At 31.1% G+C, this 62734-nt stretch overlaps 4 protein-coding genes and 1 pseudogene across 6 annotated transcripts in view; 3 read left to right on the forward strand and 2 right to left on the reverse strand.

Annotated features, from left to right (window-relative positions):
* LOC114380968 (cell division cycle protein 48 homolog) overlaps window positions 1-3172 on the forward strand; it is a 4326-nt gene extending 1154 nt beyond the window's left edge. Inside the window, exons 4-9 of the mRNA XM_028340127.1 lie at window positions 148-914; window positions 1001-1222; window positions 1345-1416; window positions 1500-1781; window positions 1956-2315; window positions 2619-3172. Coding sequence (XP_028195928.1) covers window positions 148-914; window positions 1001-1222; window positions 1345-1416; window positions 1500-1781; window positions 1956-2315; window positions 2619-2927 — 2012 coding nt within the window. The 3' untranslated portion in view covers window positions 2928-3172. The remainder of the gene's footprint in view (window positions 1-147; window positions 915-1000; window positions 1223-1344; window positions 1417-1499; window positions 1782-1955; window positions 2316-2618) is intronic.
* Window positions 3173-30176: 27004 nt separating this feature from the next.
* LOC114382318 (RNA polymerase sigma factor sigF, chloroplastic-like) lies at window positions 30177-35642 on the reverse strand. The gene is made up of 9 exons (XM_028341643.1): window positions 35331-35642; window positions 34004-34155; window positions 33587-33711; window positions 33272-33472; window positions 32878-33166; window positions 32575-32805; window positions 31985-32125; window positions 31592-31792; window positions 30177-30818 (listed from the first exon to the last, which is right to left on the reverse strand). Exons 1-9 carry the CDS (start codon window positions 35425-35427, stop codon window positions 30531-30533), a joined length of 1725 nt encoding a protein of 574 aa, XP_028197444.1. The 5' UTR covers window positions 35428-35642; the 3' UTR covers window positions 30177-30530.
* Window positions 35643-42300: 6658 nt separating this feature from the next.
* On the forward strand, window positions 42301-43230 carry LOC114381496 (transcription factor TCP11-like). Its single transcript, XM_028340766.1, has one exon. It carries the CDS (start codon window positions 42386-42388, stop codon window positions 42941-42943), a length of 558 nt encoding a protein of 185 aa, XP_028196567.1. The 5' UTR covers window positions 42301-42385; the 3' UTR covers window positions 42944-43230.
* Window positions 43231-46525: 3295 nt separating this feature from the next.
* Window positions 46526-49671, forward strand: LOC114380757 (annotated as a pseudogene).
* Window positions 49672-50798: 1127 nt separating this feature from the next.
* LOC114380760 lies at window positions 50799-57938 on the reverse strand. 3 transcript variants are annotated; one of them, XM_028339798.1, is made up of 12 exons: window positions 57604-57938; window positions 56952-57088; window positions 54996-55402; window positions 54738-54895; window positions 54140-54213; window positions 53822-53876; window positions 53604-53678; window positions 53408-53481; window positions 53256-53304; window positions 52322-52406; window positions 51862-51918; window positions 50799-51182 (listed from the first exon to the last, which is right to left on the reverse strand). In XM_028339798.1, exons 3-12 carry the CDS (start codon window positions 55318-55320, stop codon window positions 51121-51123), a joined length of 1014 nt encoding a protein of 337 aa, XP_028195599.1. In that variant the 5' UTR covers window positions 55321-55402; window positions 56952-57088; window positions 57604-57938; the 3' UTR covers window positions 50799-51120. The 3 variants fall into 3 exon arrangements, with proteins under 3 accessions (XP_028195599.1, XP_028195598.1, XP_028195600.1); XM_028339797.1 differs by lacking the exon at window positions 56952-57088; XM_028339799.1 differs by lacking the exons at window positions 56952-57088; window positions 57604-57938 and adding an exon at window positions 56335-56453.
* Between the last annotated feature and the right edge of the window lie 4796 nt (window positions 57939-62734).

Below are 62734 nucleotides of genomic sequence, written 5' to 3' on the forward strand. Positions count from 1 at the left end.
TAAGCAAGTGTTTAGTAATAAATTAAAATTAAAACGAGGGAGTCGTATTTTTAACTTTTCAAAAGTGTATGAGGAAGCTGCTTAAGTAATTATTTCTCTAAAAATAAGTTAAGTCAACTATGCATAAGTCCTTTTTTACTTTTGCAGCTTATTTCCTTGAGGCATATAGGCCAGTGAGGAAGGGTGATATGTTCCTTGTGAGAGGGGGGATGAGAAGTGTGGAGTTCAAGGTTATTGAAACTGATCCTGCTGAGTACTGTGTTGTTGCTCCAGACACTGAGATCTTCTGTGAGGGAGAGCCTGTTAAAAGGGAAGATGAGAATCGGTTAGATGAGGTTGGTTATGATGATGTTGGTGGTGTTAGAAAGCAGATGGCGCAGATTAGGGAACTGGTGGAACTGCCATTGAGGCATCCACAATTGTTCAAATCTATTGGTGTTAAGCCACCAAAAGGAATTCTTCTATATGGACCACCTGGGTCTGGTAAGACTTTAATTGCTCGGGCTGTTGCAAATGAAACCGGTGCCTTCTTTTTCTGCATTAACGGCCCTGAGATCATGTCAAAATTGGCTGGTGAGAGTGAAAGCAATCTCAGGAAGGCATTTGAGGAAGCTGAAAAGAATGCACCCTCTATTATCTTCATTGATGAGATAGATTCAATAGCTCCAAAGCGTGAGAAGACTCATGGGGAGGTTGAGAGGAGAATTGTTTCCCAGCTCTTGACCCTCATGGATGGGCTTAAATCCCGTGCACATGTAATTGTTATTGGAGCCACGAATCGTCCCAATAGCATTGACCCTGCTCTTAGGAGGTTTGGAAGATTTGATCGGGAGATAGATATTGGTGTTCCAGATGAAGTTGGGCGTCTAGAGGTTCTTCGTATCCATACAAAAAATATGAAGCTCGCTGAAGATGTAAGATTGAATCCTTTCCTCCTTAGGTTGTGGTTTGATTTGAATGTTCAGAAATTTGAGAAGTTTGTTCATTGTGTAATTTGCAGGTTGATTTGGAAAGGATTGCCAAGGACACCCATGGATATGTTGGTGCTGATTTGGCTGCTTTGTGTACTGAAGCTGCTCTTCAGTGCATCCGAGAGAAAATGGATGTCATTGACTTGGAAGATGAGACCATTGATGCTGAGATACTGAACTCAATGGCAGTGACAAATGAGCATTTCCAGACTGCCCTTGGAACAAGCAATCCTTCTGCTCTCCGAGAAACAGTAAGTATTTTAGCAGTTTCTTATATCTCTGTCATCTTGTTCCTGCCTCCTTGGTTGACACTCTTGTGTTTAGGCTTTCAAACTTTGATGTGTATTTAACTTTGATTTTACTAATGAACCAGGTTGTTGAAGTGCCCAATGTCAGCTGGGAAGATATTGGTGGTCTTGAAAATGTGAAGAGAGAACTCCAAGAGGTAAATTGAGCTCCTGCGTTGAGTTACATCTCTACTTGTTTTCTCTCATTGGTGTCTGGGTTTTAATAAATGTTCTCTATCAGACTGTTCAATATCCAGTGGAGCACCCTGAAAAATTTGAGAAGTTTGGAATGTCACCTTCCAAGGGGGTTCTTTTCTATGGTCCTCCTGGTTGTGGTAAAACCCTTTTGGCGAAAGCTATTGCCAATGAATGTCAGGCAAATTTCATCAGTGTCAAAGGTCCCGAGCTACTCACAATGTGGTTTGGAGAAAGTGAGGCAAATGTGAGGGAGATTTTTGACAAAGCTCGTGGTTCTGCTCCATGTGTCCTATTCTTTGACGAACTTGACTCTATTGCAACTCAGGTTTGTACCACACTATATGCTATGACTTGGACATCAGATAAAAGTTATGGGTTTCTCAGGCATTTCTTTGTTATTTAAAAAAAAATTAAAACATAGCTAATTAGTGTGACTTAGTACTTAAGACTACAGTAATGTCTTGTTATGTGTTGAAAACTTGTGTGCCTCATCTTGCAGAGAGGCAGCAGTGTAGGAGATGCTGGTGGTGCTGCTGACAGGGTTTTGAATCAATTGCTTACAGAGATGGATGGGATGTCAGCAAAGAAAACTGTGTTCATCATTGGGGCCACTAATCGACCAGACATTATAGATCCCGCACTTCTGCGACCAGGTCGTCTGGACCAATTGATTTATATCCCACTCCCAGATGAGGATTCCCGTCATCAGATATTTAAAGCTTGCTTGAGAAAATCTCCTGTCTCAAAAGATGTTGACCTTAGAGCTCTTGCCAAGTATACTCAAGGGTTCAGTGGTGCAGATATTACTGAAATTTGCCAGCGTGCATGCAAGTATGCTATAAGAGAGAACATTGAGAAGGTAAACTTAGGGAGGCACCTTTTTCTGATTTCTTCACAACGGAGACTCAAGAATATTTCAGAAATGTTAGAAATACACTCTTTAACACATTATTTTGAACTCTCCCTAGCATTGATTGGAATTTGTTGAAAATCACAATTTTTTGGTGGTTTATTTAGTCTTTCCTAAAGTGTTTTTCAATAAATTCCAATCAGTATTTAGAGAGTGAGTTCAAAAAGGTGTGTTGATGAATGTGTTATTAGCACTCTAATTTTAACCGGATTCAATCTAAAGCTAATTTGTTTTCATAACTAATCTTGGCAGGACATTGAGAGAGAAAGGAGGAAAAGAGATAACCCTGAGGCCATGGAAGAGGATATTGAAGAGGAAGAGGTAGCTGAAATCAAGGCAGCACATTTTGAAGAATCAATGAAGTATGCACGAAGGAGTGTAAGTGATGCTGACATTCGCAAGTACCAGGCTTTTGCACAAACATTGCAGCAGTCGAGAGGGTTTGGATCTGACTTCACTTTTGCAAATACCAGCTCTGGTGGTGGTGGTGCTGCCACTGGCACTGCATCCGACCCTTTTGCAAGTGCTGGTGGAGCTGATGAAGATGATCTTTACAGTTAGGTTAACCTGTGGCTTTTGTTTACGAACGGCAATACTGCCTAGTTTATGTACTTCTCATTTTCTGTATGAAGTCAGGCTTCAATTCGATGATTTATTGTCGTTGGTCTGTAAAAGGCACTGGTTGAAAGTGGAAGATTTATTTGAACCTGAAAAGAAGATTTAAAGAACATTTTAAAATTTGAAGAGCTTAGGTTTATTTGACTTTATAATGATTTATGAATTCCAATTTATTCGAATGAGTTCAATGCATTGTATTGGTATCGGTTTACTAAAATAATTTTTAAAACTTTTTAATGAGTTTTATAGTCAAATTGCTGAGGAACTGATGATGTAATAGATGGATTCAGGAGAGGTATATAGGTATGGTTTTTTTTTTTTTGTTTCTCCTTTTAATCTCATTATTCATTCTAAAACTAAAGATTTGATAAACTTTTATGATCTTATTTCAATAATACTATCTATGATATATTGGCTTGTTTTACTTTTCTCACTTTGTCATGGCGTGCAATCTGTCATGTGTTCTGGATTCAGTTGCTATTTGAAACTGACTTGCTATTAACCATCCTACAAGGCAGCGGCCTTATCATGATTTGTATGGTGACGAATAATGTCATTTTTTGTTCATTATATTTTATAGTTTTGCGTTAGTCTATTATGTTTTAAAAGTTTTATTGTGATCTTTAATGTTTTTTATGTTTTTTAAATATATTGTTTTGATTTTTTTTTAATTTTTGATTAGAAAGGTTAGTGTCCGTTAGTGTTTTAAATTTTAAAATAATGAGATGTTGCTCGTAGATTTCACAAAGAGTTACATTGTGGCTTCCTCGAGATTATGTGTTGAGATTGTTTGATTTGTGTGGTGCTGTATTTTTTACCTTTACAAATTTAGAAGTCAAAGGAGATGATATTTTTTTAGTTATTGATTTTTTAAAAATAAAATGAAGATAGTGACGGTTTTTAGTTGTCACTATGTAAAGTTAATTATTTTAAATTGTTTAATGTCACTTTTGATTTATTATATTTCACAATTATTTTATTTTGATACATTAAATTTTAAAAGTTTCATTTTAATCCTTTATATTTTTGAAATATATCGTTTTGATCATTTTTTAAAATTTAAAAATTAACGGAACTCTAACATTTCTAACGGAAAATTAAAAAAAAAATACCAACAAAATATATTTTAAAAATATAAAGTATCATAATGAAACTTTTAAAATTTAATATATCAAAGCAAATGTGAAATATAATGGATCAAAAGTGATATTAAACCTAAAAAAAAGTACTTTATTTGTCCAACTTATGCTACCAATTGTGTTTGTGTTCTCACATAAATTTTCATATAAAAACCTTTTGTTCCCATAAGCCATTGGTCAAATGTCTCTTACATTTTAAGTCGTCAACCCACAATTTCTTCATGTAAATGATATTTTTTGGTTTAATTACTTTTCTTTCTCTAATTTAGTAGTATTTTTTAGATTTAATTTGACCCTCTTATTATTTTAAGGTTTGATTTGGTTCTGTATTTTTCATATAAAAATGGTTTATATACTTTTCATATAAAAATGGTTCAGTTTAGGTCCTTCACTTTTAAAAATTTCAATTGGGTAATTTATTTTTCAAAATGAGTTTAATTTAGTGCCATTTTCTTTTTTTTTACTGCTGGTGCCATTTAAAATCAACTTTGATCATATTTTAATTTTTTTTTGAACCGGATGGAATAAAAAATGGAACTAAATTGAACTCTTTTTTAAAGAATCTAATTGAATGTTTTAAAATTAAAGGATCTAATATTATAAAATTGAACCTAAAATTGAACTCTTTTTTAAATGAATATTTTTAAAAATACAGAAGGATTAAATTGAATCTAAAAGATAAATTAAAACACTAAAAAATAAATTTTCTTTTTACCAAACCAGACTGTTATGTTGCACATACTTCTGTATGTCCATGTAGACTCTTATATTACATGAAAATAGTTGGCAAAGCAAATAAAACTATATATCAATATCTGTAACAATCGATGCTACTGCGATTCTTTAATATAATTCAATTAAATTATGATATATCAATCAAAATATGATATTCATGTATCATGTATAATTAAATTAAGCCAAAAGGCGGATGTAAAGTCTATTGCTTACCCAAGGGGTTATTAATCTTTTTCTGCCGGGGGCCATCCCCAGTTTTCACACACACAAAAAAAAAAAAAGAGTCAAGTTATGCGTAACTCATATCATGCAAGGCTCCTCCTTTATATAGAGTGAGGACGCAGCCACACATTTCATGTATGCCCTGTTTGGTAGAAAGGAGAGTGAATGAAAAAAATTAATGACTAAAAATGAAAGGTATTTGATTGAAAAAAAGAGATGACAAGAGAGATAAATTAATGAGTCCTGCAAATTTTAAATTATTTTTACTCTTCCTTTTTAACCAACAAAATAATTTCTCTCTCTTTTTCTCCTCTCAGTAACTCAATTTCTTTTCTACCAAACATAAGATTAGAGCTTGATGTAGCAGCAGATAATTGTAGGAATACGTCATATGACTTATTCAAATGCAACGTTAGAGAATGTTTTAGAGAGTGGGTCTTTCATTGAATCAAAGATCCATGTTACTTGTCCAAGTTCAGGTGTACTCGGCTTCGTAGCCCACTGAGCTGGGCCTGAGTCCACAAGTTTGGTCAAGAACTGAAGAACACTTTCTTTTCTATTTTATGTAAAGAACATTCTGAAGATAGTAATCACGAGAAAAAATGAAACCTTTTCAATGATGTAATTGGACAAAAGAGAGATAGAAGAGGAGCTTACCCTATGCGTCAAAGACATGGAATGAACCAAATATTGTGAAGGCAAAGGATTATTTAGTAATGATTTTATGTAAAGTGGAAAATTAAAATATTTTGAAGAAAAAAGGGAAGAATCTTAAATGTAAGTGAAATTTAAAAAAAGTATTTTTTTTATCTACACTATAGATATGATCAATTGGAGGCAATTACACATCTAATATTTAAATTCAAAACTACTGATTAAATTAAAATAATCTCACACTGATTAATTTAATTTAGGAGCCAGTTCGATGGTTAAACTCTTATATTTGAAAAGAAACTCTAGCTAAGAACAAGTACTTATCTAAACTTTTGAAGTTCAATTCAAATAATTTGACCCTATGCTTTTTGGCACTATTGGCTATTGCAAGGCACTAAATGACTTTTTAAGCGACTGCCTCACGTATATGGACAAGGGAAACTCAAGTGCAACGGGTCTTGTCAAACCCCTTCTCTTCCGTGCTACGTTTAACATTAGATGTGTAAACATTTTCCCAAACATACTTACTGTAGAATGGTAGCGGAGTAATGCACTTTTAACATTTTTTTCATTGCACAAATGAGTTGATTATAAACATTTTCCCGATATTATTTTACTCTCAACACACAATATTACAGAAATTTCCCAAATCTCGTAGCCCTCTGCTATCTTTTCTTACAACTATATCCATACCCAGTACACTGGAAATGACACGTGAACTATGCTCATGAGAGGCACGAAATAGTATTAGAATGACCCAAAATTGTTTTGGAATCTAAATGGAAGCTGAGTGGTGGAGCCAAGATAGCCCTAGCCAAAGGACGTAAATGGGTGTAAAAAAAAAGGGTGATTGTGATATGGTGATGGTGATGTGAGGCAGTAGCCACTGAAAGAGAAGATGGCCACACGAGGGGAGCAACTGAACATAGCGGCAACTGCAGCGGGTCGTACCCACAACTCACCTTTATTTCTCACTACGATTCTTGCTGTCGGCTAACTCTTTTCTTTCATTGACCCACAACAGTTCACTCTCAAATATGAAATATATAGCTCCGATCCCTATACAACAAAGACAACGTGCATGTGAATTTAATTAGTGAATATATAAAATAATCACCATGCACTGTGGTTACAAACTTTCTTTGGAGAGTAGAGACAAACGCACCAGATTCGTGGGTTTTAAATAAATTGTATTCATTACGAAGCAGGCAAGGCAACATTAAAACATAATGAGAACAAAAATGATCAATCATTATATAATGGTAATGAAATTTGGAAAATTGACTTTGTCTACGACTTGAGTTCGATCGTCCCCTGCCAACAAGAATCAAAGTACTGTAAAAATACTCTCTTTGGTTTAAGACATTTGTAACCGAATTACATAGACGACTAATAAAAATAGATGAATCAGTTAGTTTTATTATTATTTTTAAATATTATTAATGTATCAATTTTATCCTATTAATAATTATTAACTGAATGATGTGAAAATATTAAAGTTTATAAATATTTTACATCACTATCAATAAAAAAATATACATACTTATAGTATTTTACAAGAAAAAAAATCAAATACTTCATAAATATCGTAAAATGTCTTATAAAAAGGACTGTCAATTCTTTTTAGATCATCTCTTATATTGAAAATTGGAGGGAGTAGTATTTTCACTATTTTATATCGAGATAGTTGATCTTATTAATTTTTAATGATTAGAATTTTTTTATACATCTTTCATTTTCTTTACTTTATTTCCACTAAGAGCAATATTATTTACATAAAGGGTTTTTACCTATAATCTTCTTAGACATTGCTGGAGATCGTTTAATAGTCTCACATGTCCACCTTCAAGGGTGCCAATTTTCCCCGAACAACATACACATACAATTTAATTTTCAACACAATCAATATCCTATTTGTAACACAAGATCACACACGGGCTCAACTCAATCTAATGACCAACACAACTTAAAGACAAATACATGCATTTCAATTCCAGTACACAAATAGCATTTTATGAGCAACACAAGATCACATCCTAATTATGGTTACAAGTTATATACAATGAATATATAAATATATTGGAAAAACCCAGATGGCAGGTTGGCTAGAGATAGAACTTGAAATGAGCACATAAGTGGAAAGCAACATCCCTCATCCCATGAACTAACTTTTAAGATTAAGTTGGATTCATAATCCTTATTCTAAGATGGTATCATAATTTATCTTAGATTCATTAAAAGAATCAATTAATATTATTGGGTGTGAAGTGAGGTATTAGAAAAAAATTTAAGTCTCACATCCATTAAAAATAGAACTTGAAAAGAATTTATATATAAGCTAGTGAGAGACAACCTTACCTCACAAATTGATTTTGTAGCATAACTCAACCTAGTTGCTTTTCATGATGAATTTTTGTAACATTTGTGGGTACAACTTTTTTTTAAAAAAAAAAAATTCATGGAGGGGATATAATATTTTTTAATTCTTGTAGTTCTATTCTCAAATAACAAAAAAATGTGCATTTTTAAAATTTATTTATGAAAAATTTAATAAAGAAATTGAGAATCTTAAAATAATAATGTCTTTCATCAATATTTTTCTTTTAATCCTACAAATAAATATTTTGCATAAAAATCTTAAAGAAAAATAAATTTATTTAAAATGTATAATATTAATATACATTCAATAAAAAAATCTTCTATAAGATGATTTAAAATTATTTTACATAATTTTTTATGGAGAAAAGGAAAGTAAATGTTTACTATCAAACTTGACGATGAATACCAATGTGTCGTTGGTCGGAACATAATTGAATTCATATTTTTTAAATAAAATAACATGATTGAAATAAAAGATTTTACTGAAAATGATCAATCAAAGTTTTTGTCAAATATTAATTATTACTAAAATTAATAAATATTTCACATTAATAACATGATGACTCAAAAGCTTGATGATGAATAGAAGTCTTATATCTTTTGGATTAGTATTATTAAATTATTATATTAACTTTAAATTATTTTTTTTACGTTATTTTGAATTATTAATTAATATTGATTATATGATTTTTTTGTGTAATGATTATAGGAATTAATACTATGTTGTCTTATTTCTTATTTGAATTTATAATGTAAATGAACACAAGTTGAATTTTTACTTAATGCCTGAACGAAGAATTCATGCTTTCATCAAATAACTATAAAATTGTATACTCATTAGATCATTTTGTATGTACAACATATGTGAAAGTATAGCAAATATTCTAAAATGCCCGATTTTTTGTTGCCACCGCCAAGTGGTGCTCCTTGATTGGCAGATTTCAACTCCCCATTTAATTGTGCTTGATAATTAGAACCGTCATCGCCACATGTCGCTCCTTGATTGGTGGATTTTAACTCCCCATTTAATTTCACTTAATTCCAGAACTTTCTTCTCTTTCCTGCGTTGCGTCTCCCTCAATCTTCTATTTCTCTCTGTTTTTCTTTCTCAACCGTCTCCTCTTTTCTTCTCCACTATTTGTTTCTCCTCTATTCTTTTTGTTTTTTTATTAGAAAATTATCTTGTGTCATTTTTGCTACAAGAGTTGTTGCTGATTTTTTGCAACAATATGATTCACATGACGGTCTTGAAGAATAAAAGTATCATTTTTATCTATTTTTTTCCTATTTTTTTTGTCTAACTTTTTGTGGTCTTATTTTGTGTGGTTTGATTTTTGGGATAAGCTAACAGCGGTACTGAAGGTTACGGCGCTTTACCCATGCAAGGGTTGCAACAATAAGATTCACAGGACGATGTTGAAGAATAAAGGTGTCATTTTTTTTTCTTTCTTTTTTGTCTGATTTTTTGTGGTCTTGATGTTTTCCATATGATAAATCAAGATTTCTACAGTGATCGTCTTCGGGGACTCCTCCGTCGATGCCGACTCGAGGTTACTACTTTGTTCTTTTTCGTTTTTTTTAGAAAATTATCTTCTGTCATTTTTGCTACAAGAGTTGCTGCTGATTTCTTTTTGTTTCTCCTTTGTTCTTTTTCGATTTTTAAAAAAAATGATCTTTTGTCATTTTTGCTACAAGAGTTGTTGCTGATTTTTTTGTAACAATATGATTCACAGGACGGTCTTAAAGAATAAATGTGTCATTTTTATCTATTTTTTTCCCATTTTTTTTGTCTAATTTTTTGTGGTCTGATTTTTGGGATAGACTAACGGCGGTGCTGAAGGTTATGACACTTTGCCCATGCAAGGGTTGTAATAATAAGATTCACAGGGCGATGTTGAAGAATAAAGGTGTCAACTTTATCTTTTTTTTTTATCTTTTTTTCCCTTTTTTTTGGTCTGATTTTTTGTGGTCTTGATGTTTTCCATATGAGAAATCAAGATTTCCGCGGTGATTGTCTTCGGGGACTCCTCCGTTGATGCCGACTCGAGGTTACTACTCTGTTCTTTTTCATTTTTTTTTGGAAAATTATCTTATTCCATTTTTGCTACAAGAGTTGTTGCTGATTTCTTTTTGTTTCTCTCCTGTTCTTTTTCGTTCTTTAAAAAAAATGATCTTCTGTCATTTTTGCTATAAGAGTTGTTGCTTATTTTTTGCAATAATATGATTTACAGGACGATGTTGAAGAATAAATGTGTCATTTTTATTTATTTTTTCCCGTTTTTTTTGTCTAATTTTTTGTGGTCTGATTTTGTGTGGTTTGATTTTTGGGACAAGCTAACGGCAGTCCTGAAGGTGATGGCGCTGTGCTCATGCAAGGGTTCAACAATAGGATTCACAGGGCGTTGTTGAAGAATAAAGGTGTCATTTTTATCTATTCTTTTTCTTTTTTTGGTCTGATTTTTTGTGGTTTGATTTTTGGGACAGACTAGAGTGACAACGGCAGTGCTGAAGACATTTTCAAAGCAAAGTTGATATATTTTTATGCTATTTCCATTTTTATGGTATATGATTTTTGTGGTATTTTGTTAAATCATTGTCATCAAAGTTGATACTTTCCTTTTTGAATGCTAATATCTATTATATATTTCCTTTGTTCTATTTAGATACTGTGAGCAATTTGTAGAACTGCAGCTATGAGGTAAGGATGTGTGGGTAACGCTACCTAGTGCTTTTTTTTTGTTAAATTATTATTATTATTATTATTATTATTTGTTGGGCTGTGACCAAAATCCATATGGAAGTTTATTCTATTATTATTTTTTGTTTTGTCCTCTGCTTATATAAGGCAATGATGCCCTATATTTTCAGAGATAAGCTTCCACTTGTATTGCATCAGTAATAATAAAAGCTCTTTGTTTTTCCCTCCCGTGGATGTAGCCTTACTCAAGGTAAACCACATAAATTTGTTTGTGTGTTCTTTCTCCCTCTTTCTTCTCTTTTATTTTGCTGCAACATCAGTGTATGACATTTATGGTCTGCTGCATCTACTACTGCTGTTCTTGTTTGTTCTTCATCACTTCCATAACAAACTGGTATCAAGAGCTCAAGTTGTGATCAAGGGAATTCAAGATTCTCGTCTGAATACAAAGATCAAGCTGTAGGAGTCTTGTTTCTGGTTCTTTCGCTGCTTCTTTATGATCAAGAACACTCAAGAAATCATGTCAAACACAATTAGGATTGAGAAATTCAATGGAAAGAAAAACTTCAATCTGTGGCGCATCAAGATGCGTGCTTTGTTAAAGGAACAACGTGTCTGGGCTCATGTTGCTTCTGCATCTGTGAAGAAAGAAGTGGCTTCTGAATCAAAAGAAAAAGCCTCTGTTTCAAAGACTGAAGAACTTGCAGAACAAGAAGAAAAGGCTCACTCACTAATCTTGCTTTCCTTGTTTGATGAAGTTTTATATGAAGTTGCCAATGAAGAAACTGCAAGTGGCTTATGGCTCAAGTTGGAAAAGTTGTATATGACTAAGTCAATCTTCAACAAGCTCTTCTTGAAGAGGCGTCTGTTTGGTTTACACATGAAAGAAGGTACATCTGTTAAGGATCATCTTGATAAATTAAATTCTATTTTGATGGAATTAAGAGATATAGATGTTAAGATAGAGGATGAAGATGCTTCCATGATTTTGTTAGCCTCTCTACCACCATCATATGAGAGCTTTGTCAATTCTCTTAGTGTTGGTAAGGAATGTGTCACCATGGAGGAGGTGAAATCCAGCTTATACTCGAGGGAACTTTGATCTAAAGCACCTGGAAATTCTGAAGAATCAAATGGATATGGTCTTGTTGTCTCTAACTCTAACAAGAACATAAAGAAAAAGGTGTTTAAAGGAAAGAAGAAGACTCATGTCAATCCAAAGGATATCTGTAATTATTGCAAGGAGCCAGGTCACTGGAAGAAAGATTGTCCTAAGAAAAAAGGCAAACTATCTGCTGCTGTTGCCAAGGAAGGTTCCACATCTGAAAATGAGCTTGTTCTCTCAGTTGCTGATCATCACCAACATTCCGAAAATCAGTGGATATTAGACTCTGGTTGTTCCTTTCATATGTGTCCTAACAAAACCTGGTTTGACACTTATGAAGAGAAATCGGGTGGAAATGTCTTCATGGGAAATGATGTCTCATGCAAGACAATTGGAATTGGCATAGTAAAAATCAAGATGCATGATGGAATTATCCGAACACACTAAAGTTAGGCATGTTCCAGAGATGAAGAAGAATCTAATCTCCATAGATATTATGGATGGAAGGGGTTCAAATGCAGCACTGAAAATGGGGTCATGAAAATTTAGAAAGACTCTACAATGGTGATGAAAGGTATAAAGAGGGGTAATCTCTATATACTTCAAGGTACAACATGTGTTGAGGATGGTCTAGTAGTTGTTGCATCAAGATCCAATAAGAGCATACCTGACTTAACTCAATTGTGACACATGAGGCTAGGTCATATGCTGATGACTCGGGTGTTGGGTCAAAGGAGTATGTGCATCAGCGAATTGGTAGGAAAAGCCTGACAACCATTCAGATTATGAGATTATGAGTTGTGGTCCCTTTTTTGTTCTCTTTTATTTATCTATTTTTTTTATAAAAAAAGTCCTTAAAATTTTAATTATTATACCCATGGCTTTGTTAGTAAATTTTGGTGTGTTTTCATTATATTGGATTATTACTTTAGCATTGTGATTTTGAAAATTGTTTTAAAAAGGAAGTTTCACTCATGATATTTTGTTTTGATGGCTTGCCGCCTACAATCTTACTATAGTGTTTTCAAAGTTGTTAGTTGGTTGTTATGTTTCACTATATGAGGTTGATAACTGTGATTGAAAGTTTGAACTAATTTTTTCTTCACAGGCTTTAGGCTTCAACCAGGAGTTGTCTCTTTGCTGGTTTTGCTGCTCAAAGGAACTCTGCAGAGGTGGAAATTAGATTTTGTATTCTTCATTAAATATTGAGTATACTCTCTATCTCTCTTTTATTTATGTTTTTTTAAAAGAAAAGTTCTTAAATTTTTTTTATTATACCCATGGCTTTGTTAGTAAATTTTGGTGTCTTTTCAATATATTGGATTATTACTTAAGTGTTGCAATTCTAAAAACTATTCTAAAGAAGGAAGTTTCGATCATGATATTTTGTTTTGACGGTCATCCTGCCGCCTACAATCTTACTATAGTATTTTCAGAGTTGTTTGCTATGTTTCACTATATGAGGTTGATAACTATGATTGAAAGTTTGATCTAATTTTTTCTTTACAGGCTTCAACCAGGAGTTGTTTCTTTGCTGCTCAAAGGAATTTTGGAGAGGTGAAAATTATATTCTTTCTTCTTCATTAAATATTGAGTATTCTTTCTACCTCTCTTTCTGCATTTGCTTATTAAGGGAAATACGGGAAAAAATGATTTTTTTCCTTTTTTAATTTTCAGCAACCAAATAATTATGAAGATGCAACAAAATCTTTTTCAGATTGTTAAACAAAGACACCACCATGGAAGCATTCCATTCATTCAATTATTTTCTTTTCTTCTCATTTTGCCGTTTTTATTATCACTGCTATATTTTTTCCCTTTTTTATCTTCAATAATTACTTTAGATATTCTGTATTCATTTTATTCTCTCTACGTCTCTTTCTGCATTTGTTTATTAAGGGAAATACAGGAAGAAAAAAATGAATGTTTTTTTTCCTTTTTAAATTTTCAGCAGGCGAATAATTGAGTTATTGGGATTTAATTTTAAAGGTAATTATGAAGATGCAAGAAAATCTTTTTCAGATTGTTAGATAAAGACACCACCATTGAAGCGTTGCATTCATTTAGTTATTTTCTTTTCTTCTCATTTGACTCTTTTTATTATGACTGATTTATTTATTTTCTTTTTTATATATAATTTGATTTGGCATTGTATAAATGTTTTTGAAGTACTTTGAAATTTTGAAAGTATATGAATATGTTTGTCATTTAATAACAAAAAAATGTATTTTTTATCTGATTTTTTCAATGTCAGTATTTTATTACTCCTATCTTTAAAATAAATAAAAAAAGTTTAGTTATTCTGCCTTCATTTGTATAGGTACTACAATTCACTCTTTAGAAAAAGTATGGGTTTTTCACGGGATGCCGTTTAGGGATAATGATATTTTAGTTTTTAAATAATTTCATGGTTTTAGAGAAGATGAAATCATAAAGCTAGAGAAAAATAAACTTTATCAACAGAAAGGGTAATAGAGTATGAACGGACAATTTCATATTTGAAATGTGGAGTAATTATTGAAGACAAATATTGATATGTTCTACTATTTTAAATAATTTGTTCAATATATTTTATGTTCACATGTTATAATCTATTTCTTGATTTTTCTGACATAATCATAATTATCTTTAGGTTGTTGTTGATCCTTTATATAATTTAGTTGTTGAGTGCTGTTATGGAGTAAAATTATGTATATATTTTTTAATTTAGATGAAGGAATTTGAATTATTTTTTCCCATTCAATATTATTATATCCTGTGTTATGAAATTTTGGGTACTATATGTAGAACATGGTTCTGATCGGGCTGAGTTCTTGAATTCTTGAAGCTCTTCAACAATTTGAGGAGTTGATGGTATCATCTATTTCTTGATTTTTTTAACATAATCATAGTTATCTTTAGATTGTTGTGGATCCTTTATGTAATTTATTTTTTGAATGCTGTTATAGAGTTTAGATTATGTATACTTTTTTTTATTTACATGAAAAATTTTGACTAATTTTTCCCCTATTATTTTAGAGACAATGTTTTGTTAATGTTATTGTTTCAACAATTATTTTGTTATCAATATTCAGCTTTATTATGTTTTAGCACTATGTTTCATTTTATGTTTATGTTGCAAATAAAAAAAATGCATACGAAATGGGTTAACAAATGACCGTGCGTAACGGGTTAGAGGCTAGTGCCTTATAAAGTTAGATCAAAATTATAGAAATTGATTTAGTGTTTCTTCGAGTACACATAGATTCTAAAATTTTCTTTGATTTATGTGTTAATTATTAAGAACATGCTATATTATACTGTTTTTTCTCACAAGATGAGAGATCTATTTTTTCTAAAAGATATTATGGGGTTTCTATAAAAAAAGACATTATAGGATGATTTAATTAAAATTATTTTAAAAATAATACATGTCATGGTTCAAAAATAAGATCATGTGGACTGTCTATTCATAACATGGACCCTAAAAAATTTTACCAATTTATAGAGAGAGAAAAAAATAACATAAACTTTCGCTATCAAACGTGAGAATGAACAGAAGTGAACTCTTGTTCTAGTGGAAAAGCTAATGAGCTTAGAAAGTACCCACAAAATAAATTTTAAAATGGAATCAACCTATCGTTTTCGTCGTAACAGCTGTTCAAGCTTGTGGTTTTCGTGCCACCAAGTCTATTAGTTATTGGCCATGCTCATATAAAATTTAAGATTTAATTGTTATTTAATTTTCCCATTCTAAGATGACTGAAGTTAATTTTTTTTATCTAGATTAAGAACAATAATAAATAAGTTATTTATTAAAATAATTCTACTAAAATACGGTTACTTTTCCCAAATATATTATCGGCAATTATTGGTTAATTAATGATAGATAGGATGAGTAAGCAGGCCGGCCCGCCCCGCGTAAGGCCAGCCCATATTGGTAACAGACCGGGTCAGTCCGCCCCGCATTCTTACATGGACCAAATAAATTGGTTCATCTCCATCCCGTGCACCTCGCGGGTCAAACGAGTCGGTCCACGAGCCTAATTTTAAAAGAGTTTTAATTTCAATAAAAATACAACACAATCAAATTAAGTTTAATACAAATTAACAATTAGTCAATTACATCAATAAAATAAATAATATCTTAACAAAAAAATCCAAACAATAAATCTAAAATATGAAACTTAAACATCTCCAACATTCCATATTTAAAGCAATAAAATCCTAATGCGGGTAATCCGCGGGTCAAATCCGCATAGTCCGTAGGTTAAGCAGAACGGGTTAAAAAAATGGCATAACCATGGATCGTTTAAAAAAATTGATCTGTTTTTACCCACCTTAGTGAGGTTTAAAAAATGATAGACACAATACTAAAAAATCATTAGATTGATGAAATTTATTTGAGATAAATTTGAAATAAAATTTTTAATATTAAATATCAATCATTTTGGAATCAAGGAAATATTTTGGTTTTTCAATTTAAAAACTGTAGACATTATTGAATCCGTAAATACATTCATTTAAGATTTAGTGGATTAATAATAGTTGATCGAACTAATAATAATTAAATAATATTATTTTTGTTTTAATATATTCAATAATATAAAAAACAGATTATTTATAATCTCGGAATATTAAAATTAAACTTTAGTTATACATATTATAATTCATAACTATATAATATTTAAAATTAAACACGAAACTAAATTAAATGTCATACATAATAATAAGTTAAAAAAATATACAATTATATTCAATGAAAATGAAATTTAACCCTAAATATATATAATTTATATTACTATATATCAATCAAGGTAGTATCAATCATCATAATATTAAATTTTTTAGAATTTAAATTTTATGTGTTTTTAGTGTAAAGTATCTTATAGCATCAATCAATAAAAAAATTTAATAATATAAATTTTAATATAATTATTATAAAACTCAATAAACTTATTATTTAAAAGTAACTAGTATCTTAGCATGTGCAATGCATAAGATAAATATTTATTTTTTTATAACTAAAATTTATAAAAAAAATGTATATTTTTGAATATATATAAATTATATTGTATTAAAATCCAGAATAAATGTCTTTTAACATATAAAATATATTTTAAATTTACAGTAAGTAATCTATATATTATCATACAAGGTTATTTTTAACTATTGATATTTTTAAAAATATATTAAAATTAAATTTATAATAAATGTTACAAAGATAAAAAATTAAGAAAATAAAGGAAAAAAGTAGTTTGAGTTTTTATTTTATTCTATCAAAGAGTAGTTTGAGATAGTTGACAAAGAAGTTTTTTGAACTAATAAATAAAAAATAAATATAAAATTGAAATTAAGAAGTATATTTGAAAGAAATAAAAAATAAAAGTAAAAAATAAACATCTAATATATGAGATTAGGATAAGACACATGTTGAATGATAACAACTCCTAAAAATGCTCTTATTTAAGAAAAAATTCTTAAAAAGCTTTGGTTGTAGAATAACTCCTAACTAAAATGCTCTCATTTAAAGTTAAGGTTTGAAATTTATAATATAGAAGTAGATTTTAAAATAACTACTATGATTCCGGTGCTTTAAGTGTTTTCCAATCAATTTGTTTTCTCTATTTTAAAATTAATAAATATGATATTACCATATTTTTTAATATCTAAATTTCTTAAAATTATTAGGTTATATCTAAATATTTAAAAATATTATAATTTTGACATATGAAATAATTTTAAAATCTATTAATTTAGTAATTAAAAAATTATTTAATTAGTACTTTAGTTTATCATAGTAAAAGGTAAATATTTATTTTTATAAAATTAAAATTTATAATAAATAAGTTTATTTGAATATATATATATATATATATATATATTATATTTTTTGAATTTATAATATATAATTAAATTGTGATATAAAATTATCTTTAACTATTGACAATTACTTTAAGAAAAAGTGACAAACTATTGAAAAACAATTTAGAGATAGACATAAAAAGGATAGATTGAAAAAGATATGCAATACAATGTAAACAGTGTCATGTTAAATAAATAGTGCAATATAAAAAATATTCAAAATATTATAGAAAAATAAAATTAAAATATTATTAAATCAATATGATATTAATATCTCAAAGCATAATGCTGAAATGATAAAATAAATATTATAAATAATACAATAGTTAAATTAATAAAATATCCAAACAAATAATAATAAGGAATATTAAATTTTTCATGATTAGTACCTTATACTAAAATACTACCCCTAGTTTAAATTGATCAACGTTTAAGATTTTTTTGCGTAAATTAAGAAAAATTATAAATAATTTATATAATGAAACAATTTTACTAAAATATTTTTTTACCATCTTTCTTAATTTTTATATATACATTATTAAGTGGTCTAAAACGATAGTATTTATTAGGATGAGAAATTAAAAACATCGATGGTATTTTTATATTAATACCTTTTTTAAAAGGATTTTTATATTAATACCTCAACTATTTTAAAATAGATGAAGGACTAAATTAGCAGACCCTTTAACTAATTTGAGCTTGATGTTAACGTTTTATTTGTTGCTTGGAATGAAACATTAATCAAGAGATGGAGGGATCCAAGGACACAAAATTTATCGAAAAAAAAATAATTGGAAAAGTATAGAAGGGGATGGAGCCAAGAAAATAAATTTACTTGAGGCATGTTCTTGTCTGATGTTTCCTTAGCACAAGGACCATAGCGATTAGATGGTCTGAAAAGTAACTAATCATATATGTTGCCTTTTGAAGGTTGCATTAAAAAAGTGATACATAACGAGTTATTTGGATTTTTTTTATTAAGTATTCATAAAAAAATATGAATTATGTAAGAAAAATAAACTAATTTTTTTCATAACTTCAAACTGATTTACATATTTACAACTTTAAAAAGTAAAATAAAATAACTTACGAAAAGTAATTAAAATTTGACCTATAAGAAAATTTTAATTTATTTTATCTTTGTTTTCATATTTTTAAAATAATAATTTTGATTGTCATATTTCATAGTGCATTTTATGAATTTTATCCCTATAAAAAGGAATTCACAAGTAGGATGAGAGACAGAATTCACCAAATATAAAAATAAGATGACAAACATTATCATTTTTATAAGGATTAAGATTAATTTTATCATTTCTGTTTATATATATATATATATATATATATATATATATATATATATATATATATATATATATATTAGTTTAATGGATATACACTGTTCATGTAAAAGATTTTATATTGTTATTTAATTTATCCAATCCCCTGTTATTTTAAATGCTAGATTACAGCTAGCTCTCTGTACAGCATATTAGCAAGCAGCAATTTGTTGTTTGTTTCAATTTTCATATCATTTGGAAGGATAGCAAGGGTGCAAGGTGAAGAAGGGTAGCTATAATTTCTTCCTCTTTTTCTTTTCAATTAAAGTTTATATACACATACCTACAACATTGTTACTGAATACACAAGAGAAAATCAGATACATGGGCCAGAAGCTAGTGTTTAGTAGATTATTCTGTTCTTCTTTAACTGTAGAATGGAATCCCTGGAATAATTTTCCTTTTGGGACTGTAAAGATAAAGCCATGAATGGAGTCACTGCATGAACACTAATAGAAAAGATACCCTCTTCCTAAGAAAAAGGTTCCAGTATAAAGGAAAAGTTACTTTCTGCACCATAATTCAACCATGTATAGACATGAGTCTCTCTACACCTTTAAAATTACATATTAGAATTCAGAATCGCATCGGTGCAGCTTTTGCTTTCCAATTTAGTGTTACTAACAACTGAAAAAAAATAAAAGCTAAAATTAAAATAAAAGTAATAAAATCCCTCAAAAAATTAAAGTAGAGAGATGCTGATGCACATAAATTTCGGTACCATGATGAACTGAACCACAAAATGTGAGTTTCAAAGACCCTAGCTTGACATGCTGGAAAAGAAGATCTGTTCAATAACTATGCAAGTTGTTGAAACTGACCTAACCTCTTTCACATGTTAAACATAACACATAATGTCACAATGTGTAGAATTTCACATAGTGACACTCTTCAGTTACAATCTTCATGATAATAACGATATAGAGAAACTAAGATGGTACTGCTTCCTAGGCCTTGGCTCAGTGCTCATGCCAACACAGAAGCATGGCTACACAACGGCGAAGAATGTAGAATTTCGCTCGCTGCTTCTTCACCAGTTGGCTGCACTTCTGACCAAAAGACTTGCAGGGATCACAATTTTGATGCTGCTGCTGCTGATGATTGCTTTGGCTTGTGTTGCTTTCCTGCACTGCCATGAATGATTTTCTGGCAAAATGTACTATTCCTGATATGTCACCATACAACAATAATATTAAAGTGGTAGAAACATTGGAGCTTCTGCTTCCATGCCAATATGTATTTATGTGTGTGTGTATATATATATATATATACATACATATCAATTTGGGTAGTAATTTTTTGGATATTCTAGATCAAGTATGGACTGTTACTATTGCAACCCATCAGTTGTCAGAAGCATGTGGAAAATAGAATGGGCCAAGGTTTAGTTTCATGTGTATTTTACCCTCCTTGGCACTATAATTCAGCCACCAGAAAAAATGAAGTCACTTCATCTCGGATTTGGTTACAGATTTCTTGAAAAATAATTATGGATTCGATCAACAAAATTTAAATACAGTTTCTTAAATATTTTCAGTATTCTGTGTTAAAAATTGGAGTTTCACTTCGGCAATTTATTAAATAAAGGATTTCTAAAGATAGTAGATTATTTTTTGTACAAGATCACCTGTATCTTCTCGAAGATATATAAAAATAAGTTGTTGGAGTGAAACTTCAATTCTAGTTAGACAATAAAATTAAAAGCACTTAAATTGTATCGTAAGTTTTGTTCTTATGGATGAAATTGGTGTAGGTTAATTAATTGCCTCCATTATCAATGTTATTTTTCTTGGGAAAGGGAGGGGGGCTTGTTAAAAAAGAAATTATTGCTTATTCCTAAGTATACGTGGGCATAGTATCTACTGATAGAAAGACAAGTACATGATGTTAGATTTGACAACGTTGTTATACGTTGTCTTACAAGTAGTGGCCCAGCCGATGTATATGCTTCATATGTCAAAAAAAAAAAAAATTGGTGTATGATGGACTTGGCCTGCTGAAGCAACGTATTTATGGAGCCTACGCAGCCCCTAAAAATTGTTTTTAGTTCTTAGAATCCAGTGGAAACAAGAATAATGGCACTTTTCCTTTTCCTCTTGATGCCATATTTATCAAAAGAAAGCAGAAGATATATTGTTTGGGGCAACCATGAAGTGAAATTTCCTTGATGAAGTGTTGGTATGCAATGTCGTGCTCATAGGTCATACTTGCAACATAGTATGAGAGTATCTAACGCGTGCAGAAACAAGACATCTTTATATTCCTTTTTTTCCTTCTACACTCTTCTTTTGAAAGTTTTGGTGAGGACATATAAACTACAGAGATAGTGAATGGTTTTTGTTTGATTTAGTTGATGATATATACATAATTTGTAATATATAGGACTGGTGCAGTGATATAAAGTATTATTGTGTGCACATATTTATAGATTTTTGGTGGCCTTTCAAAAACTTGTGAATAGTTGTGACTTTTAGAGTTATTTCCAAAATTTCCTTAATGATAATCAATCAATTGCATATATATGGTAATCGATTACACAATTAATTTTGAGGAGTTATAACTCTTCAAATTTGAATTTCAAAATTTTGTGACTAGTAATCGATTTGTAATCGATTATAGGTTTAAAATTTAAATTCAAAACTTTTCTAAAAGTTGTTTAAAACAGTTTTGTCTCTGATAATCGATTACAATCTTTTAATAATTAATTACACAATTCAAAATTCAAAAGTTTATAAAATTGTTTAAAACTTATATTTACCTCTAGTAATCGATTACCAGAGAGAAAAACATATTTTTCAAAAACAGAATTTTTCTAAAAAACTTTGCAATGTATTTTGAAGAATTAACCTAATTAAGGTCAAACCTGTGCAATCTCTTTTAAGGAATTCTTTTAACATACTATGGACTAATTGTTCATCGTTTCTCTTGAATTCTTGATCTTGACTTTGATCAATCTTGAATAGTTTTCATCTTTGGCATCATCAAGTTTCATACAACGTATGCTTCTACATTTAGGAGCTTTAATTTGTAACTCATTGAAGCTAACCAAATTTGTTTGCACTAACTTTGGGTGCATAGTCGTCTCCAAATTTGTGTGCATGCGACCACGACCACACCAACAACATCAACCATGCATGAACTACCCCAGGCAACCCCTTTTGTGTATGTCATCATCTGCAAGACCTAGATCCGCTTGTGCGACTTTGAGGGACCATATCCGCGTGTGCAGTCACCACCATCATCAGATTTTGTTGTGCCGTTGCGTTTCTTGAAGCTTTCGTAGATCTACAACTAGATACGAGTTGTTTGTTTGTTCAATTCTTAATTTTTTTTCAATGTTTTTTGTTTGCTTCATAATTTATTGTTCTAGAATTTAATGGTTTTGTGAGAGCAACATATTTGGAATTATGTGAATTTCTTATTTATAATTGTGCCATAATGTTAGTTTTTGTGTTGTGAATGTATTTGCTTATTGGTGTTGTTCTCTTTGGTGACAAAATTTTAATTGTGAGAGTAGGGAAGAGGTGAAGGACATTTACGTCCATTTAGGATAATTTTTAATTATAAGGTGCACCAAACAAAATATGGGTTTGAAAACAGTCCAATTGGCTGAGCCCATAAAAAAATCATTGTCTTATCTCAAGTTATTTATATATTATAAATTTCAGTTTACTCTTGAGAGTAGGTCTCTCATACTTTCTCAGTTCTCACTCTCTTAATTAGCTCCCATTTTATAATATCTATCTTCTCTCATTATATAAGGATTTTCATATATAATTCATGATATAGTGATATTAATTTTTAAGATTTTATATTTAAATTATTATTATTATTTTCAAACTCAAATTTAAATTATATTTATTATTATTACTATTTTTTTGTTGTCGTGATCTTTAAATTCAAATTAAATCCTATATATTTTATGTTAAGTTCTAATAAATGTTATTATTTTGAAAATAATATAACTGTAATTATACTATTGTGTTTTACTTTAAATCAAATTAAATTACTAATTTAATTTATTAAAAGAATATAATGAAATATTTTAAAGTTATATAATCAAACAATTGTATATAAATAATATCTATCACACACATATATTTACATGAATTAAAATACTAGTTTATATTGATATTTTAGCATGGCATTTCTAAAAGTATGTGAAAGCATGTCGCTCTTGTTTTCATGTGCAAGTTAGCAGTTGGATCATCCTATTGTAGATAGATAGATATATTTCTGATTCTAACAACATGTCATCATACAAACAAATTCATAGAAAAGTAATGAGATGATATCAATCAACATATATATCACAAACTTTACAACAACCCCAAACAAAAGGTTTGTGACCCCATGTTAGTTTGGTGTCTCAATTGTAAGTTAGCATGCAAAACCCTATTAAATAATTAATGTAGCCAAAAAAACAAACTATACAAAAACTGATACACAAAACCATGGTGTATTTCAAAATAGCCGGCGGTGAAATAGTGCCGGAGATACAAATGACGTTATCCGCCACCGTTTATGATCTGAAGCAAAAGATCAGGAATGAGTTGGACGTGGAAGTACACAGGCAAAGCCTCTGGCACCACAACAGAATGCTGAGAGACCATGAATACATCGAGAACTGCGATTTTCAGGTGAGGGAAACACTGTATCTCAGTGTTGATCCGCTGCCACCTCACCAGAACATCCATGTTTTGGTGAAGTCTTTGGGCAGTGATGGGTATGTGAGGGTGAGAGAGACCGATAAGGTGAGCGACCTGCGCAACTTGGTTGAGAGGTATTGGGGCACTCCTTCGAACCGTGTCACACTTAGGCGTCACAATGTTGTCATGGAGGATTGTCTTCCTCTTTATGCTTATTATGTCAATGAGGGTTCTGAGGTTCAACTCTCTATTTCAATTGAACCTCGTTAAGTTGGAGGCTTGTGTTGTAACAGGTGACATTAATTTGATTTGGGGGTAATTTTCAGCTATATCTAGGTTTATATTGTAATATGGGAAAGAATTGATTTGGTAGTATTACGCTTAGGAGTAGTAGTATTTAGTTCTACCTAGGTTTATATTGTAATATTTGACATTTGGTTTGGTTTTTTTCTCTTGATAGGTACGTTGTTAAACATGTTTGTGGTGTTAATACATTTTTTTTCATATAAGTGAAAATTATAATCTTATGAAAGTAAACGTAAAATCAATTGTGAGTAGATACAAAGGATAAATGCATTAACGGGAAGTTCAATAAAAGAACAAAAAAACATTAATCACCTGTACAAGATATCATTTATTTAAGCTTAAAGTGATGAGTAGGTCGATTAAATAAAATTTTCAATTACATCTTTAAACTAAAAAATAAATTGTAATTGAATGGTTGAACTTGTAAAAATTTTGTGATTGACACTTTAGATTATTAAAATCACCACAAATTATCATCTTTTGGTAGTTTCAAAAAATTATAAACCATAACTTTCAGAATCAAATTACAAAAATTATACAAGATCAAAGACCCAACAATTATATTTTTTTATAGTTTAGAAACTTAATTACTAAAAATTCTCACATAATTCAAAGACCTGTTAAATAAATATTATTTCAACATGTTAAACTAAATTAGTGACCACATTTAGGATTTATATACAAGAGACTGTGTGGTTGAAGGATGAACAAGAGAGAGAAATCATGGGTTTGAATATCTTCCATCAACAAAAATTAATAAACTAAAATTAATATTTATTAATAAAAAAATCCTCACTTTGGAACTAACGCTTTAATTTTCTTCTAGCATCATGCCCTCTAATTCGTACGTAGTATAATCAGTATTTAAAGTTAAATATGTCTGTCTTCAAAAGTTTGATATCAATATGGTAATTCAATCTAGAGGTACCATTTTATTCAAAATAGACTGATCTAATGAAAGAGAAATGAGTTAAATGTCAAATAAAAAGTCTCACCTTTTAGTTATAAAAAAATAAATAAATGACATAAGCTTGATGTCTACTCATTTTTAAAAGCAAGTCTACAGAGCTACATGAAAGTACTTGGTTGACACGACACTTCTTGAGCTGTATAGTGCTCAATCGGAGCTCCAAACTGACGAGCCCTTTCCTTAGACGAACCAAACATGTCTCCAATTTCTGATAAAGATTTATGTGCTGCATACTCAAAAATCAAAATCATATGTTAGCTGTATTATTCATTTATTCTTCTTTCTTTGGGAATGAATACTTAGGACATTGAGCACATTTGTATAAAAAAAATGATGTAGTATGCTATGGTTCACTGGATAATCTCATGCTGCAATGGCAGAATACCAAGCAATCCAAAATTTTCTTCAACGATATTCACAATGTCGAATATAACTAACCAGGAAAAACCATGTTGTCCATGCATGCATGTAAACGCTAAACAATAGGGGAAGAAAGGTCTTTTCTCAACAAAGGATACTTCTAATAAGTCTTGAAGGATGAGACCTCACCCATGCATGACAAGTTTCTTAGAAATTAATTCCGAAATTTCTAGTCTTATACTGGATATTTATGATACAACACTAGTTATACATAAAACACTGCACTAATTAGATAGTGCTTCTCTAAATAAGGTAAAATGTATTTATTATTTAAGTTACAATTCATGAACTTTTTTAAGACCATCTTCAATGAAACAACTCAATTTAGATTTTTAAGTCTCTTTTATAGTCATATAAAATTTAAGAATACTCATTAGTTTTTACTCCAATAATAAAACCCAACTTAAATTCTTAACATATTTTTAGTGGGTTTCATTTTATTTTTTTACTCGCTTAATAACTCTTGGTTCATCTTAAAAAGATATCTTTTAATAAGTTAACAATCTTGGTGATAATTGGTCATATAAGCAACTTCTTTAAGAATGCTATAAGAACTCAATTATTTTAATGGTTATAAACCGATTGACAAGTGAACTAAATTACGCAAGTGATAATAAAACGGAAGACCTAATGTTGTGTCTCAGGGACTTCTTTTGTGCTAAGTAATTTGTGTAAACTAAGTTCTAAGCAATGGAATAAAATGAGTTGATTGATTTTTAAGATAAAAGTGCAGAAATTTAATGTTCAAGATTAAGCAAAGACATTAAAAGCAGTTCAAAGTTCAAAGAGGCAAAAGCACAAACACTTTGAGTGCAAGAGATAACTTTGTGCAGATTTTATAGAAATGTTGAGTGTTTGGCCTACCAAACAAACTATGGATGCAATGTTAATGATTTTTCATCAACCAATGTTATTTCAACTATTATCTTAACCAATGTTATTCCAACTATTATCTTAACCAACTAATTTACTCTAACAATGATATTTCACGTGAAAGAACCTAAATCACTTGACTTCACTCCTAATCTCTTGGATATTTAACCCAGGTGATTTGATTAAGAGCAAAGGTTTGTAGAATGGTTAATCAACACCATTTCATCCTTAGATATGAGTTAATTATAAGCCCTTTTCAATTATTAGTGTAAAAACATTTTCCAATGATTATTATACTATAACATACATGCACTTAGGTGATCAAATCATAAACAAGACAATAAACATAAAAGGAAGCAATAATATTGGAATAATATTAAATAGATAGTAAAGATAATTACATCACAGAGTTTTTGATATCCAAGTTTCCAACAATGGATAAGTGGTCTCTTATAGTCATGAGAGACCCAAAACAAGAAGAAAATAAAGGAAAAAAGGAGGAAATTTGAAGAACAAAGGCATCCAAAGAGGTTTCCGTTGAAAATCCACATGCCCTAGAGTGATCACCTTTTTCCAATGAAACAATGCTTTATATATTCCCAAGAGAAATGCCCTGTCGTTTTTTTCATAAAGGCCGGCTTGCGAACTTAGCCTAGCATTTGTGTCTGAGGTGCATGTTTAGCCCAAATCAATGGTAGTGGGAACAATTAGCTCAGCACATACCAAGCTTCAGATTTTCCCCAGCTGCCTCCACGTGCTAAGTAGGATACTTCATCAACCCAAGTATTCTTTCTTCCTTGTTGATGCATCAAGCTCTGTAAATCACAACCAAAACTATATTATTCCTAAATTTTATTCATAGTGAACTAAGAACTAAGAAAAATTGTAAAACTTAATAAAAAGGCCCAAACTAAGCATCAATTAAGGAAAATTTAAGATGAAGTGTTGTGTGAAATTAATGAAAAAGTAATGACTCACAACACTTATCATTGGTATTTTCAAGTTGCTTAACTTTAAGAATCAACTTAAACTACTCCACTAGAGTTGTTGAGTCCTATATATAGATGATACATGAGATGCAAAATATCTTAAGATGTCATATATCCATCTCCTTTCACCCTTTTACAATTTCTAACAATGTGTTAGAACCCCCCCCCCCCCCCCCTCCTCTTCCCCCAACAAGAATAAAGGATAGAACACACAAAATAACACCACGAATAAAAATAGCAAAAGATGTGAATTTTACATAGTAAGAGACATCTTACCTTGTCTACATAACAATTCAATAAATATGCATTATCTCAAATAAAATCATTATAAATATTTTAGAAAAATTTGAGAAACCCCCCTCAAAATAACCTTACAAACCCAAGTCCCTCACTCAAAAGTTAAAAGGAATTATAAACACACTAGATTTCACTCACAAAAGATTCTTTCACTTCTCTTAGATTAACATGTCTATTGTTTGATATGTCCTTCTTTTTAGATTTTATTGGTTCTTATAATCTCAAGAACTTGTATTTATAGTAGTGGTGATGGTTTCTAAGGACTTTTTGTATAAGCTCTAATTAATTATTCCCTAAAATTCCAAGAGTCGCCTCCCTATAAATTATCATCACACACATACTAATAGTCATAACCTTTCACTTCTCAATTTATTATATCTTGAATTCATTCACTTAAATTAATATTTGAAAATTTGGATTTTTTTTTCAACGATCTCCCCCTCCATTATAACTTCATCTTACCTCTTAAAATCCCTTGTTCATAGAAGTTCATCGCAACTATCTTTAAAAAAAATTCTCTTTAATTACTATGCTTCCACTGTACAACTTTGGTGTGCTGCCTGCCATACCTTTGATCTTGATATTCTTCAATGAATATTAGATGGTATCACTTCTTGTATTTATATCATTGTTAATTAATTAGCTATCATATTGTGAAAAAAAAAATTCGACACAATGATCTCGTACACGCATCAACCATCAATTTTATCTTACTTCAATACTCAATTGACTAGACATCACATCATCAACTCTAATACAGGAAGAGAAAAATCTCTTCCCACAACAATTAGAATCTAAGGATAAAACACACACAAACAACAAACAAAAGACACAAATTTAATGTGATTCAATATCACTTACCTACATTCACATAATAAACATCTCAACAAATTTTCATTATCGCAAATAAGATTTATGTTTTATGGACAAATTTGAGAAAATCTTCTCCATTACATGTTTTCTAGACAAACTTAAGAAACCCTTCTTATTACAAGTTTTCTAGAAAAAAAATTGATAAACCCTCCTCATTACAAGTTTACTAGACAAACTCAAGAAACTCTCCCCAAAATACTATATCACCACTCTACAAATTCAAGTCTCTCATTCAAAAGTTGCAAAAAGAATGATAAACACTTATTTACTCAGAAGGGTGTAAATGAGCCAAGCTGAAACATTAGATGTTTAGGTTTGACTTGCGAAAAAAATGAATTGCTCTAGCTTGATTAATTTACTTAAACAAATCCAATTGAAAGCTTGAATTTGTCTTGTTTAAAATTTAAAATAAAAAAAAAGTTAAATGTGACTTATTTAACTCATTTATAACTTAATTAATTTTACTTTTATGATTTTTTCCTTAAATTATCATTTGACTTTATCGATTTAGTATTTAATTTAATAAATGTTTTATGTGGACAACACAATGATGGGTTTGGAGATCCAAAGGATCCACCCCGGTATGGCTGAGCCTGTAAAGGTTTTTTTTTTAGCATTGAAATTTTAGTATGCTATCTCTAAATAAAGCATGCCACTCTTTTTTTTTTTATGTGCAACTTAGCAGTTCGATCATTGTAATAGATAGATGTATTCCTGGTTCTAATAATAGATAACACATGTCATCATACAAATAAATTCATAGAAAACAAATGACATGTTATCAACTAACACATCACAAAGTTCAAAACATCTCTAAACAAAAGTTTTGTGACTTCGTGTTAGCAATAGTCCATTAAGTGTAACGAAAGCGGCTACACATATGCATTCACCATCCCCTAACATTTCTACTCATCATAAACCATAATAGTTTAAGAAGTAACCAAACTTGCTCAAGAACTCATAAAAACTATGGTGCTTTTCAAAATAGATGGTGGAAAACGAGTGCCTGAGATAGAAATGTCGTTATTAGACACCATTCTTGATCTGAAACAGAAGATTCAGGAGTTGGATGTAGAAGTTTACAGGCAAAGGCTCTGGCATAAAGACAGAATGTTGAGAGACAATGAGTTAATTCATGACCAAGCCTTCTGCGCAAGTAAAACACTTCATCTCACTGTCACCCCGCTATCACCTTAACACACACTCAGTGTCAAGGTGAAGTTTGTGGGCAGTGATGGGTATGTGGAGGTGAAAGAAACAGATAAGGTGAGGGATTTGTGCAGCAAAGTTGAGAGACAATGGGGCATTCCTTCAGAGCTCATCCCCCTTAAACGGCACGACATTGTAATGGAGGATCACCTTCCTCTCTCTGCTTATTATGTCAATGAGGCTTCTGAGGTTCAACTCTCAGTTTTAATAGAGCCTCGTTGAGTTGCTAGTGTTGTTAGAAGTAGCATTTAGTTTAGTTCTATTTTGGCTTACAATGTACTAGGTGGCATTTGGTTTGGTAGTTGTATTTAGTTCAATGTAGGTTTATATTGTAATGTATCATTTAGTTTGGTTTTAATTCTAGATAATTAACACATTTATTTATTTAGGTGTGTTTAATACATTTTGTTCAGACAAGTGAAAGTTACTGTATAATCTAATAGAAGTAAAGCCAACTGTGCATAGAAGCACAAGGATGGAAGCATTAATGTAAAGTGAAACAATGGAATTGAAAATTCAATCAAAAGAATAGTAGAATACAATCCACATAGGACATATACAAGATATCATTTATTTAACGTAAAAAACTTTCTTTTCTAGAATAAATATTATTTAAATGTTTTCACCTAAAAGTGTTCACATTTGTATAAGCCTCACCTTTTAATACACACTTCAATTTTCTTCTGCCAATCGGCAGCCATCAGGTCCTCTGATTTGTCCTCAATCACAGTATTTATAGTTAAGTTTGCCTTCAAAAGTTTGATCCTGGTACCGCTGTTCAGATCGTAACCAGAAAAAGTCTCAGCCATGTCAAATGAACTACATAACCTTGGTGTCTACTCATCTATAGAAGCAAGTCTACATAAGCATCAAGTCCTTGTTTGACAAGGCACTTCTTCAGCTTGTATAGTGCTCGGATCTCCAATTGACGAACCCTTTCCTTAGACAAACCAAATATGTCTCCAATTTCTGATAAAGACTTCTGTTCACCATCCTCAAAACCATATCTCAACCGGATAATTCTCCTCTCTTTGGGATGTAAGATACTTAGGACATTGAGAACATGCTGCCTCATAAGCTGTTTTTCAACACTCACGTCTGTGGCCTCAACTGTCGGGTCTGCAGTAATCTCCTGCAATAATAAAAAAAATTATGGTTAACTGAGCATTTGCAATATTATGATGCCTTAAAAAAGCAGAGGATCCATTATGACCACATTCGACATCCAATAACATCATGAGACCAACTGAACAAAAATTCATAACAAAGCTATATGGCAATAACAAAAAAATTCAGAGCTGGAATAAAAAAAGATGAATAGCCCATTTCAATAAATATAACAGAATTTTAGATTGCTAATTGTCTGATTGTCTTCACAAGTTAACGAAAGTTCACATGCCAGAAGAGACCTATTGAAACGTGCAGATTTAAATGAACTTGTGTTGGTAATGAATTGAACAGAACAAAGTAGATACTGACACTTGAGTCTGATCACTACTCAGTCTAGCCATTAAGGTAGTATGCTATAGTTCCCTGGCTAATCTCATACCAAAATGGTATGATCTGATTCTGATTTAACAGCACCTCCAAGCATTAACATACATTAGGTCACTGGTTCCCTTTCATCATACACAGCATAATTACTAAGAAAAACTCAATATTCTTGTAGTTGCTATTAGACTACCAATTAGATTTTATAATTATCAGCATAAGCAAAACCCACCATACAAATACTCACCAAACTGAAAATGGGAAACTGAATAACACTATAATCTATTGTAAATCCTTTTTGTGTAAACATTCTAAATATTGATGCAGAACTTGCTTTTCACAGTTACCCTTTATAGATATAAGAAGTTGCATCATATCAAGGGGAAATAACATTAATTAGCTAGCTCACAATACCTGGAAAGTTGTATTTTGGTCAGCCCACACAGTTTGCTGCATTGAAATGGGAATTCTTGCAGAAAATAGTAATTTGTCAATCTTTTCTACTGTAACTCCTACCCTTCTTGCTAATTCTTCTTTAGTTGGGTGAAGATTTCCTTCCTGAATGTACAATTTCTTTGCCTCCATTACCTTGCCCAATAGAATAAATACCTTCTCCTGGAGATAACACATGAGTTCCGTGTTACAGAAATAGAATTGATTCTTGCTTTGTAAATAGCAAAGATACAATAAAAATATTAAAGCAATGGTAGGTGACATCATTTTTGTTCCTTGTTAACAACAAAAAAATATTTCATGAACACTGACACTTCAAAAGGGTGAAGCTTAAATTTAGACAACTAAATTTACCGGTAGACGGATTGTCCTGGAATGTCGAAACACCGCCTTCCTTATTGCTTGCCTTATCCACCAGAATGCATAATTACCAAATCGACTACCAACTAGGGGATTGAATTTTTCAACACTCTTCATAAGACCCATACTTCCCTCCTGCAACAGCACCAGAGAAGAAATGTAAAATACAGCGGCTAATTGTCATTGACAATACTGAAGAGTGAAGACAATTATTACAACCCTTTAATCAAAGTAGTTTTTTCCCCCAATTCATGCTCCAACACAAGCCAATCATTTATTTACAGGCTCTATGTTGAGAAAAGTTGACGAATGAGGTTAAATTGAGATCAGTAAAGACAAAAAATGGCAAATCGAAAGCATTAATTTCCCTTCTATATCCTACATCTATAGTCTTTTTATCCTAGTGTATCTCTTTCACATTTAAGAAAAGTCAAGAATCTTGGTTAACTAATTGATGAAATACTAGGCAATCCAAAAAATTCTTGAATGATATTCACAATTTAGAATATAACAAACCAGGAAAACCATACACTAAACAGCCTTTGCTACAGGGAAAGGAAGGTCTTTAATTTCTAAAAGGCTACCTGTAATAAGTCCTGAAGGCTGAGACCACGCCCCTGATAACTTTTGGCAACATGGACTACCATACGTAAATTTGCTTGAATAAGCTTTTCTCTGCTTCTGCTACCAGAACGAAGCTGTGCATGCAGCATTCGACAATTAAGTCCCACACCCTCAGCCCATTCAGCCATAGTTGGTTCCCTTCCAAATTGAGATTGAAGCTTGGTCTTCACTTCTTCCAATCTCAACAAGTCCTGTTACATATTCCATGTTAATAGAGCATCCCATGAGTTTAAGTAAGGAATTCAGGGGAACTAGCAAAACACCTGTATCTGAGAAATCAGTTGAGATTCTTGTTCAAGTGTCAAAAGTTGTTTTGTTTCGGGACCCCGCAAGAAAAAGCACAGGGGATCATTTTGATCAAGTTCTTCATTTTTCTTCTTTTCTACGCGTAGCTTTTCATGTGCGTCATCCTTTCTTGCAAGGTAGGTTTCGTCGTCTATAACTTTCGACTTAGGTACTTTTCTTTGCTTTGATCGTCTCTCTAAAAGCCGTGTTGACCTCACAGTTTTATTTCTTCCAATTGAAGGATCAGCCAAGCCAGTAGAGGCCAGACTGAATGGAAGTTTTTAGTTTAGGCATTACACTCCAAACAAATTAACCTATAAACAGGAAAAATAAATTAAGGATGTCAGAGTTAGCCAAGAAGATAGAACTAACCCAAAAGGAATTGAATCATCATCAGCTTTAATTGATTTCAAGTCTTCAACTACTGAGGATCCTTGTTTCGAGGTAGACAAAGCTTTCTTAGCAAGAGAAACTCTATTACATTGCACACCATTTGTATGCCTATCCAAGTCAGAAGAAACTTGCTGTAGAGTTGAAGAAGCAGAAATTTCTCCTGTTTGTGAGGAAGCTAATCTGCAATAGACCATTTATACACCTATAAGGAGACAATTAAGGACGGGCAAAATTTACTATAAGCAATTACTAAATGATTAAATTGACATCGAAGAACAATTTTAGTTGTCTTACAAGTTCTGTAAATGAGGCCAGTAATGCAGGTGCTTCCTAAAGTCAAGCACTACCTGATCAGCATTTTCAGTGTTATTCTCTTCATGAACCATGACTGTATCCATCTGCCTTGTACTTAACATTGCCTGGAGTAAAACATGGGGAAGATTCATTAGTACAGTGTCCATTATGTGACTAAATAGGAAAAACCTGTAAATTAAAACCTAAGAAAAGAGTCAGTGCATCCATGCAAAAAAGATGGCATCCTTACATTTAATAGACTAAAAGTTGGTCTCAAAAGTTTTAATTCATTGAGATTGAATGGACCAGAAATCAATTCTTATTGATTGGACAACAAAGTAAAAAAATTGAAGGATATCATTATATGGATTTAAAGAAGCCTGAATTTGATGAAGCCTATATCAATAAAATTTAAACCTGCGATGTCTTGTCTTCCTTAGACATGTGCAGAAGAGGCCTATATTCATCACGCTGCTCTTGTAAAAGAACTGAGGCAGGAAAATTCTGTGCTGAAAAATTAGAAGACCAAGAGGCAACTGTAGGGGAAGCTTGTTCGCGAAGCATCAAAACTGCAGGTATATAAGCATAGAAATGTAACATTTTCAGCTCAGACTAATAACAAGTTGGGGAAAAATGTATATGCACAGTCACACACTACTTGGATCAAAGAGGAAAATTTGTGTGGAGACTGCAAGTAAACGGAAACCAACATATTAGCAAAAAGAATCCTTTAAGGATATATTTGGAAGCAGAGTTTCAGAGGAAGAGAGAAGGGAGGACAACTTTATTTTTTTAAAATTAAGAGAATTACCTAATGTTTGTAAAAATTAAAAAGAGAAAAAGATGATGACATTAAGTACATACCAATCTATTAGCTTATTTCTTTCATTTAAAAAAGCGTAAATAATGCAAGCAGTGACATCTAATCACAAATCACCATATTTGATAAGTTTGTTGGTATTTATAATAATTATCTTAAAAGTCATACAAATGATAATTTCTGATTTGTTGACAGCATAAATTTTTTTATAATGACAATGCCTAGAAATTAAACTAAAAATAGATCAAATTAGAGGATATTTTTATTACAAATGGAAAATTAGAAACCCCCCAGCCCCACCTTTTCATTCCCTTCCAAAACTCAAACCCAACTATCAAACACACCCTATGACCCCAGAAATCCAAATGGGTTAAATTCTTTTTTCCTAAACATAATTTCTAAAAGAAAGATAACGCAGATAAAGGAAGGCTCTGTGTGCATCATCACCAGTAGCACAACGATGTAGAAAGCCTATGAAATTAATTAGCCAACGAAATCTCAATATTTAAAATTCATTATTTATTCGTGAAAAGTTATACAATTCAAGTATACAACACACACAATACAGGTCCCCAATGCAAAATCGTGCATAAATTAAACAGCATTGGTAAAGTACAAACGGTATTCAACTTCCCAGAAAGTAAGCAGAAAGAGTAAAAACAGCATTGAGTACAACCGTGGAAGGATTATCTTGACACATTACTGATTTTTCACCCATACCAGCTTCATCTTAATTTAAAAATATCTTCTAGCACACAAACAAACAATTTTTAACAGAAAGCCAGGTAAATTTGGGAAAATTCAAATGCAGAGCCAGTTATAATGTTGCTCTAAAAAAGTAAAACACTTGTTACTAGTTACTAGTTACTAGAGACAAATAGAGGAAAAGAAAAATTGCAGCAATTGAGTTTATAATAACAGCACCGGAAGTAGAAGAACTCAAGGGAAGAGTGTTCCAAGGGTGATGAGTTCTTGGAGGGAACGGTGGAGAAGAACAGAACATGGTCCTTGAGAATTCCATAACTGAGGAGGAACAATAAGAAGAAGAACAGCATAGTACGCTAAAGTGGTTGCAGCAGCATGATCATTGTGCAGAGGAAATGGAAGTGGTGTTTGGTTGCCACCACCATGGCGGGGTGGGATATTAAGATAGAAACGGATAAAGTGGGAAGAATGAAAAGGCTTTCGTAGAGACGTAGCCTATTTCGGACCTCTGAATTTCTTTGTTTTTGCGACACTGGATTAGGTTGCTCTTTTTTATTTCGCATAATAATAAGAACAAGAATAGTGTTGGATATGACTATGATCATTTTTTTTTTCTGTTTGGGTTTGGGCCAGCCTTTGGAACGTGGCTACTCCTAGCCCAGTTTCTATCTAAACCCAGTTTCTGGCTCACTATCCATTGAAGCATTTGTTTTTTAATAAGTAGACAAAACTGTGAAGGTTTTTAATGAAAAAAGATTGTAAAAGTTTACAAAACTCGAAGTGAAAACTACTCTGGATAAAGTGAGATGAATAATACTACTATTTCATCTCATAATCCATTAGAAGACTACTATTTCATAACGCTAAACGTTTTGGTAGAGTGGAATAAAAATAAATTGAGATTTAAAGTTTTGAATTAAAATAGAGGATAAAAATATGGTTTTTTTTTTCGTTTCTTTTTAGCTCTTTTTCACTACACACATATGGAGATAAATAAGAATCAAGAACAAAGATAATTTATAACCATTATATTTTAACCTATAAAAACACCTTTTAAAACACAAAATTGTGAAAATCTATAAAAGTGCAAATGAATAATACTCCAATAGGTTTAACAGTGAGTGAGGCTTAAAGAAAAATTTAAGAACAACATTTTACTTTGTAAATGTGATAGCTATATAGCATGTCTTTTGTACCAACGATGAACTTTTAGCTAACATATGAGATATTTTTGTTTTATAAAAATTAATAGCAAATATTTTTTGGTAAGCATAAAGTTTGAGCTTTAGCTGTTTTATTCTTCGACCATCCTAAAATATCTCTTATCCAAAAACTTTAATCATGCCCCATAGGAGAGTAAATGAGACAAGTTATCTTGAAGTACTCGAGCTTGAATTGTTAAATATTAGACCAAACTCCTTTGTTTATGTAAATAAACAAACTCAAATTTGATATTAGACTGAATTATTTAAATGAGGCAAACCTAAAATTTACAAGTTAAACATTAAAAGCGCATACATAACTTGTGTTTATATATATATTCCACAATATCATACCACATATTTTTATTTGTAGATTATTATAAAGTATTAAATATTTAATTAAATTATAAATTGATAAAATTAAAAAATGATTCAAGGTTTTTTTTCAAATTAAAAAATTATGAAGTTTTAAATGAGATAAAAAAAAGTCAAACTCAAACTTTATTTTTTTAAAACAAGTTAAGTCCAAACATCCAATTAGATTTATTTAAATAGATAAGTCAAATTTAAATCACTTTTTTTTTCAAAATTCAAACTTAAATTTCTAATATTTGACTCAATTGGACTCATTTACCTTCTTAATGTTCAACATCTTTTTAAATGAAAATTTTATAATAAAAAAATTGCTACTAACTTATAAAAAAATGAAGAGAATAATTGATAGTGGAAGGGGAAAAATCTGTGAAGGAGTGAACCAAATTTTCCACATCAGTTCATCACAATTTCCAAAAGTAGTAAACATGTCATAGCGTCGATCACTTGAACTTGAACTCCCAAAGTCCCACGTTCTCTCATCCTTGGCACAAGGGCAGGAAATGAATCCAACTCGATTCACTTTGGCTTACACTCGTTAATATTAAGTTCAGTTTGTAATTTGATTTGAGCTCGATATGAGCTTCTTTTTTTCCCATTTGAACTCGATTCCATTGAAGTTCATAAATAGTTTAATTCAATTCGTTAATTTAAATTACACGAATTAAGAATCAAAATTTTTAAATTTTATATATTTTAATTTTCAATTTATTAGTGGATGTTAGATTAAATTATTATTTAATTTTAAAAAAACTAAACTAATTTTATTTTATTAGCTTTGTAAAAACATAATTATAATACATAAATAAAAATTACTACACTCTACAGATATAAAAGAATAAAAAACTCAATCAATTATATATATATATATAACGGATCCATGAATTGAATTATTCGTAATTTAAGTTTGATTTATTTATTTACCAAGTTCAACTTTTAACTACTCATTTATCTCTATGAATTGATTATCAAATCAAATTTTAAATTATTTTTAAGTTGATTCGATTCAAATTCTTAGGCCGACCCATTGATCTTCCCGATTCTCATCTTATAATACCTCTCTCTTGTCTATAGTACGTATATCTTTTTAAATGTTTATTTATTTGAACTTATATGCATTTAATCGACAAAGTCAAATTTAGTTTTTCATATATATTTTTTTACTTTTGATTTTTTTAATCATTATTTTGCTTATTCTTGGTATATGGAATTATTTTATTTTCAAATAGTTATTTATTTGGATTCTCATTTTAGGAATAGATGTGTTAGAAACTTCTATAAAATTTAGTTAATTATCATATAACTTAAAAAATTATGTGTTTACAATTAATTCTCATGAGAAATTTTAATAATTTTATCGTCAATTAACATGTAAAATTTAATTTCTCCTACACGTTTAGAAAAATTTAACTTTTACTTATTCAAAAATTAACAAAAATTTATATTTTTAAGAAAGAAAATATCAAAAAAATATTTTCATTTTCTTTTGTCAAACATGTGGGTGAAAGTGTTTTGAGGTTAAGTTATGGTGAATTTATCTCTATTTGGACCTGACTTGAAATTTTGTTATAGTGATTATTTGAATTTAAATTTGATCCAATTAAGATCCAACAATATATACAAGACATGAGTGGATCAAATTGTTTTGTTAACATAATATATCGATATTAAAATTATATATATGATTAAACCATAAAATTAAAGTAGTATAACTTAAAAGAATAGGAGCATATATTTAGTCAGAAAAAAAGGAGTATATATTTTACAATATATGTTTCGAGATAAATATATTACATCAATATGATAATAAAAAATAATTTTATTTGAATTCTATATATTTTTATTAAACCCCTCTTAACAAAATAATTTGAAAATTATTTAGTAAGACTAAACATTAGTAAGGAAAAAAAAATATTAAAGACATGTTTATTTATTTCTTCTTTCTTACTTTTTAGTTTTAAAAATTATTTCCTAAATTAAATAATTTCATGTTATTTACTTAAATATCAATTTCTAAAACTGTTAACAAGGGTTTAAACTCGGGAATCAACTCAACCCACTACGTGCCTAGGTTGAGCCATATAAATTAACAAATTTTACAATTGGCTCTAAAAATGAACCCAACCCACCTATGACCCAACCCACCTAAGTAAACCTAATTCTAAGAGTGAACAACAAAGCACATACAAGTTACAATTACAAACTTTGTCAATGACGTGACTTGCACAAACACAATTGTGAGTCCATGACTCCCACTCGACCACTTTCCCTCTCCGTGACTTTGTCAACGACACCTCAGTCCTCACTCACAAGGCAGCGCCAACGGCATGCACTCACTCGGCCACTCTCCTTCTTTATCACTCATTCTCAAGTAGCTCTATGTCGAGACTCGAGACTTACTTTTTTATGCGACCTACTCACAAGTCTCAAACACAGCTCGCTACTATGACCTAGTACCATTGCTTTGCCACAACCCTATGCCGCTGCGAAGGTTCACCCCCAATCTTCTCTCATCGAATGCATCTCTATTTACCATTGATGCAATTGCAAGCTTTTTTGTGTATTACATATTTACAGTGTTTGATGTTGATTTTTTTTTAATATATATATATATATATATATATATATATAATATTTTTTTTAAAAAAAATTAGGTGGACCAACTCGTTTAACCCAACCTATGGAGCCTTAAGACAGGTCATTTTTTTCAAGATTAAACTATAACTGAGCCTGCTTGAGTTGGCCTGTTCATAAGATGGGTTGAGGTGGATTGGGCATAATGGACCAGACGAACCCATTTTAACAGCTCTATCAATTCTTGATAAAGTAATTATTAAATGTTAAGTTTGTTTCAAAAACCAAAAAACTATAGAGAAGTATTTTACTCACCGTGTTCTTTTGTTTTGTTGCTCTATCTTAAGAAAGTGGATTATCTAGAGTGGTGTTACATATGCTCAGACATGAACTAGGTTTAAGTATTTATAAGGATAACTAGGTTTAAGATGGGTTGAGGTGGATTGGGCATAATGGACCAGACGAACCCATTTTAACAGCTCTATCAATTCTTGATAAAGTAATTATTAAATGTTAAGTTTGTTTCAAAAACCAAAAAACTATAGAGAAATATTTTACTCACCGTGTTCTTTTGTTTTGTTGCTCTATCTTAAGAAAGTGGATTATCTAGAGTGGTGTTACATATGCTCAGACATGAACTAGGTTTAAGTATTTATAAGGATAATTAGTCAAATTTATCCTCAAAAGTGTAATGTGGTGATAAATTAGTTCCTAAAAGATAAAAAAATATAAATTTAATTCCTGAATATGCAAAAAAAAAAATACGACAAATTAGTCATTATGTTAAATTTGTGAGATCATTCTGTCATTAACTTACAATATTTAAAGACTAATTTGACAATAATTTATATTTTTTACGACCAATTTGATATGAAATTATAAAGTTTAGGGATCAATTTATCATTAAATTATTTATAAAACTAATTTGTTACAATTTTTGCACATTCAAAAGCTAAATTTAATTTTTTTATCTTTCAAAGACCAATTTCTTAGCGTCTCACATTTTCATGGACAAATTTAATTATTTATCCTATTTGTTATTTTCTTTTTTGGTTTGGAAAACTAAAAGCAAATTTAAAAAATAGAAAACAATCACATCCTGTGAGCCTATATCTCTATCCAAATACCATAATAATAATTATTCTAATAATATATATTTGCTCCAAATTTTATTTTTAGCTCTTTCTAAATTCAAATAATTAAATAAAATTGCAACAAACAATTATCAAATATTTAATATTTTCTATTTTTAATTTTCCATAACAGTAAAAAATAATAAAGACACCAAAATGGTACATGACTACATGCATTTAACACTTTTGAAAATACCAATAAAATAAACCTTTGTATTTTTTTTAAAAGGAGTTTAATTCCCCATTTTAATGCCGACATTACATTGCTAAACAATTGAGCTAAGATTCATTGTGTAAAGTCTCAAGATTCTAATTTTGTGAATCAAAATGTGATTGGGATGAGACACCATATTAAAAGTGGTCAAGTAAGTTTTTCAACAAAATATGTGATTAGGATGAGACACCATATTTCACACCTATACTATAATAACAAACAAAAAATACACATTTTGAATAATTTAAAAGTTCATCAGAAAAATCCCAATGATAAATCTTAATCCTTTTTAGTTATTAAATTTCTTAATGCATACTTGTAGACACATAATAAAAAGATAAAAAAAATAGAAATATTTATGACACCATAAGTATCAAAATTATTCAACATTTACCCATTTTAATAATTTAAAATATTTAATATTTTACCTCATAAACTTTAGAACACACAATGTATTCAAAAAATTATTTAATGGTCACTTATTATTGATTGAGAAATGCTATATCTTTTTGCAAATCTTCATGTTACTTTATAAAGGAAATATTAAATGAAAAAATAATATATTTAATATTTTATAAATATAAATTCATTTAATACTTTATCATGTAATCAAATATTGCACCAAGGTTTAGAATTTTTCGTATAAGTTTCATAGTTATACACTTTTGCAGTGTAAAAAATTTATATCGTCAATTAATTAAGTATTATAAAATATAACTTTAAAAAAATTATTATAAAATACAGTTTTGGTTTCGCAATTTTAATTTTTTCATTTTAAAATAAAAACATTTGGTCTCTTGTTTTGAAAAGTTCATTATTTCACTTCACTCTTTCAAACTAAAGACATTTGATCCTCTTTTTTTTTTAATTATAATTTTAGCCAAATTCTTGATTTTTCCTATATATTTTTTTTGATCTAGTTCAATCATAAAATTAACATATTCATTTAAGGTATCATAAAAAAAATTAATTAATTATAATGGAAGAAATAAAAGAACTAAAACATAGATAAAATTGAGGATCAAATCAAAATTGTATATTTTTTAAAATATAAAGACCAACATTGTGAATTTTTTAAACAAATTTGAATCAAATATTTCTATTTTAAAATATGAGAATTAAGATTGTAGATTTTTTAAAATAAAAAGATCAAATGTCTCTATTTAAAAATGAAAGAAAAAAAAATCAAAAGTATATTAAGCCTAAAAATTAACAAATTTTATATTTGATCATTTATGATTAAATAAAAGGATAAAACTATTTTATATTTTTAATGTATAAAATATTTTCTCGTATTCTTATTATTAATTAGTTTCTCTTATCTAGTCTAAAATATAAAAAAAATTAATTTGTGATAAGTGAGAAACTTAGTTAATCATATTTAATTACATAAATTTTAATTAAAAATTAATTATTTTTCTAACCTACCTTTTATTGGAAGTTGATATAAGAAATAATTTTTTTATTATAACTAAAATCTTAATTAAATAAAGGATATTTTAAAAATAATAATATTAAATAAGATATAATTAATTAAAAATTATATTTAAAAAATGTTTTTTTTAATATTTGAGATGGAAACAAAGACTAATTTGGGTTACTTAGTTGGGGATTCGAGAGTGGTGTGCGAAGATTTGAAAACGCAAAAGTGAAGGCCCACTCACTTCAAATCCATGCTACTATTACTATATAACGTCTCACTCTGTCACTCACTCCTTGTGGGGTCACACACTCAAAATCAAATCAAAACCCTAAATTCCCAATTCACCAAACCCTACAATGACCTCACAAGTTGTCCTACACAACAATTTCGAAACCAAACCCTCCGCCACCGTCACCACCATCGTCGAGTCCCCATCCGTCGCGCCGCCATCGCTCGCCGTCGCGAAGAGACCTTCCACCAAGGACCGCCACACCAAGGTCAACGGCCGCGGCCGCCGCGTCCGCATGCCGCCGCTCTGCGCCGCGCGCATTTTCCAGCTCACGCGCGAGCTCGGCCACCGATCCGACGGCGAGACCATCGAGTGGCTCCTCCGCCATGCCGAGACCTCCATTATAGCCGCTACCGGCTCCGGCACCGTCCCCGCCGCCCCCGTCTCCTCCGTTGGGCCCTCCGCTCCCTCCTCCGAGCCCATGGTCGCCTGCCCCGTCACGGCGGTCGGCGCTCAGGGAATGTTCGCCGTGCCGCCGCAGCCGAGTTGCCGGCTCGACCTTTCCCCGCCGCCTGGGATGGAGTTCGCGGTGAACGGTTACCGGCACATGCCGTTCACTGCGCTTCTGTTGCAGCCGGCGACGGCGGACGAAAATCAGAACGACGAGTCTCTCGGCGAACAATGATAGCGGTTCGAACCATTGGATTTTTTTTATTTTTAATTTTATTGATTTTTGGGTTAGTTTTTGGTTTTGCGTGGAATCAATGTAAATTACTATTATAAACCGTATGAATGTGAATATTATAATATATTTGGACCTTTTTTGGTTTGGGGGTTTAATAATGTGTACAAAATTTAGATTCGGATTTGAATTCGGCGGTCATTGGGAGTAGAATAAGACGAGCATTTTCTTCGTCGTGTTAAAATTCCAAGGTATGGTTTTGCCCAAAAGTTTTATGATGATTTTCGAGACATGTAATCGTGTTATTTGTTGGCAAATGTGGTCGAGTGTTTCTCAATTTTGTTGTGTTTCTGTGATTAGATTAGTGCAGTGGTTGTGGTAATTCAGTGTGTATCGGATGAACATTAATTTAAATGGAATTGATTTTATAAAATTGATTTTGAAATGAATTGTTTTTTATATTGTAATTGTATAGACGTGATAAAGGGGGTTTGATGTAGTGAAATGGGATGGTCTCCAACATGTAAACTAATGTTTAAATTCACAATAGTAGAGGTGTTCGCATTTACACTGCCTAGTAAGAAAAGAAATAAGATTAGATAAAAATAACTGAGAAATAGAATAGATTTAGAGGTGTTTGGATTATAAGAGAAATAAAGGTGGGAGTGGGATAATCTTAAATAGCTACATAATTAATGAGATTAGTGGGTGTGTATTGTTCAAAAATGATTGAGATTGGATTGAAACAATAGACACATAAATTATAAGTTCATCTTACCATGAGATACATGTGAAATCTTATTTGGTACATGGTTTTATGTAAAATTAATTTTAGGTATTTTAGGTAAAGTCGATGTGCATTTCTATCTATGTTATTTTTTAGTACAATATATTCAAGTGGAACTTACATTTCCTTTTATTTATTTCCATCCTATTTTGTATAAGATCAAATAAACTCTCTTTTGCTGCTCCTTCCTATTTCCATCCCCCACTTACATTTCTTTGTCATCTCTTAGCCACCAAACACAAAGAAATGGGATGTCTTCGGTAGAGAAAAAATGGCAAGACGAAGAAATAAAAAGGTGTGAATTTCACATTTTTTTTTATTTCTTTGCTCAATTACATAAAAATAGCTTGGCAGCATGATAATTACTGTCACAATATATATTTTGAAAAAATAATCAATTTTCAAAAAGAATATTCCATTATCTCCTGAACAACAATCAATTGTCAGTAACTAATTGCTTTTTTTTTCTTTATTGTTTTTTCTATCTACTTTTTTTAAAAAAATTTCAAACCAAACACCCTTAAATTCACTTATTTCTCATCTATGTGAATGTATGTATACATGATTTTGATGATGTCAAAAGAAGAATCAAACAAGGCTCATTTTGCTTCAAGAATAATTCAAGATTGCTTCAACAAACAAAGCCTTGTTTCAAGATTCACTAAAGACCAAGCCTTGCCTTAAAACAAAGTGCTTTCAAGACATGCAAGGCTCTGGTAATCGATTACCAGGAAGTGTAATCGATTACCCGAAGACAGGGTTGAGAAATAGCTGTTGAAAACGGTTTTGAATTTGAATTTTCAACATGTAATCGATTACCATATGTCTGTAATCGATTACCAGCAACGAAACTTTGGAAATTCAAATTCAAAAGTCATAACCCTTCAAATTATAACTGTGTAATCGATTACACAAACATTGTAATCGATTACAAGTGGAAAGTTTTCAGAAAATCTGCCAACAGTCACATCTTTTCATTAGATTTGTGAATGGTCATCAAAGGCCTATAAATAGGTGACTTGGGCACGAATTTTAGACAGAGAGTTTTGCTTGGCAAAAATGTCTTATCCTCTCAAAAGACAATGAGAGAGATTCCAAAAGAACTTCATTGTCAAATGCTCTCTCAAAAGAAATCCTTGGCCAAACACTTGCAAAATCTATAAGGATTCCTACATGATCTTTATTGTAATATTCTTCTCTTGAAGAGAGAATTCTTCTTCCATTCTTCTTATTCAATGAGATTGGTTAAGAGACTGTGAGTCTCTTGTTGTAAAGGATTCCTGAACACAAGGGATGGGTTGTCCCTGTGTGGTTCAGACTTTGTAATGGATTTTACAAAGATAGTGGAAATCTCAAGTGGGTTGCTTGAGTACTGGACGTAGGCACGGGTTGTGGCCGAACCAGTATAAAACTGTGTTTGCATTCTCTCTTCCCTTATCTCATTTATGTTATTGCAATCAATTTTGCCTTGCATGTTTATAGAACATTATTAAATTGATTATTGTTGCTTCTTCTGCATTCTAAGCCTATCCCTCTTAAGATTATTGAGGCCACAAGGTCCAACAATCTATGTGCAATCACTCTATTTCTATTCACCCAATTTCTCACATATGTCTTCTTTCCTATTAAGCACACTGTAAATAAGTGATTTTAGTGCCTTGCAAAGAAATTGATTGAATCTAAAATCAATTATATAAGTAACTTTAAATAGTTTTTGCATTAATTTTTTTACAGAGTTTTGTTGTTAAGTTTTTAGAATAAAATCATATAAACATTAATTATTCTACTTCAGTTTTTAACCAAAATAATTTTTATTTAAAATTAATTTTACAAGCATTAATCCTAAGGTTTCATGGTTATATAAAATTAATTTTGATTTAGAATTAATAATGTTGGTAATTTGCAAAAAGTACCTTCACATTAGACTAATCTGTAACTTATGAAAAAAATTAATTGTAAAGTTTTCCTTGTGATTTTTTTCCGCCAAGTCTATAGTTATTTATAGAGAAGTAATTTTTGAAAAAACTATAATGTATAGCTAGTATTTTATTGGGTGTTTATAAGACAAATATTTATTTTATATAATTAAAGTTCACAATAAAATGAATACTTTTTAATATAAATTAGAGTTAAATTATACAAACAACATCTACTTCAGTTTTAATGAAATTAGTGTGGAACCCATGCTTATGCACAGTTAAAATAAATCAAAAAGGGAGAGAGTGATTGCCTGAGAGAGAAAATAAAAAGTAAAATATAAAAAATATCAATTTTGTGCCCAGCCAACATGTGATAGTTGATTGGACATAGTTAATACATATATATTACGCTGATATTTTCAAATATTAATGTAAATGACGTTAATTGACATTAACATTTTAATTTATAAAGATAAAAAAAAAATCTTCTCTTATTTTAGGACTTGTTAAAGAGACTCAATTAAGAAAAAAATAGTTGAAGAAGCTAATTAAAAATTATCATAAGAGAAATAAGTAGATTAATTTAACCAAGATTATTAAATTGAACAATTTTTGTTTATAAAAAAAGAATCTTAAAAACTAAATAAATATGCCATATTTAGATTTCAGATTTTATTAGATGAGACTCAAATTTTACAGTCTAACTAGCCCAATATATATAATATTTTTTTACCTTTATTCCCTAAAAAATTCAAAATAAATTTGACCCATTAGATAAGTTTGACCTGGATTAATTTTTAATTTTTTTTTTACAATAATGGCAATAAATTAGAACTACCCAAATCTCTCGTGGTTTAGATGTGTTATTTTCTTCCTTATAAAAGATCCTTGATCTCTTAATGTCTATCTTTCCCCTAATTTCATTCAGAACCCTCCCCTAGCCGCAGCTTCTGGTTCTCTCCGTCTCGGTGGGGCCCGCAAGTCGCCGTCATCGGTGAGTGCTCTTCCCCGTCCCTTAGGAGAGGTCTCTGATTATTGGGACAATCAATAGATTCAAACACATGTTTTCAAATTCAGCTTTCTATAAGTTGTTGTTTGTACTTCTTCTTGTCTCTGCACTCTAGCTTTTAGTTGATTTTAATCTTTACAAAAAAAAGTATCTCTGTAAAAAAAAAAATGTTCCTCAAAGTTTTTCTTCTTATCCCAACTGGTGAGTTCTGTTATGTTGTTTGCTTTTGCTAAACTGAATTCCTATATTGTTTCGTGCATTTCAGATTATACACATTATATCTTTGTGGAATCTGTGTTTTTGGAGGATTAGTTAGTTTGCAGCAGTTAGTAGGATGCCTCTGCAACTTTTTGATGGCGGTGATTCCGAAAATTACGACGTTTCGAACATCAAGGTAGATGAGGAGTATGCTCGTAGGTTTGAGCACAACAAGAGGCGGGAGAACCTCCAGCGATTTGAGGAATTGAAAAAGAAGGGTGTTATTGATTCACCTTCACCCTCGCATTCTGAAGGTGAGGAAGAATCTGAGTCTGAGTCGTCATCGGATGATGATGACGACAACGACGACAACTATGAGAAGCTTGTTGATTCTAGAAGGAGTGACAAGAAGTTCTTTGAAATCTTGATTAAGGTGAAGAAGCAAGATCCTATTCTTAAGCAAATAGATGTTAGGCTCTTTGGGTCGGATGATAGTGGTGATGGCGAAGGTGGTGAAAAGGAGAAAGTTAAATCAAAAGACAAGAAGGGTGAAAAGCCAATGTATTTGAAGGATGTGGTGGCAAAACATTTGATTGAGGAGGGGGCAGATTTTGGTATGAAGAGGAGGAAATAGATGAAAAGGAAAAACGTACGGGTAAGAAGGTAATGCCTTCCAAAGATAAAGGCTTTGTTAGTAAGGATGGGAAGAAGACTTATGGTGATGAGCAAGAGGAGTTGAAAAAGGCTTTTTTGGAAGCAGTAGAAAGGGAGGGTTTGGAAGATGGTGAAGAGGATTTTTTCATTGTGAAGGAGAAGGTAGGTAAGGAGGACAAAATAGACTGTGATGACAAGGAACTTGAGGAGAAGCCGGATGAGTATTTTGGTGGAGATGCAGAATCAAATGAAAATTCCAAGTTTCTGAGAAACTATTTCATGAACAAAATGTGGATTGACAAGAGTGGGAAGAATTTGAAAGTCGGAGAGGGCGAATTGGAAGATATTTCAGAGGATGAGATGGACCTTGAGAGACAGGAAGAATATGAGTACAGATTTCAGGAAACTCCAGGAGATAGGGTGTTGGGCCATGCTCGGAAGGTGGAGGGATCAGTGAGGAAGAAGACAAATGCAAGGAAAGAGCAGAGAAAGAGCAAAGAGGAGAGAAGGGCTAAAGATCAAAAGGAGAGGGAGGTGGTGTTGAAACGTTTAAAGAATTTGAAGAAGCAGGAGATACGGGAGAAGGGGTTAAAAAGATAATGAAGACTGCGGGGATCCATAATGATGACATTATCCCATTGTCTATGGCAGAAATCGAAGAGGAATTTGACCCAGAGGTGTATGATAGAATGATGAAGAAGGCATTTGATGAGAAATATTATAATGCAGAGGATGCTGACCCTGACTTTTGTAGTGACAATGATGACATTGAGAAGCTAGATTTCGAAAAGGAGGATGAATTACTTGGGCTTCCTAAAGGCTGGGATGCATGCGGATCTAATGGTCGATTTTTAGCTGCAAGGGATAAAGCATTGAAAGAAAAGATGGAGAGCACTAGTGATGATGATCTCCCAGAAGAAGATGAAAAAGAAAAGTTTGAGAATACTAGTGATGACGATCTCCCGGAAAGAGAAGAGGAAAAAGAAGAAAAAGTTCCCGAGGAAGGTAGTCAGAAGAGGAAGCGCAAAACAGCACTTTTGGAGAAAGCAAGACAGGCAATGATGGATGAGTACTATAAATTAGATTATGAGGACACAATTGGGGATCTGAAGACAAGATTCAAGTATGCCAAAACAAAACCAAGTAGATTTGGCTTGAGTGCCTCAGAGATACTATTGATGGATGACAAGGACTTCAATCAGTATGTTTCCTTGAAAAAGCTTGCTCCTTACTGGGAGGAGGAATGGAAACTAAGCAAACAAAAAAGATACATGTTGAAGATGAGGGCTAAGGAGCTCCTTTGTGCATCAAGTTTGGATAAGAAGAAAAAGAAGTCAAAGGTTGATTCTGGCAAGATAACTTCATCAAAAAGTGTTGTGGAGAACAAAAACCAAACACAGAAGAATCAAATATTAATACGGATTATCTATCAAGGAAAGCCAAGAGAAGGCGACAAGTAGCTAATTTGCAATTATCGCAATCGAGGCTTAAAGCATATGGAAAGATACCCTCAAAATCTAAGCATGGAGGAAAGCACTGAAAGCTATCAATTATTTATGCAGGTAATTACTTCAGTGTGAGGTTAATTTGAATTTTGAACTAGCTATATAAAAATATCCATTGCTGTTGTTAAAAAAATGTCGGCTTTAGTAAAACATTTCTTTTCTGCTTAACAAGGCAATTATTTTAAATTAACGTGATTATATCCGGCCACAATAAAGTGATATTGGATTAAGTGTATTTATTTATTTTTGAAAAAGAATTGTCTACCTCTCCCTCCCCAACCTTGCCTGCTTGTAACTTTTTTTGGTGTTTTGCAGAAGGAACCTACTAACCAAAGAACTTAGGATCTGAAAAGAGGATTGGAGCTTAATATTGCAAAATACTGGGTGGTGGATGTTTTGGCCAAACTGTTTTTATGGAGAAGTTTTGTTTGTCTTTGTGTTTTCTCCTATGATTAGTCCGTGGAATTTGTCAGTACACAAACTGTCAATTGGACCAGCAATTCAGTTTTGACCAAATTGTGTTTTCATTATTGCATTTAGAATTTGTGCTTTAATATTTGCTAGTCTTGCTGATTGAAAACAAGCTGCAACTGTTACTAGGCATAGGATCACAACTTCATTGAGCCCTGAGCTCTAGCATACGTGTCAGATTATCGTCACATTGATATGTCAGTGTCTCGTCTTTACTAGCATGTCACGTGTTAAAATTGCTCAATTTTGAAAACTTGAGGAACCTAATATGCAATTAAAAAAATTCAAAAATCAAAATTACACGATTGGAAAACTTTAGGGACACCAAAAGAGAATTTAAGTTTTTATTTTATGATTCAAACTATTATTTTTTTCCAAAAATCAAAACTTACTTTCAAAATGCTTATTTAAATAAAAATATCTTCTTTTTTACCATAACTCTTTCATGGTCAATTCATTTAGCATCTATTTTGTCAAAATTGAAATTAGATCAATTCATTTAGCATCTAATTTGTCAAAATTGAAATTAGATGAACATGGACCCTAATTTGTTTTCAAAGTTTATACTGCTAATTCCTCAAATGGGCCTGCTTGTAACAGTTCTTCTTTAAAAAAAGTACTTTCAAACCATTTGTTTAACTTTTCAAAATAATCAAAAACTATTTAAAATAATTTCTCATAAACCCCAGATATTGGTCGAGTAAACCGAAACAGAATCTCACACTTGACATGCCACAAGTTTGAGCTCGCATTCCTTTCTGGATACATCATTTAAATTAAGTTAACATTTATCTACTAAAGTTTATCTTAGTTCTTATATTTTATACATATAATTGAGTTTTTATGATTTTATTGAGTTTTATGATTATGCATTGATAGCATTAAAGTACTTTATAGTATCATTATAAATCATGGTTGATATGAATTTTAAAATAATTATTATAAAAACTAAAATTTATTATACATGATAATCTATCATTAGATAATATTGTAAAATTATTTTACATTATAATCTTTTTTTCTCAATTTTAAAACCACTATAAATTAGTCTCTAGAGTAAGAGCCAGAACTAAGTAAGCTTGATGACCAAGGATCAATTCTTAACAAGTTTAAAATTATAGGAACTTAAGACCAAACCTTTTGAGTAGAAGAACTATATTAGATATGAGAAATTATAAGCATTAAAAACATATTTAAACTTTTAAATTGTGAAAGAATTGTCGTCATGTTCAAAATCAGTCCGAGCATAAGTACTCGTCATTTCAACCTAGCAAACTTTACTAGATAGTAATTATAGTACAATAATATAACCTGGTGAATCAAGATGAAAACAAACTAGATAAATTGCTATACTTTAACCCTTTATGCATAAAATGTCATTGGGATGTAGCTGCCTCGCCACATTATAATTAATAAAAAGGAAAATCAGATTATTCATACAAAAATAACCGGCAAAGAAATGGGAATATAAAAATTAAGGGCTATTCTATAGCACCTCAAAGGTTTGATATCCCTGCTAAGTTGAAAGCATCCTTATTGGCTGTTGGCTGACTCTTGGATGAATTTTGATACACAGTCCAAAATGCAGAGGCACCAAATTTTTGGGTACATGTTCAGGTTCTATGGCAGCCACACTATTAATGCTTAGTCCCAAAGTTCCACCACCTTTTCTTCTTTCTCGACTCACTTGAAGGTATATCTGGATCAATAGGTTATTAATGCATACATGATAGACCAACCCCATACCATATATTTGGAAAATACTAAGGCTAAAATAAAATTTTGGTCCCTCATCTGAATTTTTGGTTTCAGTTTGGTCCCTTAAAGTGTCCCTCCTAGATCAAGTTAGTCCTTTCGTTAAATAATCACACAAATTTGGTGAACTCAATGACACTAACAAACTGTGACTTTCGTTAATTGATCACACAAATTTGGTGAACTCAGAGACACTAACAAATTGTGAGAGATACCACGTGAGCCAAAATTAATAGTTAGTGCAAAAAAACTAACAGAAGGACCAATTCAGTCAAACAAACTTTAAAGGACCAAAATGAAACTTTTTAAACTTAGAGGACCAAAATGAAACTATTTAAACTTATGCCACGTGAGCCAAAATTAACAGTTAGTGCAAAAAACTAACACAAGGACCAAAATGAAATTTTTAAACTTTGAGGACCAAACTGAAACAAGAAATACAAATAAGGGCCTGAAATTATATTTTCACCTAAATAAATATCTAAGTGCTAACAAATCCAATTGTCTAAGAGAGTTAAACACAGGATTTGTCAAATATATTAAATTTCAACCAAATCCTTCAAACTATTGGTGAGCTTGTTTCAAACTGATTCAAGCTAAATATAAAAAATTCATAAAATTACCTCCTTGAGGATAGATGGAGTTGTAATGCACCTCTGCCCAAAAACTAAGGAAAATCACTGTCATAAAAACACAAAATCAATGCAAGCTGATTATATGTGATTGATGAATGATGAACAATGAAAAAATGGTCATAAAGCAATCAATACCCAATAAAATGCCAAAGCCATCAATGGTTCACAAATTCATAGATTTAGTATAACACAAAATATTGATCCTGGCACACAAATCAAACTTTTATCCAACCAATTTTCATAATTAGGTTTCCAGATAACAGATATTGAAGTTTCAGTATTGTTCATTAGATATTGAATGTCAAATTATGGTCAAGGTTGAAAAAGATTTCAAGAAACAATGTGATGTGAACATAGTTAACTAAGAAAACAAAAGTTTGAAGAGAAAATGAAACAAAAATGGGAAAGAAAAATTTAAAACAGATCAACAGAATGAAGAAGATCTTACCTCCTTTTGGCTTCTCAAAATGAGGAAGTATTTCTATGCAACACGTATCCTTGAAAGAAGTCATCACAAATATTCTCACGCCATACTGGAGAAAAAAGGAAAACAATTTCAAAGGTATCAGTCATAAATAAAAAGGCATATCATTTCATTATTGTTTTCAGATATTATTATTGCTATAAACTAAAAATGGCATCATCTTAGGCACAATTAAATAGGGAAAGAGGGTTGACAGAATTAAATCAGGTAAACTATGCCTGAAATTTTTTATACATCGATTCAATGAATTTAAATCAACAGTTTCTTTTAAAGGATTACAACCCTGCATTAAAGACTATTTATTAACAGTTTAATAATGCCTGTGATAATAATAAAATGTTGGGTAATGTGTTTTAGGACCTTGGGATTCCGAATAAAGAAGGAAAAGGAGAAGCCAAAAGCTCCTAAATAAAACTCAATTTTCTAAAGCTTTTTTTTAAAAAACTTATCTTCATTAATTTTTTTTCCAAACATTTTAAAATTCTGTTTGGTCTAAGTTCTCCTTTTAAGGAGAAGAGAAGCTTAAAATATGTTATGCTAAACATTACCTAACTGGCTAACTGTCACAATTGAAAATATTCCAACATCAATAAGGCAATAAATGGTCCATTTCGTAGGCACAATAGTTTGGTTGTTAACAGCCAAATTAATATATAGGATATTTTCTAGAAAAATTAGAAGTTAACACTGTAAAAAAATAATTGATAAGCAAAAAGCAAACCACCAAATTTGAAGTTTGCAAGCCACATATTGTCAAAATCAATGGACACCTTACCGATTCATTATTTCTCTAGAAGATTGGCGAAATAAAAAAATGTCTCACAGCAAATGGAAGAACAATGAAAAATATCCAAACAAAGTTCAACATAAGAAAAATAGTAAATTGCAAGACTTATACCGAATCTGCAGCTGCTTGAAGGGTGACATGATCCCCCCATTCACCACTCCTAGTTTCATTTACAATGAAAAAAAAAAAAACTATTAATTAGCTCAAAAGAAGTTTCACATATTGATAGATAGAAAGAAAGAAATAAGAGTGCAGATTATTACTTAGACATCTTCTCCAAATATTCGGCATATTCCATGGGAACATATCCCTCATAAATCTCTGGATGAGACTTCAGCTGGTTAAAAACTCCATTCAACAATCAGAATCCAAGAATAATGCAAAAAGAAAAAAAGCATTGCAGACATTAAAATTTAGACAAGCATAATAAAGCATAATCCACTACACTAGACTACAAACCTTGTTCACAACTTGTCGTCTCACATACTTGTGGTGATCAGGTGTGTTATACAATTGATCAGACAATGCACGGAACTGGAGAGGAATAAAAATAAAAGAATTAGGAATTGATACTTATATTAAATATGGAAACTAACTACATAAAACTGATGAATGCTACTATGCACATATTGATAAACAAAAGAATTGGAGGGAAATGCAAATTAAAAGCAACAAACCTGACAATTACCATCACCTTGTACCATATGCTCCACAAAGTCATATAACTGCAATCTGTTTGAAAACATAGGCGGCTTAATTTGTCATGTTGAGTGTAAGTCCAATAAAAGAAAATATACATGAAATAAATTATTCTTTCAATCAGCATAAACACTAAAAATTATTAATGAACAAAAAAAAAGAAAACACTCAATGAAGCCCATTTGTTGCAATAGTTTCACTGTAATTGCAATCATTAAATTACTGGCCAATAAAACATGCATCGTGACAACATTTTGTTAGTTTTTCACCAAGGAGGAATAATGCTTATGACTTACCTATCCAGAAGCCTTTGATGATCTGAAGTGGCTTCATCTATTGAGGGAATTTCTCCATTAATTTTTGGAACATGCTACAAAAGAGGGTAAAAACCAATTTTTAGGCATGGTAAATCATACAACTGATGAAAAGAAAAGAACTTTCTAAAACCATACTACATGGCCTGGGCAGTAGGATGAAAACAAAGAGATAAAATTCATCATAACAAAAACAAAAATAACATCTAGCACTTCTAAAACTCATTTTTCCTTCCACCCCCTCCCCCAAAACTGACCACCATGTATCAGAGTAGAAGATTCAAACCAGAAGCTGCTTCTTTCATCATTGTGTATGAAAACTTGTGGACTGCAGGATTAAATCTTCAGTAGTTCACAATTAAAATTTAAAAAGCAATCATGACTTACTGTAAATACCAATTAATGTAATGAGTAGAAAACATAGGTCAGAGAGAAGCTTATAACCATAAGTTGACAAAAAATATCATATTGGAACATAATAAATAAGCTATTTCATACTTAAATGACCATTAAAGGGGTATATATATTGAAGGGCAGGTCCAAAAAATAAAGAGACAGAAGCAAAAGAGGCTAAACATACAGGAATTGGAACCATCTGGCTCAGTCTCCTCCCTATTTCACCATCAAGTGGATAATTGTCTGTAAGCTCCAATGAGCTTTCCTCTACTTCACAGGGACTACAACATGATGAACTAGAAGGTTCTATGTCACCAACTCCATTGTAAGCATAATCATGACCTGAATACAAAAAAATCTGATTGAACTAGCCAAATTCATGCAAAAAAGATAATTATAAACTAAAAGCAAGCACACAGAAACTTTGAGCCTTAAATGATACCTGAACAGTAGTTCATCATCGATGTGTTATTCCAATCACATGTAGGCTCAGAAGCATGGAACTGTTCTTCATCTGTCTGTGAATATCCTGAACACTCAGCAATATCTAGCCGGGAAAATTCTTCTTGAAGAGCCCGTGCAATGATCTCATCATTTTGTATTTGGTTACTTTCAGTATCATAATGGCTATGGTAGTAGTGTCCATTATAGACATCACCAGTATCATGTTGAATTATGTCACTGTAGTATCCAGGACTATAGGCAGGGTCACTGTCAAAAAGATTAATACCCCACTGCACAACATCTGGATGCTCGTATAACCCCATCTTTAAGTATTAAATTTGACTAAAAATCTGAAAGTCTTCTTCCAGATAATGTTGAAATGATTCCACACCAGCTAAAATAAACCTGCCAAAATAAGCTGTACATTAATAGATTGGACATTTACCAGTGGTTAAGATAATGATATGCTAAATCAAGAACAAATCATAGCATTGAATACATCAGACCAGGCAGTGTGTGTCTAATTAAACTGAATCATTGAAGATCTAAAATAGAGGTGTCATAGCATTGAATACATCAGACCAGGCAGTGTGTGTCTAATTAAACTGAATCATTGAAGATCTAAAATAGAGGTGTCATGCAAATCTGAGAACTAGATACTAAAAAATAGACAGGTTTAAGTATAACAGTTAATAAAACAAAAAATTGCTACTTGCCACTCTAGTATAATTTATATAACTTTATCAGAATTGTTCACAACAAATTTGACAAGTAAATTTTACCGTATACATTATCATGCCCAATAGTTGATATTTGATACTAGAAGATTTTTTGCTTTCCAGTCTTTTCACAATAGCAACAACAATCAAAACCTCTCCCACTAAGTAGGGTTGATTACATGGTTAAATCAGTGTTATTAGATTTTATCAAAAACAAAATTTCACCAAAACCATTTAAGTATATTATGTTCCTGCGCATTAAAGTTTGACTAGTTGAATTTCTCTAAATGCAGCCACAAACATGACTACGTGCTCTAGCATGACTGGCCAAAGACTACCTTTCAGATTCAGATACAGGAGCTATGGGAACTTAAGCTAACCTAAGTAATAATACATTAATACACCCTCATTGATAGGCTAATATGTAGTTAATTATTTGAATATCAAAAGTAAATGAGACTGATTTCAACACTATCCAATGTTATGAAAGGAAATGTCTACTTTGCTCTCCTTTCCAGAGAACAAAATAAAATCACCCTCCTCCATGGCCCTGATAAGAAAAAAAGAGTAATTTAGCACACATGGCTCTACCATGATTTGGGGAGGAATTGAGAATACCAAATGTAGAGAGCCTTCGTCCCATTGAGTGAGCAGAGAGGCTGTTTCCACATCTAGGCCAATGATTTCCAGGTCAAGAGGCAGTAAATTTGACCTGCGGTGCAAGGGCTCAAAACCCTCTAGGAACACCAACGGGTGAGGTTAAAGTCAACACCTAAGTAGAGATTAGTCTCACAAGTCACACCAAAAGGATGTGAGGAATCTTCATGTTCTTGCCAAAAAATAAAGCAGTAATCTTTTCATTGCACAAGTCTCCCTCTTGAAAGTAAGAGGGAGTAGGGGATCCAGCTCCTCTAAAGTGAGCAATTCACTTTAGAGATTAGTCTTACAAGCCACACCAAAAGGATGTGACGAATCTTCATATTCTTGCCAAAAAATAAAGCAGCAATCTTTTCATTGCACAAGTCTCCTTCTTGAAAGTAAGAGGGAGTGGGGGATCCAGCTCCTCTAAAGTGAGGGAGGGGATCCAGCTCCTCTAAGGATAAAGTAAATTATCTCAGTTGTTGACAAGAAAATCAATGGTTGATATTACGTGCACATACATAACAATTCATAGATGTGTTGGAATATTAATATATTATCCTTCGATTTTCTCATTAATGACTAAGATTACTTACTTGACCTATTCTCACTTCAGAGGAGTCAAATCAAAGGAGGGAGTAACAGAAGCAAGAGCCATCAAGCATCTAGTTCCTTTTTTGTTATTGAGATCAAATAACTGTTAGTTTTACCCTCTATGGTCGTCTTCTTAGTCCTGCCTCAACATCAAAAAGCAAATCACGACCATTCTGAACCTATTATTACCTGGATCCTCATTAACTAACTATGGGCTGTAAAAAAGGACATGCACAAAACTATGTCCATGACTCTATTCCCCACTACTTTAGTGTCAGACAACAGTAAGTGGAGTTGCATATGCAAGTTCAACTGTTGTTGAAAAACAAACAAGAGACGAACCATAATTGAAATCCAAAGCATCCTAAAAGAATACAAAAAAGAAAAAAACTCCATCGCATTAGATTTCAACATAAAATCAATTGGCGTTGCCTAACAGATATATGAGACTTCTTAACACATCACACCTCTGGAGATCATTACTTAACACCAATCCAAAACAAACCCAGAAACGCTCGAAAGAAAAAGTTTCCAACTTGGAATACAACAAACTACCAAATGATCCAACACTAAAAAAGAACCAGAAATTGAACAGCACAGCCAATTAACAAAACAAAACATCAAAGTTAAATAAATAAATAAAAGACACCCCACCTCGGATTCAGCACCAACTCAATTGAGACAATCCTCGAGAGACACAGCAATAGCGAAAACAAAGGGAGGTACGAATGCAATAGGCAATAGATGAGGATGAAGCATTGAATTGAATATTTATGGTAAGAAAATGGACGAAAAAAGGTGCAGTTTATATACAGTTTGCCACGGCGTTAAAGGTCGAACACCTTCTGAAAAATGCTGCTTCATTGTTTTCGCATTTTGAAGCACTGGGCGGCATTTTTTAACGCCAGTTCTTTAATCCCGAAAATTTCGTCAAAATCTAAATCATAAATTGCCTACCCATTTGGCAATTCGTCATGATTTAACCAAAAAGATTACATTTTTGGTATCAATAGCCGTTGATTAAGGTTTGGGAATATGGTGGGGACTAGAGAGAGTTTAACGGACGGTTCAGATTGGTTGCTGAGTGAAGAAGGTATCAGAACCAACGTCTTTAATTGGACCAGGATTGTCATTAATTTCTCTCTCCCTCCCCTCTCTCTCTTAATGAATTTAATTTTTTTAGTTGAATAATATTAAGGAATTTAATTTGCATGTACAGTTAGTCAAACAATTTAATTTCTATCCATGGGAAATTAATTAGAATTTATTGTTGAGAGATGTTTCTTAAGATGGTAGTTATTACAGAAATTAATGATTTATAAAAAAATAATAATTACAAAAATTAGATCTTTTGCGTATCGCAATTGTACTATAGTATTTTGATATTTTCATCGATTTTTCGTTAAATACTTAATAAATTTTATTAATATATTATTGGTTGGTGACATGATACTTCCTCTAATCTTTATCATGAAAAAAATATTTTACAATTATTCAAAAATTAAGTAATTTCATTTAATTGTATTAATGCTAAAATAAAAATAAGTTTTTTTCTTAAATTATTCTTCATTTGAATTTATCAAGTATATAAAAAAAATTAGCCTCATTAAATGAAGAGTATTTTAAAGATTATTTCATTAAAAGAGATAAAATTAGTTACTAAATTAATTACGGATATGGGCAGATTTTAAAAAAAAAATTATCATAATGGGTATTTTTTATAAAAATTTATGAAAATGGATAAATCGTATTTTGATATACGATTTCAAAAGAAATCGAATATCAAAACACGATTTTACTTTTTATTTGTTTAAAAATATTTATTTTTTTCTAAGAATTGAAATCGAATGTTAAAATATGATTTCAGTTTTATTTTTCTTTTTTCTAATGAAATCATATGGTAGGGCATATTTTTATATATTTTTCTTATTTTTTAAAAATTGAAATCGTATTGTGTTGCACGATTTCAGTTATGTTTTTTTTATATGGGTTTTATTTTTACGTTAAAATTTATGATTTTTTTAAAAATAAAAAAGATATATTAAAAATAAAATGGTATATGAATGAAATTTATAAGTTAAATAATATATAGTAATTAATTATGCTTGAAAGATTAAAGATTACAAAAATATTGAACATAGTTCATTGTTTATATGGATAATTATCACGATGATAATTTTCATTTTAACACACTAAACATTTCTTTGGTCTATTTGAAACTAATTCATTCATTTTATTATGTATGTGACTAGTAGTTGACTTGCTTGATTGAAATCGTCGTATTTTAGGATTAGGAACAAATTTTGGACCTATATATCGAGACCAATAATCCTTATTTTCAAGAAAGTGGAACTAAAGTTCATAAGTCTTGTAAATATTTTGCAACTTGTATTTTTTCAATCATGGACGTGGGACCAGATCACATATACTTCTCCACGCGTAGAAGAATACACAGATGATGAGGCTCACACAGGGTTAGGGTTTCCTCTTGCGCATAGGTATGTCATCAACTATATGATTCTATTAATTATTTTCATTTTTTTCTTCTCACATGTATAACAAACAAATTGTTTTACATGATAGGTGGTCTCGTCCCACGAAAAAAACAACCACTACTACCTATGCAATGCATATTATACGTTACATGTTTGACCGATTACATCCAAAGGAGGTTATTTGTTTAATAAGACCTTTATTGTAATATTTTTTTAAAACCATTATGATATGCTATTATAATTTTAATTGCAGTTTTTAGGAACTCTTTATCAAAAGTCTCACTAAGCCATTTAATAAATGTTGAGGTTTCTCCCGTAACTTGTGCTTTTGTACCTTTCATATGTTTCGCCAATGTGGAATTGCATCAAGTAGACCGGGTCATGAGACAATTTGGCTTTCATCAACATATTTTACCTGACCCATTAAATCAAGATTAACTCCACAAAGAAGACATGAGAGGAAAAATCGGTAGATATTGGCTCCAATACCAGCAAGAATGGATTGCTATGTGGAATGATCGTCACAATCGTATAGTTCAAGGTTAGTAGTATCAAGGACAAATACATTTGTGTGAAAATTCACAATACATGCAATGATATATATTGAGAACTATACGATACATATCACCTCACGAGTTACCGCCTAGTGAGGAAGTAAGTATACAATTTGATATAATATAACTTTATATTTTACTAAAATATTATATCTAATTATTCATAATTTTTTGCAACATGATGAGCCACAAGCAGAACCCAGTTATCAACTGGTTTCCTCTTCCAGATATATGCCCCACCATCAATATGATGTTGAGCAATCTTCTTATTAGCAACTGACCTTCTCAGGTTAAATGCTCCAAAATCAATTTGTTGGGCAATCTATTTATCAACAAGTCGACTTCTCCGAGAATAGGCCCACTTTAAGTTAACAAGCATTTTAGCCAATGGGGTTTTCAACATGTACATCTCAATTTGTGTTTCATCAAGTTCCTTATACTTTTGATATTTTTCATGGACATTCAAATATGTTTGTCACCTATTTCACAACACCACCATCTGCATACAATCCAACATCATTAATGGATTTTTATCGTCCCACATTACCTCCTAAGACGGGGAACAATGGTGATGATAAATGCAATGTAGATGAAGATAATAATAATGATGGTGACAATCTTAGGGCCAATAATGACGGTGATGATACTACAAGGGGAGCCTAGCCAACTCAACATGGTCGTAGACCAAGACAAGGACAAGTGGAACCAACTCAACAACAATAACAAAAAGGAAGACCACGATGTCACATGCAAAGGCCTACATGTAGGACATCATCCCACAAATAATTTTTTTTAATATATGTAATATGTAGTTACTTTTCTTTTTTTATGAAAAATTCCAAGTATTTTATATTAGTCAGCCAAAAATTATTAAAAAATTTAAGACAAGTGTTACCTATTCAACACAATTTCTATTACAAAAAACAAAATCATGTTCAAATACACGATTTCTAAAATAATTAAAAAATGTTGAAATCGTATGTGCATATATGATTTCGGTGTAACAATTTTTTAAAAAACAAAATTATGCTTTGGAGGACGATTTCTTCATAGTGAAATTGTACTTCAAAACACAATTTATCCATTTTCATAATTTTTTAAAAATATACCTATTATGGTATTTTTTTTTAAAAAATTACTCCATTATGGTGCAAAAGCCTTAGTTAACTATTGTTTACAATATATTCAAGGAAAAAAAACAAGGATTTTTTGTTGCTTATAATACCGAAGGGAATAATTGACATTTTTTTTTGTGAATCGGAGTAACTAACATGTTGTTTAGTAAATATGCTAGTGACTTAATTGCATTTTTGGTTCCTCGTGATTATGATATCATAGGGATAAAAAATATAATTAAGTCACATTCACATATATGTCTAGCAATAAGCAGTCATACACATCATCATTTAGAGTGTGTTTGTTTGTGTAGAAAGAAAGTAGAAATCAAGAGACATGAATGGTAATATGATATGAGACATATATTTTTATATTCTATTTTAATTTAAAACTTTTATATCAATTCACATTATTTCTATTTATTTCCTTTCTACTGGTATTTAGTGTTACTCATTACAAATTTTAAATCAAACAATTATAAAAGCAAAAGGAATCAAAATAAAAAAATTGCAAATATGGAAGACTTAATTTGCATAATTTGAATCTAAAGACCAAAACACATAATTATAAAATCTAAGAGACTTAAAGTGAAATTAAGACAAAAATAAATTAATGTATTTATTTTTTGCATGCATCATATTGAACATTTACTAGAGACAATTTTGCTTGAATAAAATAGAATCACCATATTTAGGGGTGAAAATGGATTGGACCGAGATGAACCTTACATAAGTTTAACTTGACTTGTTTATAATTTTATAGCATAAGGCTAACACATGTTATTTGTGATGGACTTACTTTTTAGGCTTAACCCGACCTTTATATAAGTCGGTCTAGCTGTGAGTCTCTTTGAAGGCTTATTTAATGTTAAAGTCTTAAATCATGCAATCGGATCAAATAGCATGTTTTGTTTTTGCTTTTGACTAAACAATTTAATAAAACAATCACCATGTCTTTAGTACATATCACCTCTACTAAATCAAATTTAACTCTTGTTACCATGTTGTTCAGTCTTTAGTTTCATTCTAATCACACGCTTTTAGTTTTTAATTATTCTATAAGGAAATTAGAATAATGTTATCAAAACCAAATTTGACACATACAATATTTGATGGCAAGGGTAAAAAAAAAACATTAATCACAAAACAACTAATAGCACCCCTCCCATTCATTAATTAATATTTGAATAAAAAAATATTGTTGTTAAACAAGCTAGCTTGTCAAGTCTAATAGGCTTTTTCTTAAGGTTCATGATTTTGCTTTTTTAACCAAACAAGTTTTTAAAGAAGCTTGAGCCTGAACTTTTTTCTAAATGAATCAGGCTGAGTCGGACCTTAATGGGTTGGACCATGACTAACAGTCCAAACTATTTTCACCCTAACTATTTATAAAACTCCTTTCTTAACACAATTGCATATACATGAGGACTTGAATTCGAGATTCTTATTAAACTAGAACAATCTCACACAAGTTAATCCACATGCTTAGTGCTAAAAATAAATTAATATAGAAACGCGCAGATTTATTTTGGAAAAAAATAAACTCTAAATTGCATTATTTTCCAAAGTTGAGCAAAATCAGTTTAGGTAAAATTGCGAGGTTAACTAACTTAAACTCATA

Source organism: Glycine soja, chromosome 13 (assembly GCF_004193775.1).
Source record: "Glycine soja cultivar W05 chromosome 13, ASM419377v2, whole genome shotgun sequence".
NCBI classification, from domain to species: domain Eukaryota; kingdom Viridiplantae; phylum Streptophyta; class Magnoliopsida; order Fabales; family Fabaceae; genus Glycine; species Glycine soja.

Excerpts from the sequence above, each read along its gene's own strand:
- LOC114380760 (XM_028339797.1), bottom strand. The coding sequence starts at position 55,320 with ATGGGGTTATACGAGCATCCAGATGTTGTGCAGTGGGGTATTAATCTT. Across the intron at positions 54,896-54,995 it reads GATGATGAACTACTGTTCAG|GTCATGATTATGCTTACAAT; the intron begins GTATCATTTAAG and ends TTTTGTATTCAG. Across the intron at positions 51,183-51,861 it reads CTCCATCTATCCTCAAGGAG|ATATACCTTCAAGTGAGTCG; the intron begins GTAATTTTATGA and ends CTATTGATCCAG.
- LOC114381496 (XM_028340766.1), top strand. The coding sequence starts at position 42,386 with ATGACCTCACAAGTTGTCCTACACAACAATTTCGAAACCAAACCCTCC.
- LOC114382318 (XM_028341643.1), bottom strand. The coding sequence starts at position 35,427 with ATGGAATTCTCAAGGACCATGTTCTGTTCTTCTCCACCGTTCCCTCCA. Across the intron at positions 33,712-34,003 it reads AGGAAGACAAGACATCGCAG|GCAATGTTAAGTACAAGGCA; the intron begins GTTTAAATTTTA and ends GTTTTACTCCAG. Across the intron at positions 33,473-33,586 it reads TGGCCTCATTTACAGAACTT|ATTAGCTTCCTCACAAACAG; the intron begins GTAAGACAACTA and ends GGTCTATTGCAG.